We start from the raw sequence: 72,089 nt of genomic DNA on the forward strand, positions 1-72,089 counted from the left end.
GTATATATCACTACTCACCAAGGGCCCGATGTAGGTAGCCAAATACTGGTCGGTAACGGACGAATTCGGCCGTTACCGACCGGTATTTGGCTTTTGAGATGTAGGTGGTTGTGAATTTACAGAATCGGTATATTTACCGAATCGGTAAATTTACCACTTCGGTATTTTACCGAATCGGTAAATATACCGATTCTGTAAATCCATATGTAGGTGGGACTCTTCAGAGTCCCAAAGGCCCTACAAATTCGGTATTTTAACACCCAATCCAATTGGGTGTTAAAGTACCGAATTCAGGTGTGCATGCACACCTAGCCATGTGACAGACAGACATGCCCTTAGGGCATGTCTGTGTGCCACATGGCGCACATGCCTATTTTTGGGGTGCCAGAGGGTGTCAAAGTGACACCCCCTGCACCCTTGCTAAAATCGGTATTTACCGATTCTGTAATTACAGAATCGGTATTGCCCATGGATTCCTATGGGCTTCACAGCCCATAGGAATCAATAGGAAATACCGATTCGGTATTTCCAGATTCGGTAAATACCGAATCTTAACGATTCGGTATTTCCACATCTGGAAATACCTACATCTCCCCCCCTCTATTTTACCACTTCTTAAATACCGATTCGGTATGATTCGGTATTTAAGAGGTGGTAAAATAAAATTACCTACATCTGGCCCCAAGTGCCTTCGGGTTGTCACATGATTTCCTCTGTACAGTGCTGCCTAACTGTATTTCCATGTGAAACACCCCCCTCTGAATTGGTGAATAACAAGCTTTTAAACCATATGAGCCTCCTTGTTTTCCTGTTTATGTAATGCTGACTGCATCCATCATTTAATTGTCTTAAATTGATACCTGTTGGGAATTGTTGTTTTATATATACTCTACACCCATCCCGACGTGGTCTATGGGTCGTACTCCTGTTGTTCTTGCACAGCATTAATATTCCAGCATTAATATTTCATTAGCCCCAGGGAGGTGGTGGTCCCGGGGCTGCGGGGGTGCTGCATGGCCCCTACCCATTTGTCATATTTAGCCCCGAGGATGTGGCTGACCTGGGGGCTGTGAGAGGGGCTGAATGACCCCCCCATGTCATGTTTAGCCATGGGAAGGTGACCATACCTGGGGCTGCGGGCGGCACACGGGCCCCCACGCATCTATATAACATTTTACCTGGGGTGGTGGCGGTCCATAAGGCATGGGGGTTGCCCAGGGCAACCCCTGCATACTTTAATTAGGAGCGCCACCTCCCCGGGGTTTTAAGGCTTCTAGGAGAGGGCCCCGTGTGCCCCCCTCTTATATAATATAGACATGCCCCAGAGGCCAATTCAAAACAAAGTGCAGGAGCCCGCACTTCGTTTAAAAAAATATTTCAGCGGGATTCGTGGATCCAGCCCAACTGCGGTCGATTTAAAAAAAAATGCTGTTTTGCCCTTGTGTGATCCCTGTGGGACCCCCAAGAGGCCTAGGGGGTCAGTGTGTTTCTACCCTTCCACCTTTTCTTTTTTTAAAACTTTTTTTTGTGACTCGGTTCAAACGAGTCACAAGATGGCTGCCAACACTTCCTGGTTTGAAATGTTGGCAGCCAATCAGATCTCAGCACAAGATCTCGGTGGAGTCGTGGACCCTCTGCATCCCCAGTGGGCTATCCTAATAATCTTTACATTTCTCAAAACTACTGAACGGATTTACACCATTTAACAAAAAGGGCGCTTTCCGGACCAACAGCTGCCTTTCTGCCAAATTTGGTGTAATTCCGTTCAGCAGTTCAGGCTTTAGCTGTGCCTAAAATTTTCAATGGAAATTAATATGGAGAAAACGCATTTTGGGATCCCCCTTTCTCTCTGTCCCCGCTTGACGGATCACCCCGAAATTGTCAACACAGCAGTGGAAGTGAGTGGCAAATTAGTTTGGAAAAGTCCATGAGGATCCGTCAAACGACGCCAAAGTTATTGGTAAATGAAAAAACACTTTTCCTATGGCAACTATATCCTAACTATAACTACCTACTGTCGACCGATAATATGTATATGTATATATGTATATATTTATTCATATTTTATCAGAAGCAAGTTGATTTGTACCAATATTCATTCATTTGTGAAAATGCAAGTCAATGTCCAAATCTGACCAAAACAAATTGCTGATTGTTGATGCAGCAAATTAGCAGATATTTGGTCATGAGTCAGCAATTGCTCTTAGCACAGCTCAGAAGTCTCCAGCCTGGTTTCAAATGACACTCCCAGATGCAGTGCCATTCCAACACATATTAGGTGAAATCCAAATCTATTGGAAAAACAGAGAACTAGAAATGCAACTATGCCAAACTATTTGGTACATAAGCAGGAACACAGCTCTGTGTCCAGAGAGGGACCCTCATCCCTGAGACATCATAAGCTGAGAAGGACAAGATATGGAGATCCTTGACCTTCAATGCTTGCGAGAATAGAGAATCATTTTTATTTTTTTATTTTTTTTATTTCAAAGTATTTTATTGAAGATTTGTATATATATACAGTACAGTAGTAGTGCGTGAGGGTGAATACAGACGCCTTGGGGGTTACATAAGGCATAGTGGCTCCTATGGCTTGAAGTAAGTCACAAACGCTCGAATTGCTGGTTGGTGTAAATTGTTCCAGGTAACACTGTTGTACCCTCACTAAGAAGAAAGAGAGGAGTGAGGAAAGAGGAGTAGAGGCAGAAATGCATTATTTACTGAAGATCGGTTGTTACTTTTTTACTACATTTGTTTTCTTCTTGAATGTCTCATGAATGCTTACAGATGTTCTTGGTACTTTCTGTCAATGCCCTAGATATTGCCAACAGTTATTTTTTCTGTGAAAGCTGCAGCTCTCCTGCAGGGATCTGCAAGCTGGTATTATGACACTATTATGACTTGGTCTCTATCACTTTTGACCCCAGTGGCGCATCCCTCTTTCCAAGCATGGACAGAAATAAGCAACCTTATTTAAGTTGCACTCTTTTGTTTTTCTACGAAAATAAAGCAACATCTTAATGCTTGCGTTGAATATGGACTCTTTTTCTTGGGATGAGGAGTCAGCCGTGCTTGTTCTTTTGTGTACTGTTTGCAATAGTTTTAATTTGCTCCGATATAAATATTGTTAGCATTATCCGCCCTTCTTTTTGGAATTATTGCCTGAATCAAATGAGTGTTGCTCACCAAACTCCAAATAGGATTTGACTCTATACAACACACCAAAGGTTAACTCACATTGGACAGATGCTTTTTTTGACTGATCTTTAAATAAGAGATGTTTTAAATCAAAGATTATCCCCAGATATTGCACCTCCCCTAAAGATTTATTGTAAAGCATTTGAGAAGTATTCTCCACATGAAGAGCAAGAGGGACCGATAAAGCGAGAGTGGCTAGCAGAAGTAATATCAAAATGGGTTTGGTCAGTTGTGAATGAAAGCGACGAGGGAGCCAGTGCAAAGTAATCACTTCCAGAAAAGAAAGTGTGATACAAAAAGTGCAGCAAAACAATATTAATGCTAAGTGGGTTAAGACAGCAGAATAGGTGACTTTGTAGCAGAATATGACAAATGTGAAACTAACGTATTGGAAAGTTGAGAGTAATGGACAGTAGAGAGATTGGAGCACTCATAAAATAAAGATGCATGTTTGGTAAATTGTTTAACCACTGCAGAATGTATTAGAGGGGGGTTGTCTGGGAGGTTAGTGACTAAGAGGGTACCATACTCAAGACCCAACAAGATAGGAATTGGGAACTACAGCATATCCTTTCAGGAGACCTCTTTGATTAGCTTAGATCACTCATGTTTCTCTGCCTAGTAAAATGATGTGTATAGTAAAGAAATGCATTGTAAAGGAGAAGACACTTTGCTCATGACTTTACAACGCATACTTTTACTACGCATACCGTTACAACGCATTTTTTACATCGCAACATCCATTATAACGCATTCCATTACAACGCATGCCATTACAACGATTTTTTAAAAACTACCTTTACAACGCATTCCATTACAACGCATACTACCTTTACAACGCATAACATTACATTGCATGTATGGTAAGTATTGGATAGTGTAGGGGTAAAAATTACTATTCAAACTCCAGGGGGGTGCAACAGTAGGGTAAGTATTGGATAGTGTAGGGGTGAAAATTACTATTCTAACTCCAGGGGGGGTGCAACAGTAGGGTAAGTGTTGGATAGTGTAGGGGTAAAAATTACTATTCTAACTCCAGGGGGTGCAACAGTAGGGTAAGTGTTGGATAGAGTAAGGATACTACATGTTGTAATGTTATGCGTTGTAATGGTATGCGCCGTAATGACATGCGTTGTAATGGTTGTGTTGTAATGGCATGCGATGTAATGGATGTTGCGTTGTAAAAGTTTTGCTGTAATGATAGTGCGTTGTAAAAGTTGCGTTGTAAAGGTTGTTTCCCTGCTTATGAAGCATCAACACTAACAGGCACTGCTCCTAACCATATCATTACTAAACTGTGAACACATTTTGGAAAGTTAATAAAATGGGTCTCAAACTAGGAAGAACTTTAGCTAAGGAGCCAAAGGAAGGAATAGGGGCTAAAAATAGAGCGTCCATTTTGTTTTGCTTTTGCAGATCTTATTTCTTTTGGATGTTTCTGATATCATGGTCGATGCAGCAATATTTGTATTGTAGATTAAGAACAAAAGAATAGTTGAAGTAAACAGCCTTGTGGGTGCAGTGTGAGACAGGGCACACAGCCTGGTTTCCCACTTGCAAACCAGTGAGGCGCAGCTTGCACACTGGCTGGTTTGGATATTGTAATGCAATTTGTGATGTGCTCTATGTATTAATAGGCCGCATCACAAACTGTCTTTTTCACTGGACATCACAAAGTCACCTGCCTAAAGAAAAGAATTTTCAAAAATGTGATGGATTAAATTGTAATACAGAATAAATATGGAGTGCATCCTTTCTACTCGCATTTGTTAACCACAATATTTTGCCCTATCAAAGGGTAGCACCCGACAAGACAAGAAGCTGTGAGAGGAAAATTGAACGGACAAATGAAATTAAGACGGCCCACTGAGAGGGAGAAAAAACACTTGGGTTCGGAAACAAAGCGGCGCTTTAAAACATAAGAGACATGGTCACTGGATAAAATCGTAGGGACACGCATTTTCGAACGTATTATTATTTATTGACTACAGTTTATGTGGTGTTTAATATGAGTCATTACTCACTGGATACATGCAGAAGTATTGCATTGTGGTTTATGTAGTGTTTACCTAGAAGTAATAATGTTCAGCTGGAGCGCGTTGCGATGACTAGGCGTTCAGCACCAATCACAAAGCAGGAGACTAGTTATGTCAGATCTAAAAGCACGCTGTAGAGCATAGAGTTAAGACTTCGGTCGGGAACCGTTAGAATGGAGCCTTAGGAATTTCAGAAGCAGGTATGTGTACTAGTGCTCGACTAACTAATGTTTAAGAACGGTGAAAGAGGAGGTGAAATATCGAACGTTATACATGGGGAATGTGGATATTTTTTACCATGTTAAAATGCAAGGTGCGCGCAGTGAAAAAGTTAAAGGGATTTGGGAGGTGGAGAGTAAGTATGCTCGGCACAGTTGGGAAATAGGCGAGCAGGTTTGCATGGAATAACGTAGAGAGAGACATTAGTTCGTAGTATGGGCTTAACGCAAGAGCTTCATTAAACAAAGATTTTCCAGCAAGGATATCTAAATGTGACGGGATATAGAGACTGTGTTCATGTGCATGGAACGAAGAAGCATAGTTTGATTAACGATGTATAGTAATGAGGAGGTATTATGATTCACAGTAATTAATTCGGTGCATTGTGTAGACACTACTATTAGAATCTGAAATGTACGCATATATGTCATATTTTATTAATAATACGTTTTTTACAAAAGCAAGAATTTCCAATTAATCAGTGTATAATATGGACTTGTTTTTATTGTTAAATTACAGTGTCCCCTGACGAAGGGCGTATTCCGCCCGAAATGCATTGGGAGAGAAATAAACACTGCTTATAACGAACCCTGGCATCTGTCGTGTTTAAGCTAGAGGCCTGGATGGGCACAGTTTACACATAAGAAGCGTGGGAAATAGCCATATGAAACCCCTCATGTTGAGCCTGACAAAAAGAGGAGTGAAAAACGGAGTATTGGTGAAATCATGGAGTAATTTGCAAATATTGAACAAAATGATGGATTACTGTTCGGAAATTGGAGCCAAGTTGGCACTTTTTTGCAGTGCACTTGATTTGGGGCGCTAATTTGCCTCATTGCCATTCATTTGATTATAAGTGCAACCTGGGCAAAGCACTTGATCAAATTGCACGCACTTTTCAAAAATGTGATGGATTAAATTGTAATACAGAATAAATATGGAGTGCATCCTTTCTACTCGCATTTGTTAACCACAATATTTTGCCCTATCAAAGGGTAGCACCCGACAAGACAAGAAGCTGTGAGAGGAAAATTGAACGGACAAATGAAATTAAGACGGCCCACTGAGAGGGAGAAAAAACACTTGGGTTCGGAAACAAAGCGGCGCTTTAAAACATAAGAGACATGGTCACTGGATAAAATCGTAGGGACACGCATTTTCGAACGTATTATTATTTATTGACTACAGTTTATGTGGTGTTTAATATGAGTCATTACTCACTGGATACATGCAGAAGTATTGCATTGTGGTTTATGTAGTGTTTACCTAGAAGTAATAATGTTCAGCTGGAGCGCGTTGCGATGACTAGGCGTTCAGCACCAATCACAAAGCAGGAGACTAGTTATGTCAGATCTAAAAGCACGCTGTAGAGCATAGAGTTAAGACTTCGGTCGGGAACCGTTAGAATGGAGCCTTAGGAATTTCAGAAGCAGGTATGTGTACTAGTGCTCGACTAACTAATGTTTAAGAACGGTGAAAGAGGAGGTGAAATATCGAACGTTATACATGGGGAATGTGGATATTTTTTACCATGTTAAAATGCAAGGTGCGCGCAGTGAAAAAGTTAAAGGGATTTGGGAGGTGGAGAGTAAGTATGCTCGGCACAGTTGGGAAATAGGCGAGCAGGTTTGCATGGAATAACGTAGAGAGAGACATTAGTTCGTAGTATGGGCTTAACGCAAGAGCTTCATTAAACAAAGATTTTCCAGCAAGGATATCTAAATGTGACGGGATATAGAGACTGTGTTCATGTGCATGGAACGAAGAAGCATAGTTTGATTAACGATGTATAGTAATGAGGAGGTATTATGATTCACAGTAATTAATTCGGTGCATTGTGTAGACACTACTATTAGAATCTGAAATGTACGCATATATGTCATATTTTATTAATAATACGTTTTTTACAAAAGCAAGAATTTCCAATTAATCAGTGTATAATATGGACTTGTTTTTATTGTTAAATTACAGTGTCCCCTGACGAAGGGCGTATTCCGCCCGAAATGCATTGGGAGAGAAATAAACACTGCTTATAACGAACCCTGGCATCTGTCGTGTTTAAGCTAGAGGCCTGGATGGGCACAGTTTACACATAAGAAGCGTGGGAAATAGCCATATGAAACCCCTCATGTTGAGCCTGACAAAAAGAGGAGTGAAAAACGGAGTATTGGTGAAATCATGGAGTAATTTGCAAATATTGAACAAAATGATGGATTACTGTTCGGAAATTGGAGCCAAGTTGGCACTTTTTTGCAGTGCACTTGATTTGGGGCGCTAATTTGCCTCATTGCCATTCATTTGATTATAAGTGCAACCTGGGCAAAGCACTTGATCAAGTTGCACGCACTTTTCAAAAATGTGATGGATTAAATTGTAATACAGAATAAATATGGAGTGCATCCTTTCTACTCGCATTTGTTAACCACAATATTTTGCCCTATCAAAGGGTAGCACCCGACAAGACAAGAAGCTGTGAGAGGAAAATTGAACGGACAAATGAAATTAAGACGGCCCACTGAGAGGGAGAAAAAACACTTGGGTTCGGAAACAAAGCGGCGCTTTAAAACATAAGAGACATGGTCACTGGATAAAATCGTAGGGACACGCATTTTCGAACGTATAATTATTTATTGACTACAGTTTATGTGGTGTTTAATATGAGTCATTACTCACTGGATACATGCAGAAGTATTGCATTGTGGTTTATGTAGTGTTTACCTAGAAGTAATAATGTTCAGCTGGAGCGCGTTGCGATGACTAGGCGTTCAGCACCAATCACAAAGCAGGAGACTAGTTATGTCAGATCTAAAAGCACGCTGTAGAGCATAGAGTTAAGACTTCGGTCGGGAACCGTTAGAATGGAGCCTTAGGAATTTCAGAAGCAGGTATGTGTACTAGTGCTCGACTAACTAATGTTTAAGAACGGTGAAAGAGGAGGTGAAATATCGAACGTTATACATGGGGAATGTGGATATTTTTTACCATGTTAAAATGCAAGGTGCGCGCAGTGAAAAAGTTAAAGGGATTTGGGAGGTGGAGAGTAAGTATGCTCGGCACAGTTGGGAAATAGGCGAGCAGGTTTGCATGGAATAACGTAGAGAGAGACATTAGTTCGTAGTATGGGCTTAACGCAAGAGCTCCATTAAACAAAGATTTTCCAGCAAGGATATCTAAATGTGACGGGATATAGAGACTGTGTTCATGTGCATGGAACGAAGAAGCATAGTTTGATTAACGATGTATAGTAATGAGGAGGTATTATGATTCACAGTAATTAATTCGGTGCATTGTGTAGACACTACTATTAGAATCTGAAATGTACGCATATATGTCATATTTTATTAATAATACGTTTTTTACAAAAGCAAGAATTTCCAATTAATCAGTGTATAATATGGACTTGTTTTTATTGTTAAATTACAGTGTCCCCTGACGAAGGGCGTATTCCGCCCGAAATGCATTGGGAGAGAAATAAACACTGCTTATAACGAACCCTGGCATCTGTCGTGTTTAAGCTAGAGGCCTGGATGGGCACAGTTTACACATAAGAAGCGTGGGAAATAGCCATATGAAACCCCTCATGTTGAGCCTGACAAAAAGAGGAGTGAAAAACGGAGTATTGGTGAAATCATGGAGTAATTTGCAAATATTGAACAAAATGATGGATTACTGTTCGGAAATTGGAGCCAAGTTGGCACTTTTTTGCAGTGCACTTGATTTGGGGCGCTAATTTGCCTCATTGCCATTCATTTAAAGAATGGTAAAGGCACAGTTGCTGCTGCTTTAAAAAACAGAAAATCCTGTATGGGACTATATCAGGGGAGTAAGCAGTAGTCCTTTGTACCACTGCCTGCTCCCACTAAGGCCACCAATACAAACACCAGAGTGGAAACTGTCCAGTGAGGAGAGCATCCCTTTGCACATCAGCCACGTTACCATCCCAACTCAGGAGTCGGTAACTGATCAATGGATTGTAAACACAATTGCATTTTGGGATGCCTCCTCTTATTTGTGATTCAGAAGGGGGTCTACGTGTGCTGCAGAATGCAACGCACGTAGAAAGAGGAAGTAGGATGGAGAAATAAATATATTTCTCCTCGTAACGCCTGTCCTGGGGGGTGCATTTCCAGGTTTACGAGTTCTGGTAAATCTGGGAATGCATCAAAAACCATGGAAGTTGTGTGAAAACACCCACGCAATGCCCATCGCATGCCTTCCTCATACAGAGTAAGGCAACACAGCAATTTGAGCTGTGTTGCCTTACTCCAGATGTATGGAGCCATTCAGGGCCATGCGAAGTGGCTTTGCATGGCTTCGTAAATCTGGCTTATGGTTTGCGTCGTTCGGCACTATGTTGCGTGGTGCAAGAGCAACCCAAACCAGCTCATAAGTAGTTTCCCTTGTAATTCTGTGAATTTAAGGGTTTGAGCAGCTAGAAGCTTTGTACATCTGGCCCATAGTGCAGTGTCATTAGAAAGGCATAGAGCAAAGCACACTTTAGTGATCGAAAGCTCCAACTTGAGGTTATTGATGAGTCTGAAAAATATTTATTGCAAAGATTAGAGTCTGTGAATCACAGAGAAAACCGACAAGTTGATCCCATTGACACCGGCTATGGAGACAAGCTCTCCAAGCCCCAGGAGAGTCCACATATTTAACATTATTGCAGAGGTGTCTGGTGGATAAACACACGTGGACGAACTTGGGGGGTCATTAGGATGGCGGGCGTACTTTGCCCGCCCGCTATCCTGATGGGGATTGGGCCCGCCCGCCATAAGGGCGGGGGTCCCGTGGGTGGTATTAGGATGCGGCCGCCACAGTGGTGGCCGCATCCTGCATTTATAACATTGCGGCGGGAGGTGCTCTCAGCACCGCCCGCCATAATGCTATAAATGCATGTATGCATTTGCATACACAATGCGGCAGGCACCGCGCGGTGCCTACCTCATTGTATATGCAAATCCCCCCCGTGTGCACCCCCCACCCCTCCTTCACTTTGGGGGGCCCGCAGGGGGCCCCCAAAAAGAAGACTGCATGCCGCCACGGAAAGGCATTGTAAAATGCCCATCATAATATGGATGGCGGTGTCTGATAGACACCGCCACCATATTATTCCTTTTCCGCCCCGGCTGCTAGGCGACCGGGGCGGAAAAGCGGCGGAAGGACTTTCCGTCCGCCGAGGTCCCCCCCGCCATACTAATATGGCAGGCGGAAAACGAGTGAGGATGTCGGGCGGATTGCCCCGCCAGGCTGGCGGTGGCCTGGCGGTAGCCACCGCCAGCCTGGCGGGGACAATCCGCCCGACACCTTAATGGGCCCCTAAGTGTGGACTTCCTATTGACATGCCAATCGCTTACCAGAAGGTTACAATGCCTCTAGGAGAAAGGTTTGCATTGTGTGACTACGGCCAAATCCTATTCTTTGAGTATGGTTGGAAGAGTATTCGCTTTGTGATTGGTATGGTTGATAGGGTGAAGGCGGACTGACCACCTGCTGCTCTTCTTGTGAGGTTGATGAAAATGATCACTATTTCTTCTGTGTAATATGAGGGTATTTTGTTCTATAATGTGGTGTTATGGAAGCTGGGAGAGTGGGTGTTTGGGGGAGATTGTGTCTGCATCATTAGGGGTGAACAGTTCACCAAATAGGTTCGAGCTGCAGGAGGAACCTGTTTGGTTTGTATGTTTTGTTGGCACTGAAGATCACTTCTTTCAACCTCAAGTATAAATCAATATATTCTTTTATCTAATTTAAAACTCGGTACCTGCAAGGAAACCAACAAGGGAGCTACCAATCACCTATGGACACAGTACTCCCACTCTGTCTTTCAGAGCTGCCCCCACTCACATTTTAGGACAATGCTTGAGGCTAGATAGGGGTCAGCTGCAACCTATTACTTACTCCCTGCTACTCTTGGCACTTCCTTTGCGACCCCTGGCCTCAAAGGGGGCAGACCTTTTGCCTCTCAAGTGACATCCATGAAGCTACACAGGTCAGGCATCAACCTCCTGAGAAACATTCAACACACAAAGGAAATGCCTGCATGCCATGTTTTATAGGGATGCCCAGCAGCCACAATATACACTGAAACCCTGCATGGGGGTACCCTGCTCACCCTCCACTTGCTTGGAAGATAACATATATCCTAACAGTAATTTACTTACGCCAACTCATCACTCCTCCTGACTTCAAACTCTGATATTGGTTCCTTACTCAGGGCCTAGTGACTCAGTAGCAGGGCACAGCACAGGCAGGAGAAGTTCAAGCTGCAGTGGAGATTTAGAGGTTGGTCTGGGTGGGCAGCAACAGGTCAGCCACATGGATTAGAAAAAACACACCACCACCACACACGGAGACTTGCAGATTCAACTGGTTTCTCCCAACTTCCTTCTTCCACATGGGTGATGAACACACTCCTAGATCTGACCTTGCTGGCACTGGCCTGGATACCAAACTAGCTTAATGTGGGTGGACGCTTCTGGATTCCTTTCTTAGGCCCACTCCCTTCATGATAATGAACGATAATAGTTGGGTGACAGAGATCAATGTCCCACCCACTCCAACATTCTCCCCATCGGCCTACCCCGCTCTGGGTTTTTGTTTACTGTGCTCTGCTAATCCTCAGCCAGGCTGTTAAAAATAATGCCTAAAAATGAACAGTGTACCTGGCAATGAATTCCACCACACCCACTAATGTATTGTCACTGCCCTGGCAAATTCTTTAAGGGCTAGGGAGACCTTGCCCAACCAATAATGCGCACAGCACAGGAGGCCCCAGGCTTCGAGCAAAATCCCCCACCTCCACAGCCCCCCTGAACAAAACAGAGGTATAGGTAAGGTTGTCACTGAGCAGCAAGTGACATTTATTTTCAGCTGCTCATTGTTCCTAATCCTTTACTTCTTTCAAAAGAGTGTAGGGGGGCCGAGGCCCCTCATGCCCATTAAAGCAGCCACCACTGGTAACAGTTTGTAAAAAAACACTAAAGAAGCACTACTTGCATATTCCAAAATGTGAACAGAACCCACATTGGACCATCAGTCTATATCGTTCCAGTATCATAAGGCAGTGAATTGCAACTAAGCTTATTGTCCCAAACCTTTGTGGAAGTTGTAGTTGTTATTTTACAGGGAGGTAATTTTGTTAAATCATACCACAAAATGGAAAAACATACAAATAAAAACTTGCCCAGGTCTTGCAGTGTTTTAAAATAAGATATTGCGCCATGATGCATCGTAGAGAAAAGTCAAGCTGTGAGAAATAGGGCAGAAAGCATTTGATTTACATCTGACTCCAAATATTAATTTGTTTCTAGCTCTAGTCATTGTATACTAATTATTTTCATTACAGGTTTATATTAAACCAAATATGTAATACCATTTTCTACACAACTGCCCTCACCTTGCGCATGAAGCAAGCATTATTTCAGACTCTCCCACATACAAAAGGCCATACTTACCTAAAGAAACCACCTCTAGTTCCAAACACCTAGACTATTTATTGATTCCAAATGTGTACTAGACTCCTCAAATCTAAGGGGCTGATTAGCACCTATTCTAAACGGGACTTCCCCCAAGCTATCTGCATCCCGACAGAGGCATTACGATGCGACTGCCACCACGGTGGTCGCAATGCCTATCTTTTGCATTGCAGCAGGTGCTGCAGGCTGCAGCACCCGCCACAATGCACAAAGGGGATACATTACATATCCCTGCACTACGTGGCAGGCACCATGCGGTGCCAGCCACATGCTGCAGGGATATGTAGGTGCCCCCCACAGCTTATGTAAGGGGGTGAAGGGGTGCCTGCTACGGGCCCCCAAAGTCCCTTTCCGAAAAGGCAGGCGGAAAGGGACATCATAATCCATATGGCGGTGTCTAGCAGGATTGGAAATCCCTCGATGCACTAGCGGGCTCAAGGAGCCCATCGAATGCATGAAGGTCAGTCTTTCCGACCACCAACTATCCACCCGCCATGGTATTTTACATGGTTCTAATTGCAGTGGGACTGCTACCGACGGGCTGTCAGTGGCGGTCCCCCGTCATCGTAATCAGCCACTAAATTCTTCAAATCCCATTATACTGCAACAGTAGTGGCATCAGTCACGGATAACACTTCACCTCATAGCTCATATCCATAGGACATCCCTTCTTGTCCTTCTGGATTTGATAGCAGCATATTTATACTATAAAATATAATATTCTTCCAAATAATTGAAATCTATAATTAGAATCTATCATGTTTGGTGGTTTCAATCATACGTCAGTAACAGAACCTTCCAAGTCACCATTGATAGAATTTCTGCTCAGCTGATACCTATTTCATGTGGTATTCCACAAAGATCCACCTCTCATCACTCTATTCAATATCAAACTTCAACAGAACATTCCTCCATTTATCTGGAATATCTGTACAGATGTCACCCAAGCAATGATCAATCAAATTAGAATAACCATGCACAACCTGAATAAACAAAATGGATAAAGGTACGTTGATATCCTGTAGCGAGCTCCTGGGGTGCCACTCTCGGATCATAGAGTGCAAAACATAGAATCAAAATAGCATACTCTGGATAGGGTCTGTCCCCCTAGGCTCTGCGATACACCCACCATGTGGGTTCGTTCTGATTTTATGTCTCGTTCAAATCACCAAAGTTGATGCAAAATAGATGTCCAATATGTTTATTGCATTTTCCATCTTCATGGAACCCTGTGTTCCGAGTGTCAACAATAGCGTGTTAACCTATATATGAAGGCATTCCATCTCAAAAATCCATTACCTCCCGGACGCATTTCGGGCATAATGCCCTTCGTCAGGGCTATCTGGAAATCGCCATTAAGATTTGCAAGTCTCTTCCTTAAGGCAATGTAAGGTGTGAACTTGAGAGCCAAGCAGTCCTCTTGTTTGGCTCCTAGACCACACCTCCTCAAAACATTCTTTATAAGGCAGGTTATCTGAGGCATCAATCACTGGTATCTGGAAGAGGTGACAACTTTAATTAGTTTGCATGTTCCTTGTATGCTGATTGCTTTAGCCACAAAAAATATTTCCTGTATCCTGGAATTATCATTTTATGTCACAACACATGAGTGATTTGGAAATGTGACTAAAGGATTGAAGCACGTGGATGTTCTGCTGACCAATCTTGCTCCCACATTCTTGACTACACTCTTGTCTAGGGGCTTACAGTGCTAACTGTAATGTGATGCGGCAGAGTCAGACTCCCATGTCCTATTACCCTTTGCTTTTGTGTGGATCCAACAGGGGATGGGTATCACTCTCTCGGCGATTGACCTAGGCTAAATCAGCCTGAATCCTTCAGAAAGGCAAATAGAAATCCAATTGCCTAGATTTATTGCCAATATTGATCACATTTATCATTATATTTATTACTCTTTGTGCCTACACTTTGCTGAACCTGGTATAGACTTCAAATGTAGGGCTTTGGGAGGCTTAAGGAGCCTGCTCCAGATCAAATTTCCCAACAGCAACGAAGAACAACATATAACAGCAAGGCAGTGCCGTATGATAAATAACTGGTGGGTGATGTGATATGCTACAATGACTAACATAATATAGTACAGATAGGATGCAAGAATTATTTTACCGCTGGATTGGAGATGGTTTAAGATGACACAATATAAATTTTCTGGAAATCACAGGATGCTCAGATGCAGCTCGATTATCAGTGAATTAAGAATTTCCTGAAGGGGAATGCGTTGAAAATGAAGGAGGTCTTGGATTTGTTCATATGTGGTCTATAGAGGAGCATAAGGATCCTGCAGTTAGGCAAATAATTAGAATTTAATTGGATATTGTATGCTTAAAATAATTTTTCTCATTCAAGGCAGTGAATAAAATGTAACAAACAAATGGGTCATTTCTTAGTAGGATTTTGTTGCAAGAACCTGAGCTTGAGATAACGCTGCTGCGCTCCCTTTGCAGCATGCAAGAGACATGCAGCAAGAATACAGAGAGGCTCACTCTAGGCTTGTGGTGGTAAGCACACTACTGCTATGAACTGAGGACTGATGAAAATGGAAGATATACTACAGGGAACGCCAGAGGTTATTAGTAATGCTTGTGTAAGCCTTAATCCGCACTTTAATGGGTTTCCTCACAGCCATAAAGGAATCATTGCTTGTAAAATCAATAAAGCAGTAAATAACAAAATATTTCGACCACAAGGAATGATTTTCAGGGATCCCCTGTGCCAAATGTTCAGATAAAATTTTTGTGCACGTTTTATAATCTCTTTGCTGTAGGCAGACTGGCACATGGGGAGTGTGTTCCCCTGAAATTTTGCAATTTGCTAAATTGAAATAATTCCTACTTCTGAGTAAACTGATGGATGTTTCCAGACTAACAGAACTTCCTCCTATACCAGCAGAAAGGTGTTTCGGGGCCTGTCGAAAGGACATGAAATTCTATACGAAATGAAGCTGACCGACAGCTGTTTCTTCTTAGAAGGTTGACTATGTATCATCATTTTAATTTTTCCAGGAGAAGCCGGTATTTGCTTTATAGTTTCATTGCATTATGTTGGCAAATTTGGTAGAAACATTTCGTGGGTAATAATCTTGGAAAAAAATGTAAATACCTTTTTTTCAAAGATTTTTTAGTAGAAAGAACGTTTGGCTCAAAACTAAGGGGTCGATTAGGATCGCGGTTTTTCCGCATCCTCGGGGCCGGCGGAAGGCACCGCCGGCCCAGAGGATGCGGAAAACCGCAGCGGACTGACCAAAGACCCACCGCCACATTAGGATGGCTGGTGGGTCCTGGTTTCCGTCCGCAGCTTTTCCGCCGCGGCTGGCTTACAACCGCGGCGGAAAAGCTCTAATATGGTGATGGTGTCTGTCAGACACCGTCCACCATATTAGGATGGCCTGTGAAGTATGCCTTTCCGCGGCGGGTTTTCCGCCGTGGAAAAACATACGGAACTTCACTGCGGGGGCCCGTTGCGGGCCCCCTAGGTGAAGGGGGGTGGGGGGTGCACATGGGGGGTACCTATGGTACCCCCCTGCATTTGCATGCAGAAAGCGGCAGGCACCGCGCGGTGCCTGCCTCACTGCATGCAAATGCAATGCGTGCATTTTTAACATTGCGGCGGGTGCAGCTTGAAGCTCCACCCGCCGCAATGTTAAAAATAGAGGATGTGACCGCAACCCTTGCGGTCACATCCTAATTGCACCGGAGGGAACTCCGCATGCCATGCGGAGGTTCCCTCCTGCTCTGGGGTCGCGGACGGACGCAAGTCCGTCCGCGATCCTAATGACCCCCTAAGTTTGATTTGGCTGCATACTATTTTTATCCCTGCCAGACAAAGCCCTCTTAGACTTCATAGTTTCATGGAAGAAAACCACTTCCCAAAATGGATTTAAGTGGAATTAGAATATTTAATTAGCCCGAATATAATAATGGTGAGATTGGTGATGACCAGTCTCTAAAGTGGAATTAATGGTGATAGGACGAGAGGAAGGGAAATATATGTTTTCGTGGCATAAGAAAATAGAATATTCAGCAAACAATAACACATTTAAAGAAAAAACAAACAGATGGTTTGTTTCTATTGCCTTTTTTTTGGAACTACAATGTTGTCTTTAACAGCAAATAAACAAACATGGCGCTTCCAAAGTATGACGAATAACAAAGTAAATAATCTGGTTCAGGGTTACTGCAATAACACGAATTAAAAACCGCATTTCACTTGTTTAATTTTTGAAACAGCAAGCTTTTCTCTAGTTCATTTTCGAACTTAATGCCATGAACTAAAAGTTCCATTATTTTTCAAACAAAAATGTTTCACCAAAGAAAAGTTTTTGGTGACATTTGATCACCAAGACTGGAAGCTTGTAATTAATTTAAAAACAAAACCGCTGTTTTAATTGTGTTTTTCTTTGATCTGCCCTTGTCTCTAGGCTAACTTGAATATGAAGTAAAATATGAACGCATTTTAAGTAGCTGTCCATATAATCTCAGTAAATTTAACAATCATAATCACTGAACCAGTGTCCATCTGAATTGCTGTAATGGTTAATTCCTCCATAAGAATTACTGCGCCAATTAATAGGCCATTCTGGTGATTCTGTCAGTTAATTTGCCATCCTAATTAATTGTGCCCTTTTAATTTCCATTCTAGTTATTGTGCTGACAAAAACAGTCCACCCAATCTTCTGCCTGTTCTGAAGGATTCGCTGTCCCTACCGCCTGGATCTTTCCATTGACATTGAAGAAGGGGTGGTCCTCAGTTCGCTGTACCCCTTACAAAAGCTCTTGACACATCCCACCATAGTAGACAAACTGTGAAGGTAGGTACCTTGTAGGTGGCAGGCTTCTTCAGCTGAGGGAGGTGGACTATTCAGAGAAGGTACCAGAGAGAGTATCAGAACATAAAAAGGTTCTAGTGTGGCCCTTCTCCTTGTCCTGATTGTCATTCCGCTATATCCACCAGTTAGATGATATATTCCTGAACCTCTATTGAATGGTTTTGCAGCTGCTCATTAGCATGTGATCCCCCCCACACTAAGGGTGGGTGGAATTTGCATAGTTGCGTTACGCAAAGCTCTGCGAAATGGTAAAAAATCTCCACGAGCACGCAAAAGTTCTGTGAATATGCGCAATTGCTTGTTTCGCCTGTTCCCGATACTTTTTTCCTGTTCGTGAATGCTGTTTGCGTGCTCAGGGAGAAATATCTCGCAAACACTCATTTTAAAAGTGTGAACAAGCAAAAAATTCCACGAAGCCGCGGATCGCAAAAATTTTGGCGATTCCGCGTTCTCCGCGGAACGCAAAGTTACCCAAATTCCGCAAATTCTGCGAGCGGAACGGAATTTACTGCCCAGGCCTACCCCGCACACACACTTCCGGACTCACCCTGATCTCTGATGTGGGTCAATGACAAAGTCCTTTGGGAAAAGGAACTCTGCAATCACCCTGTACAATCAAAGCTTGCCCGAGCCAGTAGTCTACCATCCATAATCGTGACAAGCTTCAGGCACTTCATAGTTCTTTTTTTGGTCAATTTCACAGTAGTAAGAAGAACAAAAGAGACGTGCGTTTTGAATTTTATTCAATTTTTCGCTGCTCAGTGTTCACAAATGTTTAGAATCTAATTGACATAAAAGATGAGTGAAAATACCCCTCAGTCATTCTGAGGTGCTCCGATATGTGAATAAATCGAAATATCTGGGGCTGTGATACCCTTTATTTAACTGATAAAAATCAAGAATGCTCGTAATTGATTTCCCATGTGATGTAACTGAGAGTGATAATGTCAAGATTAATTCACACTCTAACAGCCAGCTCTGCAACCCTGAATTCAATCTGTATATCCTATGACACTCAGAAGAGGTATGCCTGTTGAGAGAGTCTTAGGGGTGCCATCTTGGTGGGGTCAGTTGAAGAGCGGTCTGTCCATGCACGCTTGAGTGCCATCTGGCATAAAATGGAATTAAACCATTTCAATCATAATGACCTCAGTAATGATGGCTGCGAGAAGTACTCAGTAAATGGTTGGAATCATTTGACTGGTGCCACAAAAACATGTCTGCACTGGGTTGCATTACAATCTGACTAAAAAAATAGAATAGGCAAAATTATGAATATGAGAATGGAGGTATATATATGAGATAAAGTACCCACAGCTTTACACTAGATGGATATTGCAAGTCACTGAGGAGTTTCTTGACCACGTAGAGGAATGAGGGTGAAGGCAGAATAGTCACAACTTCACTTTTTCAAGAGTTCATTTAAATCTTTGTTCTTTTGTTCCTTAAAAAAGACATACTACAGTTGCAGATATGAAGAAGAAATGACAAATCTATATTGTAAAAATAAATATTCCAATATGCTGCTTGTAATTTGTTACAAAAGTAATTGTAAGCATTATTTTGCACACATTGCTACCTCAGTTTGGATCTAGTCATGTGCAAGTCAGTCTTGACCCCGGTCCATCAGGAACAGTCCAGTCAGAACTGCCTTACCAGGTCCTCCCAGAACAGAAACAAAAGTAACTCACAACCCTTTCACCATTACTGAGGTCCATGATGATGGACATGTTTAAGTGCAATTGATACATTATGGGTACTGTAGTCCAGGCAATGAAACGGAGAAAAATATGACAAAGTAACATCTGGGATGCCAACTAATGGTGAATATGATGTGAACATGACATTTGAATATTGCTACTAATGACCGAGGTTCCCTAAACTACAGACTACTATAGTGTGATTAAAACTGAAAATGTGATGATAAGTTATAGTCCATCATCAGCATCTAAGATCATGGATTTAAAAGTCGATCAACTGACCACATCACATGATGCATATGATTTCTACTAATTAAAGGTGAGCTCGTTTTATCCCTGAATGCTGTTTTTTTCCCTTTTGGAATATATATATATAGTAATCATGAACAACCTGTTGTTCGAAACGCGTTATCCCTCGACTCTTTGATTTGCCGAATAAACACCTTTTGGAAGAACTACGGGCTTTCTTTTACCTGAATTCTGTTTCTGGGTATATATATATATATATATATATATATATATATATATATTACAGCTCCGAATCTCTCTCAATGTCAGAAAGAATTTACGGCACTCATAAGGGAAGTGTTCACGCTATTTTATTTTGAAAACACTCAGCAGACAAACGCGTTTCGGTTTTCCTTCGTCAGTGTCTACCATTGACACGCAGGAAGCGGAAATAAAAGCATTTCATTGTTTTAGCATGTCTATAGAAAGAGGACTTCCTTAAATCCCCGTGAGGAACTTATTTGTTCAGTATATTACTGTTTCTTTTCACATATTGAGAAACATGATAAATGGCTATATACATGACATCCGTTTTGTATTTACATATCATTTTTTGCATAATTCTTTAAATAAATTATTTCTGGAAATTGTTTATAATATATATACACAGTTTGTATTTTGCCATTATTCATGTTACAGTTGCTATCAATCCACTCTTGAAGCTTAGTTATCTTCCCTTATTGGGATTCACGATGTTTTCGAAGCCTTTTAGTTTTTCTTCGGTCTCCCGCGCTGTATGGCCTTGAGGAACAGTTCCCGCCTCAGCCCCATCTTTTTTCGAGGTGGTGCAACGCTCGTGGCAGGGCAGCCACATGGAAAATTCATTTTACAACAAAGGCCCGAAAGCATCAGCTATGCACTCAGCGGGGGGCCATCCATTCGGATTTTGCATTTTCTGTCTTCTTAACATCGTGACAGTTTGTAAGATTGCCTGACGCGTCTCGATGTTTCCATCTTATTCATAGGCTTGCTGGATGCGAGTGAACAGACACTGCTCTCTTTTATTTACAGCCTCATTTACATATTTGATTCGTTCATGCCCTCAGTGGGCTTGGTTTAAAGTATCCTCCATTTCAAGGCATTATGGGACCCGTAGTCCCTACCGGAGCCTAATAGTGATTCCTTTGTAGGTTTCTGTACTCAATCCGCTCACGAACCTACAAGGATAGAAAATGCTTTTATTTTATGAAAACGGGCCATTCAACCTACTAAGGAAATAATGTATTCACTTCAAGGGACAACTATTCCCATAATGCCCTGACAAGAAAGATTGCACTAAGCCAAGCCCACTGAGGGCGTGTCACTAATAAAAGAACATTGCCAAAGAAGTGAATTCTGACAGCCTGTTTTTACTTAAGCCCATGAAGAAGAGGCTTCCAAGCCTCGAAACGCGTCGGCATGAGGACACCATATGGCATAGGAGAGGGAAGCTGCAACGAGGGTAGAAGATGCCTGCGAGTAACGAGCGCTGTCGAGTGCTCTTTCAAAAGCTTGGGCAGTTTGTTTAAGAAAATATCCACACGGCGGCCCGCCGTGGAAAGAAGCACCATTCCATGTAAAGTGGAAGGCTGTGGAGAAAAACATGTTCTCTCTGCGAAGCACAGCGCCCGAATTGCACACGGAAGCTGGCCTTGACTGTCCAAACCTACAAAGGATGGAAAATGCTTTTATTTTATAAAAACGGGACATTCAACCTACTAAGGAAATAATGTATTCACTTCAATGGACAACAATTCCCATAATGCCCTGACAAGAAAGATTGCACTAAGCCAAGCCCACTGAGGACGTGTCACTAATAAAAGAACATTGCCAAAGAAGTGAATTCTGACTGCCTGTTTTTACTTAAGCCCATGAAGAAGAGGTGTTCACGCCACGAAACGCGTCGGCATGAGGACACCATATGGCACAGAAGAGGCAAGCTGCAACGAGGTTAGAAGATGCCTGCGGGTAACGAGCGCTGTTGAGTGCTCTTTCAAAAGCTTGGGCAGTTTGTTTAAGAATATATATATGTGATCAAGGCTTTGTGCCGAAACGTTATGGCGACAGACTAACAGCATCCAAAGAAAGTTTGGTCCGTGTCTGTGTCCGCAGGCGTGGTCAGGGGAGAACGATTGCGCGAGGAGACGGTGGTTGCCTCATATATATATATAAATATATATATATATATATAGATTCACTCAAAACAAAACATAGGTTTAATGCACGGTATAGTTAGAGTTAGCATTTAAAAAACCTTAGAAATTCACTGGAAAAAAATAGGTTTTAGGAAAAGTTATTGTTAGTTGGACATTTCACTTGTACAAAATCAAAGAAATTCCCCCGTTATAGTTAGTTCAGCTAACTATAACTCACGCCCCCGCAATGCACTGCTGATGACGTCACATATTACATTACTTATGACATGGTCAGTGACATCACTTATGACATCACTGATGACATCTCAAATGACATCACTGATGATATTTTCCAGTGACAGTGTGTTTCTGTAAAGTTTAAGTATGTTTAATATATATAGGGGAGAGAAACGAACTGGGCTGACGGAGTGGTGAGAACGCCAGAAACAGCGTACCCTGACGAAGTGCACTTGATGCTCGAAATGCATTGGTTTTCTTCATAAACGCTGTTTTTGAAGAACCCCTGCCGCTCACTTGCCTTTTCCTGGATTGTGCTTTGGCTGAGGAAAGCTGTTAGCCGCTTACGAAGGATCTATTGACCACAGGGGATATCTGCCAGGTTGCGCTGCTGGTGGGAGCAGTACCGCATTCGGCGGATACTCTGCATGCTCCCAGCGGGCACCTAACTTGTGAAAAACTACCGCTGACCACACCGGGGGACTGCGAGGACCAGCAGCCTCTAGCTCTCACAGCTGGTGCCTCTTCCCCCGGCGGTCACGCCCCCTCATTACCGCTATTTACTTTTCGCGACACCCGCTCCGCGGGTGCCGCTCACTTGCCATTTCCTGGATTGTGCTTTGGCTGAGGAAAGCTGTTAGCCGCTTACGAAGGATCTATTGACCACAGGGGATATCTGCCAGGTTGCGCTGCTGGTGGGAGCAGTACCGCATTCGGCGGATACTCTGCATGCTCCCAGCGTGCACCTAACTTGTGAAAAACTACCGCTGACCACACCGGGGGACTGCGAGGACCAGCAGCCTCTAGCTCTCACAGCTGGTGCCTCTTCCCACGGCGGTCACGCCCCCTCATTACCGCTATTTACTTTTCGCGACACCCGCTCCGCGGGTGCCGCTCACTTGCCTTTTCCTGGATTGTGCTTTGGCTGAGGAAAGCTGTTAGCCGCTTACGAAGGATCTATTGACCACAGGGGATATCTGCCAGGTTGCGCTGCTGGTGGGAGCAGTACCGCATTCGGCGGATACTCTGCATGCTCCCAGCGTGCACCTAACTTGTGAAAAACTACCGCTGACCACACCGGGGGACTGCGAGGACCAGCAGCCTCTAGCTCTCACAGCTGGTGCCTCTTCCCACGGCGGTCACGCCCCGCCGGGACAACATAAGAACTAGTCTAGTCCCTCCCGCAGCGCGGGACGCAGCGCGGGGCTAAGCCCGGGCAAAGGGCGGGCCGTCTGTGGCCGTCCGAGGACGATCGAGGACGGGACGGGCCACCCCACTAACATCGAAACCAGGAGATTAGGCCCATCTGACCACTAGGATTACAAAACTCCCTAATGATGGCTTTAAAAAAACTGCGCTCAAGAACAATTTATATGAAACGCATGGGTACCGATGCAGCTATTAGAAATTCTGTTGATAAATCTATGAAACCAGGTCAAATTTCCAATACACCGGCAATAACTAAATACTTTTCTACTCTCTCAGAGAAAAACCACTCATTTTTTCGTATTTCGGAAGAGGAAAAAGAGCAAAATCTCTCAATCAATAATTGTGAACATCAGTCAATACTACCTTTAGAACTAAGTAACCAAAATCAAGTACTATCAAATCCAGAGATCAATTTGTCAAAGATCTTCCCCTCGGAAGAGTACCATCAATCAATCTTAGAGATGTCTCAAATAACACCAATTAAACAGCAGGATAATGAATTAGCCAAGGAGGTCTCAGTAAGTAATATTATGAAGATCGAAGAGCAGAAATCAGTGACTCCGTTAAGACAAAACCAGCCTTTTACCAGTTCCCCAGATAAATCACCTAAATTGTATATTAATCAAACTAATCTTACTGACATTTACTTCTCTAATGTAACCCAGGCAGCTACCGTTCCACCCCTGTCAAAAGCACTTTTTTCCCTTCAAGACATTTTGGAATCAGTTCTCACCCATCTTGGTCAAATTTTAGCCAACTCAGATGACACTCTGGACGTCCAAATAGGTATTCTCAAATTCTTGGTGGAAGAAAAAAAGAAAAAAGAATTACTTAAAGACTTATCCGATAAACCAGAAATGGTTAACCCAGTACAGTCTGAAGATGGTTGTAAAAAAAGAACAAGACCTCAAAAAATGCAAAACGCAAGTACGCAAACATCAGATGCGAAAATAATCGAGACTGAATTTAAGGAATTACGAACAAAGGAAAAAACTCCCATAATCTACTCTCTGAAGAAGCTCTTCAGAGAAGAAAAGGAATATACCTCCGAAAATAGCATTAAACACTATCCTATTTTTTCCAATAAAGAAACTGAGAAAGGTCAAGGTTCGATATCTCCTGAAAATAAAATACATTCAACAAAGGATATCAATGAAAATGAAACAAAACAGACGGGAAAAATCATAAAAAACAAAGAATTGAAGGAAAATATGGGAAAGAAAAAGCGTGGACGACCTCTGAGAAGAATCCAAAAGAAAAAAGGGAACAAACTCAAATTTCAAAGACACACTTTTGCTAATTTGGTGAACACTTCACCGACTCAAATAACAACGCTAGTGAAGCCTTTGAACCCAAAAGCAGAAGAATATTGCCAGCCAACAGTAAGAAAATTAACAGAGCAAAAAATTAACAATACAAAAGATCTACAAGATCATAAAACTTGGCAGTGGGATGGAAATCAATCAAAACACCTAACAATAGAGGAACTGTTTCCCACCGACAATATTCCGCTCAATCGAGGAAGAATAATTAATTTATTACAAGAAATACCTTCCCTGAACTCCCTGACAAGTAAAGAAATAGACTTAGTACGCTTTCCAAAAAAAGAAAATATCAAATTTGCACAAGTGTTATTCTTATCCCCGGTTCTCCCCGGTATAATTATAAGAGAGAAGGAAATTCTACAAAAGCATGGTTATGATGTAATCTCAATTCCAGAAATCAAAACTAACTCACAAAGTGCAGTAGTAATTAGACAATCTCATACTGAAAATAAACTCAGTCTAGAAAGGGAAGAATATACTTCAATCAACATGAGTAAAGATATATTAAAAATACAAGTAACGCATGGTGAAAGGTCGGTTTGGTCCCGGAAAACTAATCCAAAAGAAAAGGAGAATAACCTACTATCCTGGACGTGGTTACCAGAAGTATTAAACAGCAAAAAAATGGATAATGAGCAACAACGTCAAGTTTAGCAAAGGTTTGAAATTATCATTATGGAATATGGCCGGGAAAACCGCCAATAAAATGAAAGATGCAATAAAAGATAACCCAGACATTCTTGCTTTGCAGGAAACATGGTTCACCACTCCCTTCACGCAAAAAGGATATTATGTCTACGAAAATCTAGCAAAAAAATCTAAAAGGGGTCACGCGAAAGGAGGTATGGCAATCCTGCTGAAAGAAGACTACTCTTGGTCACAAGAAATAATTGATACCTATTCGCACAATCTACAATGTATCAAAGTACAATTTAAACTACAACCAGCAGATGCTCATAAGAAAATACTACTTTTTAATATCTACGCGCCAGGAAGTAAAAAACATGACCCTTTATTCGATCATCTCTTAAAGACCATATTCAACATCCTCGAAGATCAACATCATCTACCCTATATCATCATGGGCGACCTAAACGCTAAAATATCTAATAGTGAAATAAAGAAATGGTCTACATTATTTAAGGAGGAATCACTGGAAATAGCGCTCCCGCAATTTCCAAAAGGAGTAAAGTCGGATAAAAGAGGTAGCTTACTATTATCATTCCTTCCTAGTATAAACGGGACAATATTAAATGGAAACACCAATGGAGATAAGCCAGCTTCATTTACTAGGCAAGGAAATGGAGTCCCCTCTATTCTAGATTACTTTATATGTGGGAATGAGTTAAAAGAACAAATTTCTGAATTGTCTATCAAGTTTAATGAGGAAAGTGATCATGCCCTTCTATGCCTAACAACACTCTGGATGCCACAAACCACCTTCCAGAATGATCCAATATTCAGTAAACCCAAAATAGAAGTAAATCCAGTCCAACGTCGGATCTTTTGGGGTGCGGAAAATTTGAACTATCTGAATGAACTAATCACACAATCTCAATTGTTAACCGTTACTTACTCAGAAGACCCAATCAAGAATTATGAAATTGTATTAAACGAACTTAAACACGCTATACTAAGCAAATCAAAACAGGACAGACCAGCACAAAGAAAGTGTGTCAGCAAGTACAAAAATTGCAATCAGCCAACTATAAAAATGCTTAATAGGATGATTCGAGCTCAGTACCTGAGTAAATCGTCAACATATAAAGCTGAAATAAACAAACTGAAGAATCAAATTCGAAGACAATGGGCCAAACAGGAAAGGTTGAAGCAGGACCGTAACTGGATTGATATCCAAATAGCAGTAAAGCAATGCAATCAACGAAAATATTGGTCTTTGATAGCGAAGATGACGGGAACTAAAAAGAAGCTTGAAGCAATCCCTGTCTCAGAAGAAGACTGGGGCAAATTTTTAAATGATCTGTACAAACCCAACATGAATGGATTGGTGAGAAAGGACACTGATCAGGTAAAGATAACCAAAGATATAAAACTCTCCAGGGCCTCGGCAGTGTCAATTGCTTTGAATATCAAAAAGGCAAGAAGTACGGGCGCATCCGGTCCTGATCAGATCCCGATTATGGTTTATCAAGCTGACAAAAAAGCATGGGGTCAGATGCTAGCGCCATTATTCAACTATATATTCGACTCTGGGAACATTCCAAACTCGTGGAAAGGAAGCACAATAATTCCAATATATAAAAAAGGAAAAAGGAGTATAGCTGGCAATTATAGACAAATTGCTTTAATGGATGCTGGCGGAAAGATCTTTGCGGCAGAAATACTTGCCCGGCTGAAACATTTTCGAAGGGATTAATCCCCATGTTTCAGGCTGGGTTCCGGTCGAACCATTCAGTTACGGATAACATAGCTACCCTTCAATTTTTATTAGACAAATACGTAACTGGGAAATCCCAAACAATATACGCAGCCTTCATTGACTATTCTACAGCATTTGATAGGGTCGATAGGCCGACACTATGGATGAAATTGAGAAAAATGGGTATCCCAGAGCCTCTACTACAATTAATTGTGAACTTACATAGTGAAACCTGGTGCCGTGTCCAAATGGGGGGTGAGAGGGGTCTGTCAAAGATAATACATACATCTAATGGCCTAAAGCAAGGGTGTCTTTTGGCCCCGATCCTATACCTGAGTGACCTACCGTCGCATCTACAACAAGGGTTATGCACTCCACCGAAAATGGCAGCTCAACGGATACATTGTTTGCTGTATGCGGACGATATAGTCTTGTTCGATCTGACACCCTTTGGTCTTCAAAATCTTTTAGTCATTTTACATAACTACTCGAAAGAGCATTTTTTAACTCCGAATATAAGTAAAACTAAAGTAGTTGCATTTACAAACACAAAAAAAGATGTGAAGTACCAATGGAAACTGGGAGGAGAGACCTTGGAACAGACAAAGGAATATACCTATCTCGGAAGAATCTTTTCACATAATATGAGTAACAGCAAACAAATTACCCATTTAAAAAGGAAATGTGATCTACATGCTGGGGCAATATCACGCCTGTATACGAATACTGGAAGCAGGCACTTCTCAGCACTAATAAAAATTTATAGAGCCAAGATCTCCCCGGTCCTATCTTACGCCTCTGAACATATCCCCCTAAAACAATGGAGTTATATGGACTTAAATGAAGGGAAAATATTAAAAAAGCTATTGAAAGTTTCCAATTCAACACCAGTACAGGCACTAAGACTGGAATGTACGATCACCAGCGCATTTGCGATATCAATAGCAAGCCTCATTAGGTGGGCCTATAACCTTCTGCATTCCAAAGAGGGTACCCTACGACATCTGCTAAAAATCGAGTCTTTTAGTGAGGATACCACTAACTCTATATTTGTTAAAAACTTGGGAGAGGCTTTTTGTTTAGCAAAAATTAGTGCAGAAATGTTATCATCTTGGACACCCGCACAACTCAAACTATTTTTAAAAAAAATTTCACCAAAATTGAGTTACGAGCTTGATCACTCACACTGCACAAAATTATCTATGTATAAAACTTATGCTGATTCCCAAGAATATAAGCAAAAATTGCCTTATCTGGAATACACTCTTACCCATGGTGCAAGGCGTACGATCATGATGCTACGTTTGGGTATACTCCCCTTGTTATCCTTTACCTCTTCCTGGAAACAAAACAGTACCTCACAATGTAATCTGTGTTTGGGGGGTAAACAGAACTTAGAGCATCTGCTCTTTATATGTCCGAATAAAGACGTTGTCATTGCTAGGTTATCATGCCTAGAGCCTATATATCGGTCCTGCCGGACCGCTAATGCAAGGGATTTCATCTCCGTATGCGTTAAGCCACCTAACGAATATGTTTGTAATAAGATTTATAATTTTTTTTAAATTACACTGAAAATTTATTAAGTTGTACGTAAATGTAAAATGTATTTTCTTTTAAACAATTTTGTGGTCCTCGAAAGAGTACCGAAACAAAATAAAAAACTTTGACTTTGACTTTGAAATATAGGGAATGGAATATTGAAGAATGAGTGGGTGTATAAGTGTCTGAATAGATGATTTAGTAGGTTCGTGACTGAGTATAAGTGAGTGATTAAACGTATCTTACTGAATGCATGGGTTAGTGACTAAACTGTGTGAATGTCTGTATCTGTCTGTTGGCGTGTAAGCGGCTGCATGGGTTTTTGAATAGCTACATGAGTGTCTATATGAGTTATTGATTGGTTGTCTGAGTATCTGTATGGGTGCCTGAGTGTTTGTGTGGGTGGGGTGTGTGTGACTCTGTGCATAGATGTGTGAGTGGGTGATTCACTGGTTGCATGGTTTCAAGAGTGCACCTGTGATGGACTGTATGGGTGGGTGAGTGTGTGTATGGGTGTGTTAGTGAGTGAATGTATATCTCAGTGGTACATGTGTGAGTAACTACATATGTGAAAGGCAGTATATATGTGTGATAGCGTATATAAATGGCTATAAGTGAGAGTGGCTGTATGGAGGAGTGTGTGCTTGTAGTAGTGATTGTATAAGAGCGTAAGAATGTGCTAGTATTTGTATGAGTAATTGAGCTGGTGTGTGTGTGTGTATAACTGTATAGGTGAGCAAATGGCAGTGTGATTAATTATTTGCATGACTGACTAGGTGTGTGAGTACTTCCATGGATGAGTGGCGGTGTGTGAGTGTCTATATAGGTGTATGAGTGTATGTGATAGTCCTGTACTGAGTGACCGTAAGTATGAGTGACTGTACGGGTGAGTGAGTGGATGTGTGTGTACACCTAAGAATCAGTGAGTGGGTATGTAGTTATTGGTGTTGGAGTGTCTATGGTTTTGAGAATGGCAATCTGTAATTTAGAGTGGGTGTATCAAAGCTTATATTATGCTGTGAGAAGATGCATCAAATTATCACATGGATGATGTAATCAGCGATGTAATTTGAGACATCATCAGTGATGTCATCAGTGATGTCGCTGACCATGTCATGAGTGATGTAATATGTGACGTCATCAGCAGTGCATTGCGGGGGCGCGAGTTATAGTTAGCTGAACTAACTATATCGGGAGAATTTCTCTGGTTTTGGATGCGAGAAATGTCCAACTAACTATCACTTTCCCTAAAACCTATGTCTTTTTCAGTGAATTTCTAAGGTTTTTTAAATGCTAATTTCTAACTATACCGTGCCTGAAACCTATGGTTTTTTTCAGTGAATTTCAAAGGTTTTTAAAATGCTAATTACTAACTATAACGTACCTGAAACCTATAGTTTTTAAGTGAATTTCTAAGATTTTTTAAATGCTAGTTTCTAACTATGCCTACAGAGGTAGGACATGTGAAGAAAGAAGAAAATACGCACAGAAAGAAGCAAAAGAAATGCAGAAAGACCCAACAGAAGTCCACAAAGAGGAAGAAAAGTGCAGGAAGAAGTAAGACATGTGCAGAAAGAACCAACAGAGGAGCAGAAAGAGGCCTTGTTGCAAAATCATCCTGTGCCCACAAATTTTTCATATGGGGACTGGTGGTAACTGTGTAACTGACTCTGACTAATCAGGCCTAGAGCCAGTGCAATGCTAAAAGACACTTAGAATACAGTGAAAACACCTGCAAACACTAGGGAACACTATGCTTTGGGGTATCCCTGTGATTAGCATTGCCTCCTCTGTAAGGCCCTAGTACATAATAGGGCAGGGGGATTAAAACTACCTCTAAGTCAGAGGTGCAGAAAAATGCTACTTTAACTAGTAATCGCGTTTGCAGAGTGGTGGATAAAGTGTGCTGGGCGTCCAACCAACGCTCAGGAATTCCGCTGCATCGGACTTACAGGAGGTGCCAGCAGGAATTCTTGGCCCGCAAACTCCCTCAGGACTAAATTGGACTTCATCCCCCATCCCGTAGTCTGTCACGAGGCACGTTTGCAGAGTGGTACAGAAACAGGGCCATGGGCTCCGAAGACGTCTTAGCAATCTCACTGTGGAGGACTTACTGGAGGTAACAAGAGGGGTAGTTGGCCCCCAAGGACATCCTTGGGGCCAACTTTCCATACTATTACCTCCAATCAGTCCCACACAGCACCATTGATAAGTACTCGTACCAGGCCATGCACACTTTGCCCACCACTCTACAAACGCGCTCCCTGGCAAGCTCCTGGATGGGGAATGATGTCCCCTTCACTGCTGGGGGTCCTTCAGGGGCCAACTAGCCTACCTTTTACCTCCAGTAACCTCCACGCAGTGGGATTGGTGAGAGGTAGACAAAGGCCATGCCCCCTTTCTCCACCACTCTGTAAACACGCCACTTGGCGCATTGTAAGTTGGGGGATTAAGTCTGCTTGAATCCTGAGGGTCCAACTAGCCCACTAGGTACCTCTAGTAAGCGCCACAGAGCTGCATTGCAGAGAGGTGTAAAAAGGGGCATGGCCTGGACCACCTCTCTGCAACGCAGGCCTGTGGCGCTTACTGGAGGCACCTGGTGTACTAGTTGGTAACGGAGGCACAAGAATACAGGGAAAGAAAGGTGAAAAAAAGAAAAGGGGGCAGGGTAGAAACACCCTCACCCCCTATGCCTGCTCAGGGGGTCCCACAAGGAACCCCAGGGCCAAAAAAAGCATTTTAAAAACAAAAAAATCGGCGAGATTCGCGAACCCAGCACAAATTCCTCAAGGCTCATCCCTCAGTCCGACACTATTTAACATTTATGTGTCGGACCTTGCTTGTGTGATCAAAGCACACGGGATGAGCCTAACCTCATACGCTGATGACATGCAACTGGTGTTGGCCATCAAGGGTGATGGGCTGGAGGTAGCGGAACGCTTCCGAAATGGAATAATGGCCATTGGAGAGTGGATGGCAGTGAACTGCCTGAAGCTCAACTCCGATAAAACGGAGGTGGTCATCTTCGGTCCCCTCTCTCCAAACTGGTCTGCATCCTGGTGGCCTCCAACCTTCGGTACCCTCCCCAGCCCGACCCCGAAGGTCCGGAACCTGGGAGTGACGTTTGATGATCACCTCAATTTTATGGCTCATGCAAACAAAGTAGCGGCCACAGCACACCACAACTCAGAATGATAAGGAAAATCATCCCTTTTTTACCGGACGCTGCTGCTAAAACATTGGTCAGTTCCTTAGTACTCTCATCTTTAGACTACTGTAACGCACTCTTTTTAAATGCCCAAGTCAGAGTCACAAAAAAACTGCAAACAATACAGAACGCAGCGGCACGCCTGCTGTCCAGAACACCCAAGTTTGCACCCATCTCAGCCACAATAAGGACCTATCATTGGCTAACGATCCAAAACAGGATCAAGTTCAAATCACTCTGCATAATCTATAAGGCACTGCACGATCAAGGACCACGCCCCCTTAAGGAACAGCTTATACCCTACACACCGATGAGACAGTTACGATCAACAACTCTTAACCAATTAGTGGTTCCTCGCTCCAAAACGGTCTCCTGGGGTGATCGTCGTTTTTCAGTTGCGGCACCCAAGATATGGAATACTTTGCCACAACATATCAGAACCAGTCCCTCACTCCTGCAATTTCGGAAGAGCTTAAAGACCTGGCTGTTTAACCAGTGATATTGCCCTACGATCTCCTAGTTTTCAACACCTGGGGAAAGATAGTGGAACAGTCTAGCGCCGAGACGCCTACGGGTATTCGCTTGCGCTCAATAAATGTCAGAAAAAAAATATATATATTTATGGAAAGCGCCAGGGGTTTGCGGTGCCCGGGCCGCAATAACATTATTGAATGCCCCCGTGACTTGGCCCACCCGGGGGCTAAGTAATAACCAAGCGCGGAAGCCTGTGCTTTGTTTAAAAAAAATAAATCGGACGAAATTCGTGCTGGGTGCGCGAATCTCGCCGATGTTTTTGTTTTTAAAAATGCTTTTTTTGGCCCTGGGGTTCCTTGTGGGACCCCCTGAGCAGGCCTAGGGGGTGAGGGTGTTTCTACCCTGCCCCCTTTTCTTTTTTTTTTTTTTTTTTATTTTTTTTTTGTATGTTCTTATATAGCGCTCGAATCACCCGGAGGCATCTCGGCCCTTGCCTTGGGAACCCGTCCTGGCTTTTCCCTGTGAGATAGCCCCTACAGGACATCCCCAAGGTGAAAGCCAGGCATCCCGCCGCGGGGGGCCGTTGTGGAGATTAAGCAAGCTTAATGCCCAGAGTTGCAGAGTGAGAACCCATGATTTGGGCAGGCACCGGAGCGAGAATTATCGAGTCCGTGGACATTTGAGCTCAAGACCCTGCCGCGTCGGGAATTGAACCCTGGTCCCGGGTCTGACCTCTGCTCCAGTGTCTGCCTGCTCTAACCAGTGAGCCACACTTCTCACTTGTTCACCTTTCTTTCCCTGTATTCTTGTGCCTCGATTACCGAAGCACAAGATGGCTGCCAACACTTCCTGGTTTGGAGTGTTGACAGCCAATTAGAATAAAGCTTGTGGTCGGGATGGTGAGCGGATCCACCGCACCTCTAAATATCGAAACTTTTATTTTTTGATTTTCTCAGCAACTACTGAAGAGATTTACACCATTTTAAAAAAATGTCTCTTTCTGAACCAAGGGCTACCTTTTTTGCAAAATTCGGTGTAATTCCGTTCAGCAGTTCGCACTGTAGCCATGTCTAAAGTTTCCTATGGGAATTAACATGGAGAAAACACATTTCGGGAACCCTCTTTTTTCTCGTCCCTCGCTTGCCATATTACCCCGAAACTTTCAAGATAGGAGCTGACCGGAGCACCCCCCGAGTTTTGAAAATTTCCCGCAGATCCGTCAACTGGCGCCAAAGTTACTGGAAAAACAAAAAAACGAGTTTCCTAACTATAACTACCTACTGGCAACCGCCAGTATGTTACATATATATATATATATCAAAGTCCTGGGTTGCTCCAAAGGGTTGCGGTCGGCCCCGTGGGAAGTGGCGTGAACGCCGGCAGAGCACGCCGGTAACTTCAATTGACACGCTTTGTCTCACAATTCACCACGCTCTCAGACACCAAGTAAACGCCAGAGATCAGCAAGGTCCAAGGGTGTTTATTGACACCTTACGACATGTTTCGGCTTGCGAGAAGCCTTGTTCACGTAAGTTTGTGCATTGCATCTGTACAGCGTAAATACTGAACAACAACAGAAACAAAGGACTCAGGTCGCAAGTCAGATGACAAAAAATAGGTCGGCCATATTGGAACGGTCAAATTATGCTGTTAATGCGTCTTAACCAACATAAAAATGCACATATATGAAAATTCAAATCAAATCATAAAGTCATGGTCATGACATAATCAGATTAATACATATTATTCATATGTGCACATAAACGAGACAAGTGCAGTCTGTGCTGACGCTCGCGTTTGATGGCCGAGTTAGATCGTGAATGATATATTGGAAGTGACCAACATGCATGGCACAAAATAGAAAACTGTCCAAATGGATCACAGTGTCTAAGCCAGTTACTAGGTGAAATACCTGGGTTCCCATAGTGCCTACAGAGTGATACAGTAGGCGGCAAAGTGCCAAAGTTCTAACAGGCGGCCTGGTCATAAAGTCAATATCTGTGAAGTGAAGCCAATGAAGGCGTGCTCTTATCTTAAATCAGGAACGTGCAGGGAAGATGACTGGTGCAGGTGCAGTGAAGGGTCTCAATCCCGGTGATGTTCCTGTGAATTTAAAATAGCAGATGTTAAAATCTAACATGAAAAACAGCGTATGCATCCTGTCAATAAACATGATGGTAGGCGCTGGGAAGGGAAGAAAAGACATGGAAAGCATGTGGTATCATAGTACATTCAATGAGACAACGACAGGATGATTAAACATAATCGTTCTTTAGATGAATTGCCAGTTCGTCATCTTGGTTGAGCCCCCCCGGGGCCTTAGTTTGGAAATTGATTATGTATCTGGATTCCCTCTGTCTCATTTTGAGGACACGGTTCCCACCCCTGGGATTTCTCTCTATTTGTTCCAGAATGAAAAATCTCATAAGGGTGGGGTCAGAGAAGTGAAATTCACTGAAGTGGCGTGCCACAGGGTATTTCGCATCCTTGTGGATGATAGCACGGTAGTGCTCTAGGATGCGTTTCTTGGCATGGGAGATGGTACTGCCAATATACCAGAGTTCGCATGGACAGACAATCACATATACAACAAACATGGTGTTACATGTCAAGAATTGGGTGATCTCTTTCTTTAAGCCATTATATTCTACTCTTTTGACCAGAATGCTACTCTTGCATGCTTTGCAGTGCCCGCATGGGAAGTATCCCTTAAGGCCAATGCCTTTGTTCTTGGAATAATCAGTAATGTCACTGCGGACACATATGTCTCTCAGATTTTGGCTCTTTCTGTAGGTGATGCTAGGTCTATCGGGGATCAGATTACCGATAATGCTGTCACTTTGTAGAATATGCCAGTTTTTAGTGATGATTTTTTGGATCTGCTTGGATTCCTTATTAAAGGTTAGAATAAGGCGTGTGATACCATCACTGGGTGAGATATCCTCCTTGACAATGTTGTTGAGGGTGTCACAGCGTTTAACGGTGTCAGCTTTTTGTTTGGCCTTTTTAAGCACCCAGGCAGGGTAGTCACGCTGTTTGAATCTTTCTAGCATGTCCCTAGCCACCAATTGGTAGCTGGCATCAGTGTTGCAATTTCTCCTTGCCCTCAGCAACTCCCCATAGGGGATGCTCCACTTCAGTGGTTCAGGGTGGCCGCTGAGGGCATGGAGAATGCTGTTGCCTGCGGTCTCTTTTCTGAAAAGAGATGTGAGGATCTGATTGCTGACAATGTCAATTCTGACATCGAGATATTCAGCCATGTCTTTGCTTATATTGCTCGTCAATCTAATGTTCTTGTGATTAAGATTGAGACGATCAATAAAGCCAGAAGCCTGTTCTTCTGTCCCCTGCCATACCAGGAAGAGATCGTCAATGTATCTCCACCAGGTGATGACATGGCTGATATCATCTGTGTATGATGGATCCGCAAATATCTCTTGCTCCCATTGTCCCATAAAGAGGTTCGCAAAGCTTGGAGCAAAGCTTGAACCCATCGCCGTCCCCGTCTCTTGCCTGTAGATCTTACCATCAAATAGGAAAAAGTTGTTAGCGAGACAGAATGCCAACATTTCAAGGAGCATTTTGTTATGCTCTCTGAAGCGCAATGGACGGTTCTTAAGGAAGTAATCACAGGCCTCTACACCCTGTTGATGGTTAATTATGGTGTAGAGAGCCTGGACATCCATGGTAATGAGTAGATAGTCCTCATTCCATGTAAGGGTGTTAAGTTTTGTCAAAAAATCTTTGGTGTCTTTTATATGGCTGTTTAGACCCTGTACCCATTCTTGAAGATAATGGTCAATGTACTTTGACACATGTTCTGTCACACTACCTCTGGAAGAGACAATCGGTCTTCCTGGAGGATTTTCTCTACACTTGTGAACCTTGGGAAGGAGGTATAAGACGGGCAGGGTCGGGTTGTTGTTCCTCAGATATTTGTATTCCTCCCACTCAATTATTCCCTTATCCTTCAAACATTCCAACTTTTCCCACATAGAAGTTATACTGTTGTTATATGCTCCAAAATCACTTAAAGCATAATATTTTACATCAGATAATTGTCTTAGGGCTTCCATGGTATAACAATATACCATGGAAGCCCTAAGACAAAGATTTTTTGACGCATTAACAGCATAATTTGACCGTTCCAATATGGCCGACCTATTTTTTGTCATCTGACTTGCGACCTGAGTCCTTTGTTTCTGTTGTTGTTCAGTATTTACGCTGTACAGATGCAATGCACAAACTTACGTGAACAAGGCTTCTCGCAAGCCGAAACATGTCGTAAGGTGTCAATAAACACCCTTGGACCTTGCTGATCTCTGGCGTTTACTTGGTGTCTGAGAGCGTGGTGAATTGTGAGACAAAGCGTGTCAATTGAAGTTACCGGCGTGCTCTGCCGGCGTTCACGCCACTTCCCACGGGGCCGACCGCAACCCTTTGGAGCAACCCAGGACTTTGATATATATATATATATGTAACATACTGGCGGTTGCCAGTAGGTAGTTATAGTTAGGAAACTCGTTTTTTTGTTTTTCCAGTAACTTTGGCGCCAGTTGACGGATCTGCGGGAAATTTTCAAAACTCGGGGGGTGCTCCGGTCAGCTCCTATCTTGAAAGTTTCGGGGTAATATGGCAAGCGAGGGACGAGAAAAAAGAGGGTTCCCGAAATGTGTTTTCTCCATGTTAATTCCCATAGGAAACTTTAGACATGGCTACAGTGCGAACTGCTGAACGGAATTACACCGAATTTTGCAAAAAAGGTAGCCCTTGGTTCAGAAAGAGACATTTTTTTAAAATGGTGTAAATCTCTTCAGTAGTTGCTGAGAAAATCAAAAAATAAAAGTTTCGATATTTAGAGGTGCGGTGGATCCGCGCACCATCCCGACCACAAGCTTTATTCTAATTGGCTGTCAACACTCCAAACCAGGAAGTGTTGGCAGCCATCTTGTGCTACATGTCGTAAGGTGTCAATAAACACCCTTGGACCTTGCTGATCTCTGGCGTTTACTTGGTGTCTGAGAGCGTGGTGAATTGTGAGACAAAGCGTGTCATATATATATATATATATATATATATATATATATATATATATATATTCACTGAAAAAACCATAGGTTTCACACCAGTTATAGTTAGGTGGAAATTTTACTCGCATAAAACCATTGAAATTCCCACGTTATAGTTAGTTGGACTCACTATAACTTGCGCGTGCAATGCACTGCTGATGACGTCACATATTACATCACTCATGACATGGTCAGTGGCATCACTCATGACATCACTGATGACATCTCAAATGACATCATTGATGACAACATCCTTGTGACAAAGTGGCAGACCTCCTATCAGCATAAAATAACCTTTGACACACACATTCAAAAATAGAAACTAACATTTTCTTAAAAAAGGAGAAACCAATACCAATTACAACAACGTATTAGGTAATTCCAACATCTACATACACATGCACTCATTCACCAACAGTTCTATATAGTCACTCATGCATGTACTTACTCATCATATGTACTCATACACCTATACACAAAAAACCATTTACTTGATTATACTGCTATATACACACCACTACACATACTGCTACAGAAACAGAAACATATTTACTCTCTTAAACAATCAATTATAAAAACACATACTCACTAACCCACCCATACACACAATCATCCACCCATACAGTCTTGCACACATGCTGTCTTCAAAATACATACAAATAGTGAGTCACTCATTCATGCATCTGTGCTCTAAGTAATATCCCCCACCGAACCATACAGACACTGATACTGATACTCAAAAAAACAACTAATAACCCATATACACACTCATATAGCTACTCACCAACCCATGCAGCCACTTATACACAAAGTGAGACACAGATACAGATATTTAAATATTTAAACATTACTCGCTAATATATGTATTCACTAAGATACATTTAATAAGTCAGTTAACCAATCAATTTTACACAAAATAAACATCCATTTAGACATTTATTTACCCATTTATTCTTCCATCAACCTTTAGATATACATATATAAAAAATATTTATTTTTCAGAAAGATACACATTCACTGGATGATATCATCAGTGATGTCATTTGAGATGTCATCAGTGATGTCATGAGTGATGTCACTGACCATGTCATGAGTGATGTAATATGTGACGTCATCAGCAGTGCATTGCACGCGCAAGTTATAGTGAGTCCAACTAACTATAACGTGGGAATTTCAATGGTTTTATGCGAGTAAAATTTCCACCTAACTATAACTGGTGTGAAACCTATGGTTTTTTCAGTGAATTTAATAGGTTTTTTAAATGCTAATTCCTAACTATAACTGGTGTGAAACCTATGGTTATATATATATATATATAAAATTTCTATGGCAAAATGAAACCCCTCATTTTGTTCCTTTTCAAATTAAATGTATTAAGTGTTACCACTTTATTCCAATCAAGATGACTTCAGGTGTGCCATACTTTTGTCATAAGTAAGACTGTTAGTGTTCTAGTTGTACTTTAGAACACTCTGGGACATTCTGTCATTGGGCTATAGTTGGGCTACATCTGGCTGATATTTGGGCTACATTTGGGCTCTTTTGTCTCTGGTGGCCATCTTGGGAGACTGCATATCAGAATTTTTTTTGCTGAAATATAAGAGGATTTGAGAAGTCACTCAAAATGTGCCCTAATTATTCTTTCTTCAGCACTAATCATAATTTCTATGGCAAAATGAACCCCCTCATTTTGTTCCTTTGCAAATTAAATGTTTTAAGTGTTAACACTTTATTCCAATCAAGATGACTTCAGGTGTGCCATACTTTTGTCATCAATAAGACTGTTAGCGCTCTAGTTGTTCTTTAGAACACTCTGGGACATTCTATCATTGGGCTATAGTTGGTCTACATCTGGCTGATATTTGGGCTACCTTTGTTTTTTTTGTCTCTGGTGACCATCTTTGGGCTACATTGGGCTACATTGGGCTACATTTGGGCTCTAACATATATATAGCCCAATGTAGCCCAATATATATTTTTTCAAAGTTAATTTTCGTAAAAAACACTGGAGCATATATCTTGAGACATAGTAAAGGCACATCGGGGTACCAGTCCCTACAATGTTGCCAAGTTTGGTGGAAATCTATTCAGCCGTTCGGGCTAAAAGTGAGTCCAACCGCCCTATGGAAATTAACATGGGGAAAACACGTTTTGGGACCCCCCTTTTATCTTGGCCCCCGCTTGATGGATCCCCCCGAAACTTTCAGGGAAGGAGCGGAGCGCAGCGGGGCAAAGTTAAGGAAAATTACAGGCAGATCCCTCATTCGGCGCCAAAGTTATTCCCAATAGAATGTTGCGGATTTCCTATGGAAAACGATCCTAACTATAACTACCTACTGGCGACCGCCAGTAGGTAATATATATATATATATGGAATTTCACATAAGGGAGAAGAAAGTCAAAGGGATAGCCAAGCATGTTACAAAGTTACAAAGTACAAAGAAACACACTAAGCACGTAAAAGAACATGCAATATATAGATTTTGCAGGTAGACTAAGGGAGTAAATGGAACTCAGAATCACAAATTTTTTGTCTCTGGTGGCCATCTTTGGGCTACATTGGGCTACATTGGGCTACATTTGGGCTCTAACATATATATAGCCCAATGTAGCCCAATATATATTTTCTCAAAGTTAATTTTCGTAAAAAACACTGGAGCATATATCTTGAGACATAGCAAAGGCACATCGGGGTACCAGTCCCTACAATTTTGCCAAGTTTGGTGGAAATCCATTCAGCCGTTCGGGCTAAAAGTGAGTCCAACCGCCCTATGGAAATTAACATGGGGAAAACACGTTTTGGGACCCCCCTTTTATCTCTGCCCCCGCTTGACGGATCCCCCCGAAACTTTCAGGGAAGGAGCGGAGCGCAGCGGGGCAAAGTTAAGGAAAATTACAGGCAGATCCCTCATTCGGCGCCAAAGTTATTCCCAATAGAATGTTGCGGATTTCCTATGGAAAACGATCCTAACTATAACTACCTACTGGCGACCGCCAGTAGGTAATATATATATATATATATGGAATTTCACATAAGGGAGAAGAAAGTCAAAGGGATAGCCAAGCATGTTACAAAGTTACAAAGTACAAAGAAACACACTAAGCACGTAAAAGAACATGCAATATATAGATTTTGCAGGTAGACTAAGGGAGTAAATGGAACTCAGAATCACAAATTTTTTGTCTCTGGTGGCCATCTTTGGGCTACATTGGGCTACATTGGGCTACATTTGGGCTCTAACATATATATAGCCCAATGTAGCCCAATATATATTTTTTCAAAGTTAATTTTCGTAAAAAACACTGGAGCAAATATCTTGAGACATAGCAAAGGCACATCGGGGTACCAGTCCCTACAATTTTGCCAAGTTTGGTGGAAATCCATTCAGCCGTTCGGGCTAAAAGTGAGTCCAACCGCCCTATGGAAATTAACATGGGGAAAACACGTTTTGGGACCCCCCTTTTATCTCGGCCCCCGCTTGACGGATCCCCCCGAAACTTTCAGGGAAGGAGCGGAGCGCAGCGGGGCAAAGTTAAGGAAAATTACAGGCAGATCCCTCATTGGGCGCCAAAGTTATTTACAATAGAATGTTGCGGATTTCCTATGGAAAACGATCCTAACTATAACTACCTACTGGCGACCGCCAGTAGGTAATATATATATATATATGGAATTTCACATAAGGGAGAAGAAAGTCAAAGGGATAGCGAAGCATGTTACAAAGTTACAAAGTACAAAGAAACACACTAAGCACGTAAAAGAACATGCAATATATAGATTTTGCAGGTAGACTAAGGGAGTAAATGGAACTCAGAATCACACATGGAATATAACACAACAGGATATCTGCACAAGTCCGATTTTCCTCTGGATCATCTTGCTGTGCTGTCCATCGAGTCAGCCTTGCAAATTAACACAGGTGGACTGATATTGAAAAAGTAGCTCTCTAGGCTTCTTTTAGGTCTAGCCTAGAGAGAGATATGCCTTCCCAGTCTAACATTTAAATGAACACAGGCAAAGCCAAGAGGTCTGGTCTTGGCAAAGCTTAATTTTTTCAAATATATGCAATAGATAGGAAAAGTGTAAAAGCAATCAAAAGTATAACTTCTAATGTCTAAAGGTGGCATGTATACACGTTCCAAAAAATGCTAAAAAAAAATTAAAGGCTCATACATAAGACAAATAAAGTACATAGCTGACCAGGCTGATATTTGTGTGTGTGTAATCATATATATATATATATATATATATATATATGTATTATGCAAAATATATGTCTGTCCTTTTAGAAGGCAGAAGGCAGATTCTGACTTTTGATATCTATTGCATATACTTGCAAAAAACGGGAAAACGGGACACTCTTCCAAAAGCCGAACCAATTCACTTTGCTTTGATTTTGAATGTAATATAAGAGGGATTTGTTCTTATAGCAGAAGAGATGGAATTCCGAAATCTGGGTGTGCTCTCCAGTTGCTAGATATCCCACGCACCATCTTCCTTAATGGTGGTCTGGAATAAATAGGAACATATATAATCACTTAGTTGCTTGCCGTACAGTGTTATACGATGCACCCCGAGATGTAGCGCAGGTGACCTCAGCCCCTGCGGCTCAGGCGGTCCCCAACTCTTTAGGGGCCCCCAAACTCTTCAGAGAGCCCCAATTTGCCAACAGCAACGAATGTCTGAGCGATATGAAGAATCAGGCGTCCCGCTTCACATTCTTCAGCGGGCCCATCATTGTGTTACTCCTTCGGTTACGCATCCTACTTTATCTGTCAGCCTCAAATAACAAATCCTGCTTTAAGACTTGTTAAAGGTGCACAGCTTCAAAGTGGACCAAGGCACACAGGATAGATTGTGATTGTGAAGAAGGGTGCATGACCTCCATTGACCTTGCACTTGAAGATTGTATTTTAGCCACACGGACACTACATGATAAAGTGTCGCGCACGTATGACTCACAGAGGGCGCGGAGCCCCGTCCAGCACTCATTGGTTTCCCCAGTGGAGCCATTTACCTTTCAAGGCCGGTTCAAGATATTAATTAAGATAAATCGACCTCAATTTTGAGATCCTCTTATCATGTAATTTATCAAAATTATGCTAATTATTTCTGCAGGGCAGCGAAATTATTACCTCGTCCATGTCTGATTTGTATTAATATTCATAATTTAATCATTCAGCATCAAAGCCATCTGGTTTGGGGATCGGTATACCTTGCCGAGCGCGCGCCGAGCCAAGACTGTCAGTCAGTCTTCAAATTTAGTCTGCCACTTGGGACGCGGAGTGAGGAAAAGTGTATGGCAAAGACCCCCCAAGTTTCCCTCCAAAAAGATTAAATAAAAGGAGCATTTGCTCTCAGCATTTAAATTCTTTCCCTCTGAGCCACAGACATAAATGAACACGTTTTCCCGCACCCTACAATTGCACTTGGATCGCATATAGCAATAAAAATACTAACAGACACCGACATACACACAAAACTCCCCTTCACACACAGACACACTCATTTCAGCCCGGCAGGTGAACGCAGCTGAATTGACATTTTCCACACTTTGTGATTTTTACACTGTAATTTGACATAATTAATGCCTACATTACTGCTGATAATTTAGCTAGTTAATTAAACTCGGAGGAGATAATTAAGGAGAGGCTACTGCTTGGATTGCTAATTGTTTTTGTCATTATTTTAGAGGCCCGACAGCTGCCGGCTGAGTCATCCTGTTTTGTCAGGTGACAGGTCACGTGACTGTGGAGTCTCCAAGCAGGCGGGCTCGGGGCAATCTGCAAGCTCCTGGTCATTAACGGAGCCCAGATATACCTGCCACCATCTGGACGCCAGCCAGCGTACAGAACGCTGCGTGCGCTGCTACGTAGATGAGCGGCCAGTGGCACGTGGGAGCACGCGCACCCAGGCAGGGCGTGACATTTCTGCTCTGATGGCACCCGCTGCTCTTTATTCTAACATTCACTTGAAATGAGGCCAAAATAGTCTTTACTTCATCAAAAAAAAAGTGTGGATGAAAGAAATGTTAAAGCCAGCAGCTCGCAAGGAAAAATATACATTGGCAAGGGTCTACATAGCTGGTCCTGCTGTTATTGCAGAAAGGGGAGGTCACCAGGGGACAGCAGTAGTGCCATCTACAATGACTTGGCAAGGACAATGCAAAGTGGACATATCAGTGACACTTGTGTCTTCAAAAATTGCCCTCCAGCGTGCTTTCTACAGCTACGAAAGTTGAAATACGTCTAAAATTCAAACAGAAGAGCGACGTGGGATGTTGGCAGACTTTCACTCGTATTTTACCCCAGACATTGGCAAGCACTCATTAAAAGATGTTTTTAAAGGGATATCTATTTAACAGTTCCATATTTTAAACCATGTTAGATGTGACTGTATTCGCACTTAATGGTTCCCATGCTCCCAAGGACTCCATACAACCATCAATGAAAGGGTGGTTTTAAACTTTAATTGTATTTGCATTTATATATCTTCTTAGCGCTGACACAGTGTTAAAGCACTTTACACGTAGCAGAATGCAGAAAGGAGTCATTTGAAAGAATCAAGGAGGAGCAACAACTAGTATTTTTAAGCAAAAGTCAGTTTTTCGTGCTGGGTTTAGACATATGCATACACAGGGAGGTGATGGATGGAGCAGCACTGAAACTTTTCAGACACACCCCCAATCACAGATCTGGGTTGAATGTATCATCGTTCTTTAGCTCACTTCACTTCCCCAGTTCAGACCCAACCATATGCAAATCAGTCTTGACCCTGTGCCTCATGGGAACAGTCCAGCCCAAACTGCCAAGCCAGGTCATCCCTGAACCGTAAACAAGCATCCTGGGACCAGTTTCGGGGTAACACCCCTCATCCGCCAGGCTAGCATGAATCCAGTGGCAAAGTGAGCAAGCGATCCACGTCTGGGCACACCCTGCCAACTTACAGCGAACAAAGCAAACACAAGTAGATGGTGGAAGGAGCACTGAAACCTTTCAGACACTCACCCCTAGTCTCAGATCAGGGTTGAATCCATCACCGTTCTTTAGCTCACTGCGCCACCCCAGTTTAGACCCAGCCCTATGCAAAACAGTCTTGAAACTGTGCCTCATGGGAACAGTCCAGCCCAAACTGCCAAGCCAGGTCTTCACTGGACCAGAAACAGGCATCCTGGGATCGGTTTTGGGGTAACACCCCTCATCTTCCTGGCTAGTATGAATCCAGTGGCAAAGTGTGCAAAGGACCCACATCTGGGCCAGGCGCGCAACACCCATTGGCCTCAAAGGGCTTCAGCCCCCCCCCGCGTGTGTGGCAGCCCGGGATGAGACACTTCCCGGGCCCACTCACAGCCGCACCCGAGCACTTCACAGGTCTTTAAAAGACCTTGTGCATGTTAATGGGGCTTTGTTGTTGTTTCACCCCTTCTAAGAGCCCCTGCAGCTCGACTCTGCTGATTGCCTAAAGATTCAGCCCCCTCCCCGAATTATTTCTTAGCCCCCCCCCCCCCGAAATTTGACTCTAGTTGCGCCTCTGATCTGGGCATACCCTGCCAACGTAGGGCGAACTCTGTACTGGGGTGAATGTTTGACATTGTGCAGCATTCTGTCCATAAATTGTTCTTTTTTGGGTTTAGACATATAGACTTTGCTGTTTGAGGCAGTATGCAATTTAAGGATGCAATACTGGAGAAAGAAACAGCGTAATCTGTATGTGAAAATCCGGGGAACCAGGTTCGAGTCTCGGCAATTACACTCAACATTCTGTGATTCTGGGCAAATCACTTAATCTCTCCGTGCCTAACAATAATGAATGTATCCTTGTGTGACATAACTGGTGCATGTAAAGCATGACCTTAGGGTCAAGTTTGCGCTATATAAAACTCCAGGGAAAAAAAAGAAAAGTAAAAAATACTGATGTACTAGGTACTTTTGTCTGTTTGTCCACTGTGAGGCTACCACTAGACCACCACTCCATTAAAGTCAGTTGATCAGCTCAGGGTTTTGAAGCACACAGTAATGCTGGACCCACATATTGGGATATATTTAGAACTTTAAGCTGTGCATGAAGGAAGCAGAATCCTCATTAGCACAGCAATTTGAGCTACCATATGGGTAAATAATGCTAGCATTGAGAAGGACATTCTGCAAATGATGGAAGGGATGTTCTATGATCTCCATCCACAAGTTTAGCTTACAGTGTTAATTATAAAAAGCAAACAGGAATCCCTTTGGAAGTCTCTGGTTGTAGCACAGCACAAAGTGGAGGGCAAAGGCAGCTTCCGAGACCATGGTTCTCCAAAGTCAGTCCTGGAGGTTCAAAAAGTATCCATGCCAGATTTTGAAGATCACTACATTTATCTAAATGTGGAGATGCTAAAAATGTGTCATGGATCCGGCCCACCAGGACCGACTTTGGAAATCCATATTCTAGGCAGAGAAAGTGTATTGCCTTCATTCCTGTTGCTGGCGAGTGGAGATCCAGACGCAGAGATGAGAATGATCATGACTGGGCTCTCTTAGGAAATAAATTCAGGGGGATATTCTCAAGAACGTGTGATAATCTTCGCCAAAATCTGTTATCTCAATGTTCCATATCACCGTCTATCGCGTGAAAATAACTCAGTGTTAACGTCCTATTCACAACACGGCGGTAACATGCGATAGTCATCCAATAACGCGGCAAATGTCTGCGATAAGGTCACCGGGACGGCAATAAAAATCTATACCCCAACGTGAAAAAAGTTGCTATAGGCCCAACCGCGTTAACAATATCAGCGCTAAGCTGCACCAGGCCTGCAATTCACACACGTCAGACGGGAAAAATCATTACAAAAATCAAAAAGCAAAAAAGCAAAACCAAAACAACTGCGAAGGACAATGGAGGTAGCCAGAGCAAGTACAGAGGACAACCAAAACCCCAGAAGCCCCCTGGAGGACCAGCCTGGGACCTCGGGGAAGGGGAAGGACAAGAAGAAGAGGAAGACGCGGTTCATTCCGCAGGAAAACAGGATCCTGATAACAGAGGTGATAGAGCACCATCAACCACTGTTAGTCACCTACACTGCGTCATTGGCAACAAAAAATGAAATATGGCAGTCCATTGTGGACAAGGTGAATGCAGTCGGAGTGCTGAAGAGGACAATGGAAGAGGTCAAGAGGCACTGGAATGATGTGAAGCGCAAAACCAAGCAGAAACTTGGCAACAACCAGAAGGCAGCAATGCAGACTGGAGGTGGGAGTCCAGCGCCACAGGAGGAGCTGGATGACATGGAGGAAATGGTGTCCACAGTCATCAGTGTGGAGATGGTGGCAGGAGTCAGGGGACCGGACACTGCTCAACATGACCAGACACAACAGCAAAAGGGTGAGTAACGACCAGGGACTGGGGGACGGGGGGAGATGGGCACAATGGCACACATGTACCATTAGGTATTGAACATTTGCGGACAAACCATGCCCCAGACCCCCAAATACCACCAAAAGACCAATGTATCCTGGGGCGTGGCCAAGCCAGCGATGAAAATGGCCGCCTGGCTCTGAAGCTCCATTGAGCTTTCCAGCCCACTCACACATTCTCGCACTAAACACCGTCCATGAGTCCAGAATTTTGGTGTACAATGCGGCGGAGGACGCGCTGACCCCGCCGATCTATCAACTGATCCGCTTGGTTCATGCAATCGTGACCGAAGGCGACAAGCAGCTCTAGAGACACGCCCCGGCCCAACACGAGCTTTGTGCCCGGCCTCCGTCCTGATGGGCGGGGCCGATAGTAGCTGGAGGACCGGGACCTTGCTGACGCCAGCGGCCTGCTTCAGGTGCGGATAACGGTGAGACGCGCTGCACCCCCTCCCCAGGCCCGAACACTGCCCCGACTTGTGGCTGACTCTGAGGAGGCCAGATATCCACGCACTGACGCGGCCGGGCCCGCGTCTTGGCAGCCCCCTGGGGGGCACTACATGGCGGGCCTGCCCGGCAGGGGGCCTGGCTGCGGCACGCTGGGCCTCTCTGCCCCCAACCACGCAGTAGCAGGGTCCTCGCTACTTAACATCCTCATCGCCTCAGTCTGGAGCTGACTACTGGGGGGAGTCTGAAGCGCGCTATGCCTCCCTGATCGGGGATAAATTGGAGAGATATCTGCACCACCACTTGGGACTACAGCATCCACGAGCGCATACACCTCTTGCTCCCTCTTCTATGCCAATGTGCTGTGCATCCTGGCCCTGCATCGGGGGTGCGGTGCCCAACAGTTGCTTGTGCTACTCGCGCCTGAGGCCCCGTATCCTTTGGGAGCTCTCCTCTGACCCAGCCAGTGCCCTCTGGGTTGCCGCTTGCGGCCTCTGCTGCACCCACATAAGGTTGGGTGAATCTCTCGACTGAACCAGGGCACCACCCCTGATCAACAAGAATATGATCCTTTCACAACGGACATTGCCATTTTGAGTTCCTCCTCATACATCACTTGTGAAGGGGTTGATAGTGCAGGGAGCATCCGCTGGGGCCTGGGGGGGGGGCACGCAAAACAGTTTTGACATGGCATTGCCCGCAAGGACCCAAAACAAAGGACTGTACCATTTGAAAAACTAGTTGACACCGCCCCACAGCAGGACCCAGCAATGGTGGAATCTGCACACCAAGCGGGGCAAGAAGACACCCCCTGAGACACAACAGCCTCCTTACTCCGTGAGATGCAAGTAGGTTTTAAGGCATTGGACAACCGCTTTGATCTGCTCGACAAAACCATTTCGAATCTGGGCGCCAAAATCCAAGTGCACGACAGACGGCTCGATATAGCTGAAGCACACGCATCTCCGACATTGAGGACGGAACTGCGCAATCCGCTAAACATCTGGAAAGGGTAGAGACAAACCCCACGGGCCAAATGGATCTATTTGTTGAGACTTTGTGAATCGAATTATTCAGCAAAGACTCCTTTACTGCTGGCTTTGTAATCGTGAGGGCACACAGATATCTAGGACCTCCCCCCAACCCAGGTCTTCCTCCCAGGCCCATCGTGGTGCCTGTAATGATCTTCCGAGATGCTGCACTTCGCTTGGCTAGAGAAAGAGGTGACATTGACTGGCAGGAAGCAAAACTGTCCTTTTACCCAGATTTTACAGCCAGGGTACAGTACGCACGGTGTAAATTCAACGGGGTCAAAGCTACCCTGAAGAACTTGTGGGCTCGGATCTTTGAAAACCCAACAGAAGTGCAGGAGTTTTGCAGAGTCTACAAACAGAACAATCTTCCCTCTAACAGGGCGGGATCAGGCCCTTCCCCACCGCACAGCGGATCTGACGCAAATGCCGAACTATTTTCCAGTGCTGGCACGGGATGACACAGCACCTTGACTCATGGAACTTGTTTCAATGTATTTCTTGGGAATATGTTTTTTGCCATCCTTGCATTGGCATTGCATTTAGCTGGTAGCTCGCCGGGGCGTTGCCGCCCCCCATGGTGTATCCTTTGAGAATGGTTTGGTTAAATCTGGGGTACTATTTTTTGGGATTTTCATTTCAATGTGAAACTATTTGGTACTTCACGTTCTTTATTATGTTGGGAATGGCCCTTCCCCAGTTGGGGATTGGCTGGTGGGGGTTGGTGGGGGTTTGCTCAAATTTGAACATCGTGTCTCATGGGACATGTCAAGTTGTTCACTGTTGTTCATAGTTGTTTATTGCCGCCACAATACAGTGTTGAAATTGTAGATAGATAAATGGCCAGGTTTGGTAACATAGAGGGTCCCTCAGACCTCTCCCTACTGTCCTGGAATGTAAGGGGTCTTAATGATAAGAGGAAATGTAGACAGGTTCTACATTATCTGTTACGACACACAATGTAGATATTGCTTATTTACAAGAGACACACCTCCCCAAAACGGACACAGCGCACTTTGGTGCTAGCTGGGGTGCACATAGGTATTTTTCTAATTACAGTAATTACGCGAGGGGCACTGCCATTTTAATACATGAGAAAGTTCCGTTACGCTTTAGCTCCATGCTTCAGGATGACGAAGAAAGATACCTAGCGGTTACTGGGACCCTGCTGCGTAGGAATGTTACATTGCATTGTGTTTATGCCCCCAACACAGATGCATCATATTTTTTTTAATTCCCTTCACACACGACTCATGCGGCTGCAGTCACAAAAGTTAATTGTAGGTGGGGACTTCAACCTACTACTCAACCCTGAAATAGATTGCACCTTAAGGTCTTCTGACACTAAACCGCGAGCCCGCCGGGCACTTCATGAGCTCTGTGATAGGTTCACGTTGTTGGATGTTTGGCGCAAACGTAATCCAAACGCCACAGAGTATACCCACTATTCAGGCCAACATAACACCTGGACGAGGATTGATTATTGGTTGCACTCCCCCGACATTTATGGTTGGTGCACATCAGTTGTAACCCTTCCTAGGACTCACTTAGACCATTCCCCGGTGACGCGAAACCATAAGGTACCTCGCCCACAGGGCTTTGAACGTCAGCGGCGCTTCCCCAGCTGCGCTTTGCATGATGAAGTGTTCAAAGAAGAGATACGGGAGGCCATAGAGGAATATTTTGCCATCAACATAGGCTCGGTGGACACGTGGGCGGTTTTCTGGGAGGGTTTTAAGGCTGCTATCAGGGGTACGTGCATAGCTAAACATGCAGGTGTCCTCAGTGACCTACGAAACACACTGGCACGTCTAGAACGCGACCTTCATTCATTAGATGAGGCCACCACAAGTCACCCACTTACGAGGGCAGAAGGTTGGTGACACTGGAGGAATACAGGGAAACAGCTGACCGGGAAATTTTATTCTTAGGGAAGTATCAGACAGCCCGACAATATGGCGAGGGTGAGAGACCTGGCAGAGTTCTGGCCCAACTCCTGCGCCCCCATTTCACAAAACGTACATCACTGAAATACACTCCCCAGACGCACACATACACCTCCACGGCAGACATTCAGAACACATTTTTGGAATATTTTTCTGCTCTATATTCCACCACCATAGGGAGTGATTATACAGCACAAGAATAATATTTAGACGAGATAGCCTTAGTATATCTCGAGAAATACATGCAGGATTTTTTGGCTGAACCCATCTCCGTTGCAGATGTGATATTGGCCATTGATACTATTCGTGGCTCATCGGCACCCGGGCTTGACGGATTACCCGGCGACTTATATAAAGAATACAAGGAGCCATTAGCTCCGAAACTCATTGAGGTATATGCTGAGGCATTGGAGACACCTATTTTGCCCCCCACCTTCAGAGAGGCAGTCATAATTCTCTTTTTCAAACCTGACAAAGACCCCACGTTATGTGGTTTGTATCGGCCACTATCCCTCCTAAATTTAGACTATAAAATCTTAGCTAAAGTTATTTCAAATCAGTTGTCCCAATTAATCGAATTCATCATTTCACCAGCTGAATCTGGTTTTGTGCCACACCGCTCCACTTCACTCAATCTTCGAACACTGTTTTCGGTTATTCATCAGATAAACCCAGACACTCCGGCCGCCGCCATCCTTCTAGACACGGAGAAAGCCTTTGATTCTTAAGAATGGCCCTTCTTTCTCTCTGTTATGAGGCGCATGGGCATGCCCATGGGTTTCATTGCCACGACAACATTATTGTATAATAAACCAACTGCTCAGTTACGCTTAAACAGTACGTTCTCCGGTCTCTTTCAGTTATCCCTTGGAACCAGGCAAGGCTGCCCACTGTCTGCACTACTATTCATTCTGGACATGGATCCCTTGATACGTCACTTTCAGGAGCGACATTTACACAGGGGCCTACTATTTAACACTGGCCCCCTCCTGGTTTCCCTGTATGCAGACAACACGATCCTCTATGTCCGACATCCACACGATAACTTGCATGAACTGATCAGGGAAATTATTTGATTCGGCCGCTTCTTGGGATGGGGCATAAATTGGCATAAATCAATCTGTTATATTTTCGCTGACAGCAAGTACCCAAAAACTGGACTGCAAATTCCCTTTAGAATGGTGCAGAGATTCAGTTAAATATCTAGGAATCCACATCCACTTAGACACCACTCAAATCTTAAGTCTTAATTATGGCCGAGCAGTCGACACACTCACAACTCAAATAGAGAAATGGCTGAGACTACCCTTATCACTTGCAGGCCGGGCATCGATTCTAAAAATGGTAGTACTTCCTACATTTTTATATCTTTTCAATAACATACCTATTCCACTTACCAATCATTTCTTTCAAACACTTCGTACTCTATTGTCCCGCTTGATTTGGGGAGGGAAACCAGCACAAGTCCGATGGGCTCTCCTCACGTTACCCTATGAGAGAGGGGGATATAATGTTCCAGATCCCATTGATGACAGCAAAATCCGTAGGGCTTGGGAAGTAGATTTGGAAACAACGATTACAGATGAGCAATGGGCCAAATGTTGCTTGGTTACACAGGACATCTCGCTGAACAGCAGACATAAGCTTTTACACTTCAAATTCTCACGCCGCAAATATTTCACTCCGGCATTGGCACACAAGATAGACCCTTCCAAGCCACACAACTGTAAATGCTCCACCCCTCAGGCCGATTTTGCACATCTCAACTGGACATGTTCGAAACTGCAACACTATTGGGAACGCATACATTACACACTAAGGAAAATGACCAATCTTTCTCTGACTCCCACCCCGGAGGTGGCCCTGCTGGGTTATACAGTGAACTTCCCTAAAAAGGTCAGGCGGTTCGCATCACTATGTCTGCTGCTGGCGAAGCGAGAAGTGGCCATCTATTGGGGGCGCAAATCTGCTCCGACCGTTCAGAATTGGCTGCATAGTCTAGCGTATTGTAATGTCAATAGTGAAATATACACAAGTGTGATGCCTAGCTCGTCCCGTCCAAGGATATATGGGGCCCTTATCGATCATACATTGAGACACTACATCAAGACTCAGATCTGCAGTTGGAGCAGGGCATAGTACTGGAGGGCGTAGAGTAATCGTGTCTCTGCAAATGTTAAGGTTCTATTGTATTATTGATGCTGAGTGCAATTCGTATATAAGTCTACTCAACATACACAGAGCATGAATACAGACGCTCTAGTGCTGGGGGAGGTGTTATCAGCAGGGATCCCTCTCCTTATTTTTTATATGTTACACTGTGAATACAACAGTCTTTAATTACCTCGTAATTATCTCGAGGATTGCTAACTGTGATAATCATTGATATGGATATGTCTTGACAATGTATACTGACGCATTGGTGAACGACTACATATGTAGAATGTTTTTGGATGGGATGAATGGAAAATAAAATGTAAAAAAAAACAAAAAAAAACAAAAGAGACCAATGTACCCAAGTATGAAACATCTCAGCACTGAATAAGCCCAGAAGTCAAAGGCACACCACATGATGGGGATAAGGGGCAGCAAAATCAGAGCTGCAGGGGCGACTCTACCAACATGCAGCACACACACATAACATACAGAGCACATCAAAATTGACAACAATGTGGCACAAACTGCAACACATCCACAACAGAACAGAGGACACAACTGGTGCTGTGTGTGTGTAGAAACTGGCCAATCGCATTTGGCATTGCACGGAAATGTGAGTTGACAATGTACAAGTACAAACACACATCCGTGATGTTGTCGAAATGTCCACTGTCCCACATCAATTAGGCAGCTCCTCCCAAACAGTCACAATGTACCATGTCATGCAGTCTGTATGTAAAAATGCACAATGCGTCAACATACATGTGAACACAATCTTAAACTGCATCTCCCCTTCACATTGCAAAGGGAAAACCAACACCTCCTGCAGAGCAGACAAACCTCTCTTCTTTGATGACAAAGAGGACCACCACACCTAAGACACCGATGCCCTCCAACAGTTCATTGACAGCTATGTCAACCCACCTCCAGGAGCAGGGCAGCCTAGCTGCATCGATGAGACCCCATCCCTGCACAGACCACACAGAAGGCAGCACCCACCACCAGGGCTGCCTCCCAGGACCCCACGAAGAACACATGGCCTTCCAACGCCGTGTGTTGGGGTGCCAGGAGAAGCTGGCTGAACAGGTGTGGGTGGGGTTTGACAGCATGGCAGCCAAACTAGTTGACATACGTGGGTGTCTGAGTCCCATCAGGGACCACTCACAGTCCCTAACGGACACCCACAGTCTGCTCCATGCTCTCCAACGATCCATGGCAGACATCGCTGGTGTCCTGACTCTGAGACAAGAACAACTGTCTAGTCAGAGTAGCTCCAGCGATGTAACCCAGGAGTTGGGACACATGCGGACGATAATGGAGACCATGGAGCGGAAGTAAGCGGAGGGCGTGGCTTGAGCGCCGATGGTGGAGGTCGCCTGAGCGCTCGGCTCCGCGATCGAGCCGCCATTTATCCTGCTTTAAGGGCGATTGCCGACCCCCGGTCCAAGTAAGATCGCGGAGGAAGGGGCCCTCGGCTGGTGGGCTGGTAGCGGGCCGTCTTTGCGGAGCCCGCGGTCATCTGAGCGAGCTGCTCGAGAATCGGCGGTGTGAGACGGGGATGAGCCCTAAGATGGCCGTCGAGCGGAGCTGAGCCCACCGGGGCAGACATCGAGCCCGGAGGAACGGGTTGCTGTCTGAGAGGTGATCAAGGAGTGGGATATGGCGGCGAATACCCCTGGCCCTGGTGAGGCCTGAAAAGAGGGGGAACACTGCTGCGGAGGAACTTTTGGCGACAGGGGCCTGGGGGTCTATGTAATTTTACTGGAGGGGCGGTGCCTTCCCCCTTGCTCAGCCATTTTCTGAACTGCTGGGGTCTGCCGGGACTCCCGCTGAGACCAGTAACCCGGGGAGAGCGGTGCCCTTTGTATTGAGGGGTGAAGGTGGCGCCGCGGACATCTGGGCCCCACGTGGCCGGCCTATCGGTGAGCCTGAATGCCCCCCGGCGGCTCGCGATCTGAACGGACTGGTCGACCTGTCTGCAACTACGGAGACCCTTCATTGCAGTACAGAGGGACACGACCAGGGCTCGGACCGGCCACGGATGGCCCATGGGAGCGACAAACACTGTTTGTCCAGAGGTTAGTGGGGAGCTGGGGGCGCACGGCGCAGCCGCTGCCCGGGAAGGCGCCGAGCGCTGCTGCCTTGCGTGCGGGTCCTGAGCCGGCCATCAACGCTGCAGAGAAGGCCATTCCCCTGCCCCCTGGGAAGTAGCGCAGCTGCAGAGACACTGAGGAACTACCATTGTGGGGGCACATCTTGTTCTGATGGGTGTGGCGGGCGAACCCTCGCCTGCGGTGGGACCTCAGACGCTTGGCGCAGGTCACTCTCTGGGTCCAGCGGCCGCTGTTGACCCGGTGCCTGGAACTACTACTACATAGCCTGAAGTACTGGGCGGAGGCCTCGATTGATTGGAACCCGTTGGGGCCCTCGGGCGCGGGGGGTTAATGGGACCCGGGCTGTGACTGCCCGTGACTGAAACATTTGTTGTGCTCTGCGGATTATAGACTGGTTGGCCCTCTCTGACTGCTCCTGGAGGCTGGGACGGCGCACGTCCGGGCGTGATTCTCTCTGGCTGCCGGTGACCTGTTGTCTGAGATAGACCTTGGCGACCTTCATCTGCCGCTGCACGGCGCGCCTACCGCCTGTGACAATCGACACTGGGCACCGCCACTATCATGGGAAAGCCGAAAGGGTCGAGGTGCGCCACGCAGTCCACGTCCGACACGGAGATGCCGTACAAGGGGGATCGGCCTGATCCGGAGACGGCGCGGGATCCGTGCCTGCAACACCAATTGGGCAAAATCTTGGCGGCGATAACGGACACGCGTGCGGCCCTCCAACAGGACATAGCGCAGGTGGTAACGGGGCTCGGACTAGTCAGAGCAGATCATGGTAAACGCTCTGATAGAGTCGTGGAGATGGAGGGCGCGGTTCGCACCCTGGAGCCGGCGCAGAGGGCCCTATCCACCACGATGGCGGACGTACTGAGTCGCATAGAAGAACTAGAGAAGAGGGCGGAGGACGCTGAAGGGCGTAACCGCCGGAACACTATCCGAATAGTAGGTCTGGCCGAAAAAATTGAAGGGGGAGATATGATTAGTTACCTCGAAGACTGGCTCAGAACAGTGGTGGCGCCGGAGGGATTATCCACCTTTTACACCCTGGAGAGAGCACATAGGGTCCCGTCCCGGCCGCAGCAACAGGGCCACCCCCCGGGTCCGGTGGTTGCGCGGCTGCTGCACTACAGGGATAGGGACAAACTGCTTCAAAATGCTCGACTGAACGGTCCCTTCCAGGTGGACAACAGTAAAGTCAACATCTTCCCAGACTACACGTATGATACACAGCGTAAAAGGACCTCCTTTCTGGCGATCAAACAAGAACTGAGAAGCGAGGGCATACAATACTCCTTATTATTCCCGGCCAGACTGCGAATAATAATAGATAATGCCACCAAATTCTTCGATACGCCGGATGAAGCATGCAACTGGCTAGAAATGTACAGAGCTGGCAAAGACGGTCCCAGTCTACACCTTGCAAAAGTACCTGTGGATCAGCTGCGACGGAAGTCCAGACGGATTCACAACAGACACAGAGGACTTGGGCGACCTTCGCTGCTTGAAACAGCGGCAGAGCGACGAGATGTCCTGGAGGTGGTATCTAGTATATCCGGATCACAGGATGCTCCCACGACAGAGGGTGTGGAGTCCGGCAGGGGCGATGACCACTCCGAAACTGAGTACTCGGAAACCGACAGTGTGCCCCTGCCCTCGGTAACCCCGGAAACGGCTGAAGGAATGCTAGATGAACAATGAGGACTATTGGTGAGCTGTTGCGGCTGAGAAACAATCAATGGTGAACTGATCGCTGAACACTGAGGGAGGGACCTGATTGCTAGTTTAAGGGCGGGCGGAGGGAGAAGCTTAACGCTGTATGACTTTATTAAGGGCTCGATCGCTCACAGGATGTCCGGGTGGAGGGAGGCTTCCCATGGGTGCTCGAACCCCCTTATTGCCCATAAGGCACACAGGCGGTGACTACAGTTAGACAACTGTTTCCTTTGGGAGTGTTTGGATGGGAACTAGATTGCGATCTTTGGGTCCTGTTCTGGGGGGGGAGGAGGGTTTGGGAACTGTTACGCTGTTGGAGGGTGGGTACGCCATCGGTGCTGGGGTATTTTTGCATTTGAAACACGTGGAAAAGGGGGGGAGGAAGGGGCGTGATACGTTGTGGGATAATGGGTGAACTGTCTAATTTGAAGTGCATTACCTGGAATGTGCGGGGACTACATACCATGACGAGACGACACAACACAAAGTACATGCTTATTTAACACGTAGAGGAGTTCAGATAGCGTTACTACAGGAAACACACTTAACAAGGGCGGAGGGGATAGCATTGCAGCGCAGATGGAGAGGCCAGCTATACAACACTACATACTCAGCTTATGCGAGAGGCGCACTGATCTGGATCAGGGCTGGAATCCCTTTTCAAGTTAGCACACAGGTGGTAGATCCGGAAGGCCGGTTTGTGGCTATAGCGGGGAAACTGGGAGGCAAAGACGTTACAATCTGCAGCATTTATGCACCCAATGTAGACCAGCTGACATTTTTTGCGACACTGTCGGGCTCACTGGCCCATTTCTTGGTAGGACCCCTACTGTTAGGAGGTGACTTCAACTCGGTCCTAGATGTTGACCTTGATAGGTCACACCCCCCACTGGCAGACTCCCCAACGCACCGCATAGCTAAAGGTAGGCTGGAGTGGCAATCAAGGTGGGGCCTTATTGACATATGGCGCACCCAGCATCCACACACCCGAGATTACTCCTTTTTCTCGGGGATGCACGAACTACATGTGCAGCTGGATGCGATGCTTTGCTCCTCCAATCTGCTACCAGCCATTACTAACACTGAATATCTAACTAGGACGATCTCTGATCACAACCCTTTACTGATTACTGTACGGTGGTTTCCGGGCGCCTCCTGTGTCCCGACCTGGAGGCTGAGCCCTGAGATGCTAGCAGACCAGCCATTCCAAAAAGAATTGGAAGAAAGGATAACACAATACTTTGAGGAGAATGAGGGTACGACGGGGGAGAGAGCGACGGAATGGGACGCCTTCAAGGTGATTGTAAGAGGGTTTTGCATAGCTAAGAAAGTAGGAGTACGTAGGACGTTGTTAGACGACCTTGATAAGGCAGACAAGAAACTCCGAGAATTAGAGCTCTCACGACCTGGACACCCAGAGCTACAACAACAAAGCGTGGCAGCGAAGGAAGCAGTAGCAGTGGAGGTAGAAAGACTACGTAGTTTTGACCACAAGACATATCTAACCAGGTCCCACGCGGAAGGAGACAAGTCAGGAGCCTTGTTGGCCTGGCTTGCCAACCCTGCGAGACGCGGTTCCCCTGTCGTATCCATGCGAACGGAAACGGGTGTCGAAGTGTATACACAACCCGAAATCCTGCGCTGTTTCACAAGCTACTATGCGACACTGTATCAGAGTAGACTGAGTGCCGGCTCGCCAGCTATAGACGAATTCCTGGAGGACCTCCCCTTTCCAGTATTAGACCCTGAACAGGTGAAAGACCTAGGCAGAGACGTTGAACTTGGGGAGATCCACTGCGCCATAAAACACATGGCCCGCAACAAAACTCCGGGGTTGGACGGTTTGCCCATTGAATTTTATGCCGCATACGCAGATCTGTTGGCTCCAAAACTGCTGACAGTATATAGGGAGGCGAAGGAACTGGGTCGCTTACCACACACTATGCGCGAAGCGTTAGTAATCCCTCTCCTAAAGCCTGATAAGGAGAGCAGCGATACAGCATTGTATAGACCGTTGTCGATGCTCACGACAGATTACAAAATCTTGAGTAGCATCTTGGCATCCCGGTTGTTGGTACACATGACCACGCTAGTGCATGAAGACCAGGCGGGCTTCATACCTAAACGCAACACCACTATGAACATACGCCGCCTAATACGACTACTGGAGGCAGACCATGCGGAAGCTCCCCACGCCATGATCTTGTCGGTTGACCTGGAAAAGGCATTCAACAGTCTCGAATGGGAATACCTAGGTAAGGTGCTTAGGCACTACGGGGTGGGAGAAGAATATCTGCAGTGGACATTTGTGTTATATGCTTCGGCAAAGGCCAGAGTAAAATCGGGTGGGCTGATATCTCCACAATATCCGGTGGAACGTGGCACGAGACAGGGGTGTTCGCGGTCCCCGCTGCTCTTTGCGCTGGCAGTGGAACCCCTTGCGATGTCCATCTGCACGGGAGCGCATTACAGAGGTTTGAAGGGCTTGACGGGGCAGCAGTTCATTTCTCTGTACGCTGATGACCTGTTGCTGTTTCTTGAGGATGCTGACGGAGCTCTGAGAGGAGCAGATAGGTTATTGACCACCTTTGGTGAAATATCTGGACTCAGAGTAAACTGGTCCAAGACATGCTTATTTCCGGTTCGGAGGGGAGAGACTCAGCCCACCACGGTGAGGGCAATTAGGTGGGAACCCAGCTGTCTGAAATACCTGGGGGTCTATGTCTATCATCCCCCAGCTGACCTCTTGGAGGGCAACGTTTCTCGTAGCATCAGAGCACTGAAGGGTAACATGTCCTTCTGGGCCACCCTTCCGTTATCTGTAGCGGGCCGGATAGCGCTGCTGAAGATGGTGGCACTCCCACGTCTGTTGTATTATTTCAGGACGCTCCCCATTTGGATTCCTCCGGTTGTCTTTCGGCTCTTGGGATCATTGACGGTGTCTTTTCTTTGGGGTACGGGACGGCGCAGAGTAGCCCTTGCAACACTAATGAGACCCAAATCTGAAGGGGGGCTGGCCGTTCCTGACTTTGAAGTGTACTACTTAGCGGCTCAGTTACAGATTTATACCCAGGAAGTAGCACGCGAGTTCCGAGGACCGGAAGAAATACGGGGCCTTGGAATACCTAGACATGTGCTCTCCTATATAGCCATGCAGCAGAGACTAGTCCTCGGTGATCTTACGCAGGAAGAACGCACACTTAGACAATGCTGGAACCGAACACAACGTAGGGCGGGAGTGAGACACCCATATGCCCCGGAAATACCGCTGGGAATGCTGACAGCATTGCCACATGGCGGAGACTGGTCGAGATTGCAAAGCTGGGAGGAGGCGGGGTTACAAATATTAGGTGACCTGTATGAAGACGGGGTGCTGCTGCCGTTTCCAGTGCTCTTAGACCGATATGACCTGCCTAGAGGAGACTTCCTGCTGCACTCGGCACTCACGAGCGCAATACAGGTGCGCTGGAAGGAAGGGCATGCTGAGCCGCGCACAACCATGGCCTGCCAGTATACTATGATGGCGGCTGGCACAACTAAGGCGGTCACGTGCCTTTATGCCAGAATGCTTAACGAGGAACTGCCTCCATTGGAGTCGCTTAAGAATAAGTGGGAGGCGGATATAGGGAAAGAAATTCCCGAGACAGTTTGGGCGCAGCTGCTACGCCGAGCTTGAAAGAGCACGCGAAATGCGAGATTTCAATTAATTCATTTTTATATCCTCCACCGGGCATATTTGACCCCGGGAAAGATACGAAGATACTTTGCGGCGGACTCCGCGGCTTGCCCCAGATGTAAGGCAGTAGGTGTGGAGATTGACCACATGCTGTGGGCGTGCCCTGGATTAGGTCTTTACTGGGGGACAGTAGGAGACACACTCAAAGCAGTGACAGAGCGCCAACTACAATTCGATATGACTGTGGGACTCCTGCATTGGTTTCCGCATACCCCTAAAAACAAGGTCACGAGCAAATTCATTGATATGGGCTTTATCCTGGCGAAGCGCGAAATCACGCGACATTGGAAATCACAGGCGGGACGGCAGACACTAAGTGGCGGCATGAGTTCCTTAAATGGGCGGGTGGCGAGAGCACATTGAGGTTTCAAGCGGCACGGCGCTCACAGAACGACAAGGCTCTAGATGCAGCGCAGGCGTGGGAGGCTCTGGTGCAAACATTACGGGACTATGATATACGTCAGGATCGTGAAGATTAACAATGTAACCGGACTATACCCCTAAGGCGCAGCAGGTACATTGCATAACATTCCAACTGACAACGTCCATGCTTCAGACCCACGACGACTGTCCTGTTACACGCACCGATGGCGGGGATGGGGAGGGGGGGAGGGGAGTTGGATTTAAAGTTTGTATCCAGCTGGCACATCACGAATGCATGGATAGGATCGACCTACCAGGCTAGGGTCCAGATGGCCAGGTCATCATGGATGCCAACTCCTAACACTCCTTTGGTTGGACTGGGTAACGAACGATTGTGGGAGGGGGGCAATGTTATTATTGCTGTATGCTTTGTGGCAAAACTAATAAAAATGTGTTAAAAAAAAAATGGAGCGGAAGTAAGCGGAAAGAGCGGCTGCCACGGCTGTACACCAGCGAGAGGTAGCTGGGTCCCTCAATGCCCTAAAGACCCTCCTCATGGCATTGCTGCCACAAGGTCTGGCGCTGATGAATGCTGCTGCTACCACTTCTCCACCCCCTGAAGTGTCGGTGCCACACAGTGCGGCAGACATTCCACCTCCGGCCCCTGAGGTATCACTGCCATACAGTGCTAGCGACAGAACACCACCACCCACATGTGAGGCACATGAAACAGCAGAGGACGAAGATGAGGATGAATCTGCCTTACTGGTAAAAAGAAATCTGTGTCATTCATTTCCGCCATATGGCCTGTTTCTGCTTGGTTCTGCCCTCTGCATCATCACCCTCCACTGTCCCCCATACACTCACCTTGGACCTCGACATGGACTGCCATATTTTGTTTGATCACCAATGACACAGCATTCAGACTGCGGACTGAACTCATCCTCTTCCCCTGATGAACTTGTCATGCCCTAATGGACTCTGGCTGGCCCTCCATGGGCCACAATGTAAAGTGGGGTTTGCATGGCCCTGTATTGCTCCAGCTACAACACTCCCCTGAATGTGCATTAAACATTAAACATTCATATTCACACAGATGTGTCATGTCCATGATCATTCAAGTGTGGAAGTACGGTTGAATGTAGGATCAGTGATGGCCCCTTACGTCCATGTAGCTCATGTTGTGGGACTTGAGTCACAGGGTGACACATTGCTGATTGCGGTCCAGGTGGCGCAGACACCACAACAGAGACACACGCATTAGTTACTTCCTTGTCCAGACCAGGTCGGAACCACGCCCAGAGCCCAGTGGTCATTGTTCACACCCTTACACTGGACTGGCATACGCCAGGCCAGCCCACTCCGCTTACGCTCACAGGAGGGTACGACAACGCTACAGCATGTCACAGCCACTCCCTCATGACTGGTTCACAACCACACCACACCCATCCAGCACACGTATCACAGGACATGTGACCCAGCCAATAAAAAGTTCCGGGCGCACGTGTTCAACACCATTTCAACTCTCTATCTGGGTGTATCCTTGTGATTATTATTTATGCATGAGGGCCTAGGACCCTACCATATCGCATCCCCCAAGGCCGGAGGTGACATGATGGCGTCCACACCACAATACTCAATCATAGAGGGTCCATGACTTGCGTTGCACAGAGTTGGTGGTACCGGATGCACTGCGGCCGGCACCGGCCTACCGCCACGGGACGGTGACTTTCAGTGCACTGAGGTAGGGGCACCTTAAGTGCTTAGCGGGTGTGCAGCCAGCGATGATGCCCAGTCCTGGCGGTCCAGACTGGTAAGGATTTGTGTGAGCCCTGCTGGACCACAGTGTAGGCCTGAGCCAGTGGGCAGTGAGGGCCTACTGCCACATGGCGCTGCGTCACGATTCACAGAGTTAGTGGCACCTAAAAGGCTGAGCGGGTGTGCAGCCTGCGATAATGCCGTGTGCACTGATATGATCTCTGCCATACCGAAATCAAGACCCAGAATCAAGTGTGCGACCTGGTGGTCCTCGCTGCGGGGCTGCATGATGTGGAGGCTGCCAAGGTTGCGGGCCCCGGACTTGGCGCTTGCCCCGGCATTTGGTGGGCCATCTTGGAGACACGCCGGTGGCGGAAGATGGGTAGTGAGGCCTGGGTGCGCAGGGGCGGGCAGTCACCGCTGGGCGCAGGGAGGGGCTGGGGTGTAGCAGCCTGTATGCGAGGGGCGGGCAAGCGATGATGGCGTGTGCAATTATTTGAACTCTGCCATTCATAAATCTGGACTCTATTTCAGATAAGGGACCTTGTGGACTGCAGTGTATACCGGCACGTGGTTGGCGAACACCTGTGGCAGCTGGTGAGCAGTAAAGCCTGGGTCCGCAGTGTCGGCACTCTCTCTCCCTCTCCCTCACTTCCTTGAACTGTCTCTCTCTCTCCCTCTCTCTCTGTCTCTCTCTCTGCCTCTCTCTCTCTTTCTCTCTCTCTCTTTCTTTCTCTTTCTCTCTTTCTCACTCTCTCTTGTTCTCTCTCTTTCTCTCTCTCTGTCCTTTGATGAGCTCATGACGCACCTTCTTATATGGAATTTTGACTTGCAGGCTGTGACTTACAGATTGTCCAGAGAAGACCCGTCATGACTCTTCAAAATAGTTGTTTTGAGTTTTATTTGAATAAAATGTTTTGTTTAGTAACTCAAAGATGAGCTATTGTCCTTTTTCTGACCACACATGACTGTTAAGTGTTGTAATTATGTGACATCAGGCGAATTGTTTTGTTCATGATTTCACAAAGTTGATGTGACATATCTTTGTCTGAATGGGGGGGCCCGGGGTAGGGCCTTGTGGGGGTCCTGGGGTTGGTGGGGTCCTGGGGGTGTTGGCGGTGGGTGTTGTGGCACTCTTGGGTGTCGGGCTGCATGATCAGTGGCTCCCTGGCATCTGTTGTTCTTCAGGTGTGGCTCTGGGCTGGGCTCCCTTTTCTGGTGCAGGTTGTCGTCCGACTTTACACCAGGTAAGAGCAGGTGTTAAATCCCTACTACTAACGCGCCATATCGCCTGTTTTGGGATCTTATCGCCGATCTGGCTGGTGGTTGGGAATGTTGCGAAGTGGTGTTGTCACGGCTTTTTAACACGGGAACGCCAACTCTGCATATCATTAGCGTTAGTTGCTGGTGTTATCTGTAGTGATGTTTTTTGCATCTGCTATCGCAGGGAAACTGGTGATATCGGATGTTAGCACCAGCTTGTGAATGGGGTGATACATTTTTGCAACTTTGGCTGTGATAAAGTGCCGCTAACTCAGTGATAAGTCCTTGAGAATATGACCCTCAGACTTTTTGTAAAGGGGCTGGTAATTATGCTTCCTGAAGCACTGCACGCGGTGAATGGTAGGGGGTAGGTTGAGACCACAGAGTCTGTGAAAGGTTAAGGGGACTCCTTAGGTGAGGCACAGCTATTTGTCTTTCTTGATCACAGGCAGCTGCAGTGACCTAACGCTTCTTTATTATTATTAGTACCATTTGATATTGTGCATGAATCCCACCAGCAGAGTATCTCAGCGATTGGGCAAATTCAAGGCTGTGTACGAGATCTAGAACAGTACTGTTTTTAATGATTTCCTGAAGTTGGAGTAGTTATGACAAGTTTGAAGAGAGAAAGGCAAACTGTTCCATATGGTGGGAGCCACATAAGAAAAGGTTCTACCACTACATCTGGCACGTCAAATACGCGCTCAAGACAGGAGAAGTCTGTGATGGCAATAAATTGTTGTTTTAGTTGGGTGGGTTGCTGTCAGAAACAGCCACATCACATTCAGCACATACATGAGTATTTCCCAGAATACACAGACTCCTATACATTAATAGATTTCTCGTTGTGCTCATCTACAAGTATATCTTGAAATGTATGTAGATCATGAGCGGGGGATAGAATTGTAGGTAAACATGCTAAGGGAAAGAAGGGGTGTAATATGGATTTGTTATCTTTATGATTCGGTAACCTGTGTTGCTACTGCAAACTCTATTGACCTCCTTGTAAGTCATGTGATTTACTGAATATGTTGGTCGACATTTTGTACGTGAACATGTCTTTTGTTTTTTGTAATTGTGTTTGCACCTTGATTGTGATGGTTGTTATGAAAGTTCACTAAGATTTTAATACTGCTACACGCACAATTGTAAAAACTTTGTTTTAAACAAGAGCATGTTCCACCTCACTGCAAAATGATCAAACCCTCTTGCTCTTGGTCTCCAATTTGATGCTGATATGACTGCTCATTTCTACTAGCCAGGTTTTCCCTAGGTGGAGGACTGAAACTCCATTTATCCAAGAAGTCAGAGATGCTCAGGGCACAATTAACTGAAGCGGCCCATGCTAACTCACCCTGTTGAATAGATCAGCAGACGTAACCCACCAGTCCTACCGATTCTTGTCGTCTTCTTGCATTGACATCGCCCAGGCAGTTCTACATGGTCAAAAAGGGGCTCATTCCCGATGTCAGTCGGACAAGCGTCCAACTGACATTGCAGTGGAAGTGAAACAGCCCGACTAGTAGTGGCGGTTCCACTCTTAGTATTTCGATGAGACCACCAGCATGGCGGTCAGAAATATGCCTTTTCCAATAGCACAGCCAGAAAAAGGGCCGTGACCACAAGCTGCAATTGGAAAAGGCATATTTTACACATCCATGCACCTTGTGCCAGGCATCTCTTGGTGCCTAGCACACTGTGCATGGATGTTTGAGGGGCACCACATCTGCCCCCTAGGCCCCATAGTGGGGGCCCATTGGGGATGGGGACCCTACTAGGGAGGCACGATGTCCCTCTCGTGCATAAACTAATAACACAACAAATTCAAGCGCAAACCGCTTGACCTGACGCGCACTGTTGCTATTCCATCTGGAATACTTTTAAACGGTGTAATATAATACAATTTCATTAAACAATTTCAAGTTGTGACAATCAGCAAACCATCACTCTATATTGACTTATGTTGTAATTTACTGTGTCTGTTTATAAACATGAAACAAAGTTTTCAATTACATGACGTTACATCATAAGCATTTCATTTTTCATGATTATGACAATGACATTCATATATATCTCATTTTACATTGCCCGCCCAATGCATTTCGGGCCTCCAGGCCCTTCTTCAGGGGCTGTATCTAGAAAATAAAAATAATCAAACATTTTGTTGTAATATAGCGGTCCTTCATACATGCAGAGTGAGCAACCTCACAACAGTTACCACTGTGTTACTATATAGTTATTATTAGAACCAATAATAAGTGAACCTTGTGTGGGTGGACTCTAGTGAGTAAATGTAAAAAAATGAAAGTACCAGTGCATGTGAAGAGTGAAATGGCGAGTAAAAATAAAATGAACAGTGGAAATTACCCAAAAGGGCTCAAAAGCTCTCGACATAACCTATGTGCCAAAAGAAATAGAAATAGAAAAAACACCCTGGTGTAATACTTAAGGAGAAGCTAATGGCTTCTGTACTGACCTTGCTGTTGAGTAATTACACCAATTCAGAAAATGGGATGATACGTCCTATATCCTAAAATACACCGGTACTTCGTTAGAACAAGAAATCTTACCGGAAGACGACTAATATGTAAGAACTGGTCAAGTCATACCTTGCAGTACACTCAAGATGAATGGGCTCGTTACTCATATAGACCGCTGTAGACCGCTGTCTCCGTGGAGTTGCGGCAAGGAAATTCCTCATACTATAAACAATGAGGAACCGCGGTTAGCATGCTTTGTATGCGAACGTTACTAAAAAATACCAAAAATACAAGCGTTTGGGAGATTAGGCTTACCGGGAGTCGTGAGAGGTACTCTCGTGTGCAATTCAAACGCCTGTGTTCTGATCGGCTTCCGTGTATGAGGTCGCGCATGCGCGATCTATCATCAGGGAGTAGATACTAAAAACGGACTGCCAAATGGTGAAAGGATAGAAGGATACGAGCGCCATATTAGGGGGACTACCCGAGTGGTAAACGGATAGAATAATGAATAGAAAAAATGTGGAGAACGTGTGGGAGATTATGTAGAGCAATAAAGTGTGTGAAAAAAATGAAAAAATGAAAATAAATCTTGGATGTGTATGCACATATGGTGGGTACATTTTCATATCTATTTACAGTTGTATCACTGTGCTCTGAACCCGCTGTCGCACGCAGGCGACTCTTGAACAATATTCATAAATAACATCCTAGATCCACTCTGTCATTGATCCCTTTCGGATCCTGAGAATCTAGTTGCCTAATCCAAAAGATTTCCCTCTGCAATAACATCTTAGTTAGGTCTTTTCCTGGGGTGGGCTTAACTACCTCTAGTACCTGGAATTTTAACTGCGCTATGGTGTGTCTGTGATTGGCCCAGTGTACGGCAAGACTGCTATTGGGATTGTTATTGCGTATTGTGCTTTTGTGTTCTGATATGCGAGTTTTGATTTTTCGCTCGGTTTTACCTGCGTACATTAGTCCGCAGGGGCATTTTATAGCGTATATCAGATTCATGGAGTTGCAATCTGCATTGTGTCTTGTTTTGATGGCTTGGCCTGTGTATGGATGCTTAACATTATCACTCACGATGACATTGTTACACTGTACACAATTTTGGCATTTTCTAGTTCCTCTGAAATTTTCCTCTGTGCGCTTAGATGATGATTTCAACATTTCTTTGATGTTCCTAGATCTTTTATATGCGAAGATTGGTTTTTCTTTGAATTCTCCTTGAAAGTCACTTTCATTGCTCAATAGATCCCAGTGTTGATTAATGCTCTTCTTTATCTGTTTAGAACTCGTGGAATATTTGGATACAAAGACTTGTCGTTTCGTTTGTGGCTTATCAGCAGGGGATAGTAATGATTCTCTGGTTTTGTTAGCGATCCTGAGTTTAGTATCCTCCAGTAATATTTCAGGATATTGTTTTTCCAAATATTTCTCGGTGATTATTTCGATATTAGTTTTCAGAGATTGTGTGTCTGTACATATTCTTTTAGCTCGCAGCATCTGTGAGTATGGTAAGTTGTCAATAAGGTTCCTGGGGTGAAAGCTTTTGTACATCAGTGCTGTATTTTTGTCTGTGGATTTATGGTATACCTCTGTCTTGATTTGGGTTCCATCTATTTGTACTAACACATCCAGAAAAGGTATCATCTTGCTCTCTATGGTTTGTGTGAACTGTAAATTCTCATCGTATGTGTTAAGTTGTTGGATCTTCTGTTTTAGGAGTTCTTTGTTGTTATGCCATATCAGAAAAATGTCATCTATATATCGACAATATATGGTTAGATTATCGATCCATTCATTATCTGATAGTAGAAATGACTCTTCAAATCTCGCCATGTAGGTATTGGCGTATGCAGGTGCCCCAGAAAATCCCATGGATGTGCCTCTGTTTTGTAAAAAGAATTCATTTTCGTGCTTAAAATATCCATGATGGAGACAAAAATGAAGTAGTTCAAGTAGAAAAACTTTATCTGCTCCAAGTTTTTCTTGTTTCAGTAGTGCCCATTCTACCGCTTCAATGCCTCCAGTATGTGGAATGGAGGTATACAATGCTTTTACATCCAATGTGCACAATGTCATGTCCTCATTAGTTTCAACAGCTGCTAGTTTCTGTAAGAAATGGGTAGTGTCCTTTGTGTATGAATACCATGATTGTACGAACGGTTGTAAAAAGTGATCCAAATACTTTCCCAGGGGTTCGAAGATAGTGCCACACCCGGCCACTATTGGACGAAATGGTGGTTTATGGAGGTCTTTATGGATTTTAGGCAGCATGTAAATGCTTGGTTGTTTCGGGTACTGCACTGTAAGGAATTGTCTGGTTTTAGTGGTGATCCATTTCATTTGCTCTGCTTGATCCAGTATTAGATTTAAGGTCTTCTTTAAATCTTCAATGGGATCCTTGTCCAATTTCAGGTATGTCTCAGTGTCATCAATGTGCTCTTTCAGGCTGTCATCATAGAATTTCTGATCCATGATTACAATGGCTCCTCCTTTATCAGCTCTTTCAATGCGAATATTTGGATTCTCAGCTAATGCTTTCAATGCTTGTTTTTCGTATTTAGAAAAATTCATACGTTTTTGTTTGGGTATGTTAATGTTCTTCAAGTCATTCAGCACAAGCCTTTCAAATGCATCCAGTATTTTATGCGATGTAGGAGCAATAAATGTGGATTTAGGTTTAAATTCCTCGTAATCAGATGCTGATTTTCCACTGTTCATTTTATTTTTACTCGCCATTTCACTCTTCACTCTTCACATGCACTGGTACTTTCATTTTTTTACATTTACTCACTAGAGTCCACCCACACAAGGTTCACTTATTATTGGTTCTAATAATAACTATATAGTAACACAGTGGTAACTGTTGTGAGGTTGCTCACTCTGCATGTATGAAGGACCGCTATATTACAACAAAATGTTTGATTATTTTTATTTTCTAGATACAGCCCCTGAAGAAGGGCCTGGAGGCCCGAAATGCATTGGGCGGGCAATGTAAAATGAGATATATATGAATGTCATTGTCATAATCATGAAAAATGAAATGCTTATGATGTAACGTCATGTAATTGAAAACTTTGTTTCATGTTTATAAACAGACACAGTAAATTACAACATAAGTCAATATAGAGTGATGGTTTGCTGATTGTCACAACTTGAAATTGTTTAATGAAATTGTATTATATTACACCGTTTAAAAGTATTCCAGATGGAATAGCAACAGTGCGCGTCAGGTCAAGCGGTTTGCGCTTGAATTTGTTGTGTTATTAGTTTATGCACGAGAGGGACATCGTGCCTCCCTAGTAGGGTCCCCATCCCCAATGGGCCCCCACTATGGGGCCTAGGGGGCAGATGTGGTGCCCCTCAAACATCCATGCACAGTGTGCTAGGCACCAAGAGATGCCTGGCACAAGGTGCATGGATGTGTAAAATATGCCTTTTCCAATTGCAGCTTGTGGTCACGGCCCTTTTTCTGGCTGTGCTATTGGAAAAGGCATATTTCTGACCGCCATGCTGGTGGTCTCATCGAAATACTAAGAGTGGAACCGCCACTACTAGTCGGGCTGTTTCACTTCCACTGCAATGTCAGTTGGACGCTTGTCCGACTGACATCGGGAATGAGCCCCTTTTTGACCATGTAGAACTGCCTGGGCGATGTCAATGCAAGAAGACGACAAGAATCGGTAGGACTGGTGGGTTACGTCTGCTGATCTATTCAACAGGGTGAGTTAGCATGGGCCGCTTCAGTTAATTGTGCCCTGAGCATCTCTGACTTCTTGGATAAATGGAGTTTCAGTCCTCCACCTAGGGAAAACCTGGCTAGTAGAAATGAGCAGTCATATCAGCATCAAATTGGAGACCAAGAGCAAGAGGGTTTGATCATTTTGCAGTGAGGTGGAACATGCTCTTGTTTAAAACAAAGTTTTTACAATTGTGCGTGTAGCAGTATTAAAATCTTAGTGAACTTTCATAACAACCATCACAATCAAGGTGCAAACACAATTACAAAAAACAAAAGACATGTTCACGTACAAAATGTCGACCAACATATTCAGTAAATCACATGACTTACAAGGAGGTCAATAGAGTTTGCAGTAGCAACACAGGTTACCGAATCATAAAGATAACAAATCCATATTACACCCCTTCTTTCCCTTAGCATGTTTACCTACAATTCTATCCCCCGCTCATGATCTACATACATTTCAAGATATACTTGTAGATGAGCACAACGAGAAATCTATTAATGTATAGGAGTCTGTGTATTCTGGGAAATACTCATGTATGTGCTGAATGTGATGTGGCTGTTTCTGACAGCAACCCACCCAACTAAAACAACAATTTATTGCCATCACAGACTTCTCCTGTCTTGAGCGCGTATTTGACGTGCCAGATGTAGTGGTAGAACCTTTTCTTATTGCGCTTGAATTTGTTGTGTTATTAGTTTATGCACGAGAGGGACATCGTGCCTACCTACGCAGCACGCATAGATAAGTTTGAGTAAAGAAGTTTAATTACCTTAAAGATAGGTGTGCCCAGCCTCTACCATATCAGTTATATTCTAGCCCCGCAGGCAGGAGCACCCACCGATAAAATGTCTTTTGACGCCATCACCGGCCTCACAGATAACAGGGCTACAACTCTGGCATACACTAAGGATCAGGCCAAAGAAATATATTCATTAATTGAAGATATTCGTTCCTTCAACACACAGGGAAGCAATCTTCCTCACCAATTGAAACAATTAGAATTTCTCACCAAGCGGCGATTGAACCAACGACTGCACGCGTCCACTCTAGTACAATATCACAGAGCGAAAAGGATACCTCGCGGACTAAGAATGCCCATCAAACCTATGCTATTCAGGTTTCACACGAAAAAGGACTTTATGGATAAATGGTATGCTGTACTTAATAAATGTTCTTTAGACTTATTACTTTTATTGATCGAGGAATTAGCAGTTGTCATCAAAGAAATAACCGAAGAGATCACATTAATAGAAACTGACTTGGAAAGTCGTATGGATTCCTCAGACTGGGCAACATTTCTTGAAGAAATGAACACAAGACTGGACGTATACACTAAAGACATTCAAGAAGGCAAACTAAGGAAGTATAAAAGAGATACCTTAGATTACAAATTGAATGAGGTATATACATGGGCTGAAGTATACGCACAAAGGAGAACCTCTTTCAAGAGAACCACCAACACCTCATCTCAAGAAAGTGTAACCTCAGAAAGTGAAACACGCACCACAAGAGCACCCCCCACCACCGAAACTGTAGAGAAAACATCAGACACTATAATTGATCGTAACATCGAAGGAGCATCGAGCAGCAAAACGTCTTTTTCTCCACAGGACGGGGATTCAAGCCAACCGCCAGGGAAACCAAAGGGAAAACAAGGCGAGGTAAAAGAAACAACAAAACCAAACCTAAGAAGCACGAAGCAAACATAGTAGTCAACATCTCCTCTCAAGTTATCAGCAACCAACAAATTCAGACGTTAAATAAAGGTTTCAACTATGTACCTACATATCACACCAACCAACTTGAGACTGAAATCGAATTCTTCAAATTCATGCGAGTACTTCGGTTAAGATATTTTTTTATGAACATACCTGAATTTGGAACCACACGTGAAGCATCTGATTACGAGGAATTTAAACCTAAATCCACATTTATTGCTCCTACATCGCATAAAATACTGGATGCATTTGAAAGGCTTGTGCTGAATGACTTGAAGAACATTAACATACCCAAACAAAAACGTATGAATTTTTCTAAACACGAAAAACAAGCATTGAAAGCATTAGCTGAGAATCCAAATATTCGCATTGAAAGAGCTGATAAAGGAGGAGCCATTGTAATCATGGATCAGAAATTCTATGATGACAGCCTGAAAGAGCACATTGATGACACTGAGACATACCTGAAATTGGACAAGGATCCCATTGAAGATTTAAAGAAGACCTTAAATCTAATACTGGATCAAGCAGAGCAAATGAAATGGATCACCACTAAAACCAGACAATTCCTTACAGTGCAGTACCCGAAACAACCAAGCATTTACATGCTGCCTAAAATCCATAAAGACCTCCATAAACCACCATTTCGTCCAATAGTGGCCGGGTGTGGCACTATCTTCGAACCCCTGGGAAAGTATTTGGATCACTTTTTACAACCGTTCGTACAATCATGGTATTCATACACAAAGGACACTACCCATTTCTTACAGAAACTAGCAGCTGTTGAAACTAATGAGGACATGACATTGTGCACATTGGATGTAAAAGCATTGTATACCTCCATTCCACATACTGGAGGCATTGAAGCGGTAGAATGGGC

This window comes from Lissotriton helveticus, chromosome 10 (assembly GCF_964261635.1).
Source record: "Lissotriton helveticus chromosome 10, aLisHel1.1, whole genome shotgun sequence".
In the NCBI taxonomy this organism is placed as follows: domain Eukaryota; kingdom Metazoa; phylum Chordata; class Amphibia; order Caudata; family Salamandridae; genus Lissotriton; species Lissotriton helveticus.